At 41.9% G+C, this 72,089-nt stretch overlaps 1 long non-coding RNA gene across 1 annotated transcript; it reads right to left on the bottom strand.

The window, feature by feature from the left end:
• Nucleotides 1-44,219: 44,219 nt before the first annotated feature.
• LOC107968510 (uncharacterized) lies at nucleotides 44,220-50,332 on the bottom strand. The gene is made up of 3 exons (XR_001709691.3): nucleotides 49,892-50,332; nucleotides 44,528-44,646; nucleotides 44,220-44,443 (listed from the first exon to the last, which is right to left on the bottom strand). It is a non-coding gene; the product is annotated as an uncharacterized LOC107968510 (long non-coding RNA).
• Nucleotides 50,333-72,089: the final 21,757 nt, after the last annotated feature.

The following is a 72,089-nucleotide window of genomic DNA, read 5'->3' as shown; positions in this document are numbered from 1 at the left end:
AGTCTACAAGCTGGTTGCTTCCTATCTTTGTGTTGCAATGGGGATTTCTTAAGGAAGTTCTCAGCTAGACTGGTGTGAACACAATGAAAGGAGAAGAGTAAGAACTGGGCAATTTATATGCAAGAGGTTTTATTTTCCATGGTGTCTGAACAAAGTTAACTCCTTCATACATCCTACAACTCAGAGCTGAACTGAGATATTCAGCCCAAAACCTTGACTTTTACAGGCGGTCAGCAATTAGAGGTAAACAATTTGGTATATGTATTCAATATTAAAGGGCTACAAAAGTCATAAGCTTTTTGAGGACAGGGAATATTTTTCTTTTTTTTCTTTCTTTCTTTTTTTTTTATTTTTTTTGAGCCAGGGTCTCGCTCTGTCACCCAAGCTGGAGTGCAGTGGTGCAATCTCAGTTCACTGCAACCTCGACCTCCAGGCTCAAGCGATCCTCCCACATCAGCCTCTCAAGTAGCTGGGACTACAGGCATGTACCACCACACCCAGCTAATTTTTGTATCTTTTTTGTAGAGACTGAGTTTCACCATGTTACCCCAGCCAAGCTGGTCTCTAACTCCTGGACTCAAGGGATTCACCCGCCTTGGCCTCCCAGAGTGCTGGGATTACAGGCATAAGCCACTGCACCCAGTCGGGAATATTTCTTATATGTGTGTATTTTTTTTCTTCCAGCACTTTAAATAAGTCCTAACATATAAGTTTTTAATAAGTGTTGCTGAATTAACATGAATAAATAAATATGTGGATATATATGGTCTGATATAGAATCATTTCCTTAACCAGAGCTGCCAATATGCAGCATGAGTGGGCACACATAAACTATTAAAAAGCGAGCTAAGAGATGGAGGATAAATAAGAAAACAAAGATTAAGAGAACTCCATCCTCAAACTATTGAAAATGACCCTCTGGGTTACCACTGATATTCCTATGCATTGAATCACCCTCTGATCACTGGTTTAAAAAGAAATAATTTCCCTAGGCATCACACCTCGTCCTGGTGAAAAACTTAAGTACTACCTATTGCAAGGGTTATAGAGCAAAAGAATGAAAAAGATTTTCAGAAGACAGGTACTTCAGTATGACAACCTGCACTTGTATTTTACCTTTTCCTTTTTCAAAGTGTGTTCACTGTACCATTTCCCAACAATCCTCAACACAAGCTGATGAAGTGGATAAGATTTTTATCTACATTGAAATACACAAACCAGCCGGGCATGGTGGATCATGCCTGTAATCCTAACACTTTGGGATGCTGAGGCAGGCAGATCACTTGAAGTCAGGAGTTCAAGACCAGCCTGGCTAACATGGTGAAACCCTGTCTCTACTAAAAATACAAAAATTAGCCAGGCATGGTGGCATGCACCTGTAATCCCAGCTACTCGGGAGGCTGAGGCACAAGAATCGCCTGAACCCAGGAGGTGGAGGTTGCAGTGAGCCAAGATCACTCCAGTCTGGGTGACAGAGTGAGACCTGTGAAAGAAAGAAAAGAAAAAAGAAGGAAGGAAGGGAGGGAGGGAGGGAGGGGGGAGGGAGGGAAGGAGGGAGGGAAAAAGGAAGGGAGGGAGGGAGGGGAGGGGAGGGGAGGGAGGGAGGAAGGGGAGGGGAGGGGAAGGGTGAAGTGACTCATCCACAGTTACACATCATTATGAATAGAAAGAACCAGAACAAGATGGGCCTTGTGTCACCACAGTGAAGACTCTGAACTCCTGTCAGTCATCCTGTGTGACTTTTCCTCTACCCCTAAAGGTTCAGGTGAGTTGCCCACAGTGGGCACAGCTGATCTGACAGCTCTTAGCTGGGGCTGATGCTGAGACTCTGGCTGAGAAATGTTACTTTCAAGCAGACTGAACAGAAAGTGCTATTTCTGAATTGCTATCTTAGGGAGGGGATGTCAAATGAAATGTAATTTCCGAGGTTCTGGGTTTTGTTTTGTTTTTGTCAACTCAGGCAGGAGAGATGTTCTGTACCACGGAAGGAGCAGGGAAGGAGGAAGGGAGGCTGGCAGCATGAGAATAGACCATTCCAATTAAATTCTACAAAGTGAGAACTGTGCAGAGCTGCCAGAGGTGAGTAAACTTTCTTGAAAAGAGATGCAAATTGGAAAATTTAGAGAGAAACAACAATAGATGTTGGTGTAGGGACTCTACTCAACCCATGTGGTTTGTTCACACTGACCACATGTAGGAATGCTGGCCACTCAAATAAACTTTGGACCCTAGATTCCCCTTTACTTGAACTTCATGGAAAAGGTGACATGAATAGAGGAGGGAAGACCTAACGTATATTACCAACTGATCAGCAGAGACAAACGTCACAGCCATCTCAACTGTCAAAGGGTTTATTAACAGATTTGGGAAAATAAAGAGAAGCACATATGAAACAGAACAATTCAAGCCAATGAGTAAGCAAGTGCTTTGGGCTATAGACAGGACCAAAGTTCTCGATATACTGTAAAGGGAGGGGTGACGCTGGGATCTTCACCTAGATCATGTCACATAGTCATGTGTCCTGAGAGAAGAGTGGAATTTTCACAGAGGAGAAGTTGTTAATGGCTGCACTAATTTCCCAGGAATCATGACAAACTGGTTTATTTTTCCCCAAACAGATTTTTCAATTAGTAAAAACTAAATAATACAGCTCCCCCAAAATGGACAAATGACATGAACATTTTTTTATAAATTATCCAGTGATTGAAAATAATATCAGCAACTTAAGTACAAATTAACAATAAGAAAATGGCAGGGGCTGGGCACAGTGGCTCACGCCTGTAATACCAGCACACTGAGAGGTCAAGGAAACAGGATCGCTTGAGCCCAGTTCAAGACTGGGCAACACAGTGAAACCCTGTCTCCACAAAAAAATACAAAAATTAGTCAGGCATGGTTGCATGTGCCTGTGGTCCCAGCTATTAGAGAGACCGAGATGGGAGGATTGCTTGAGCCCAGGAGTTTGAGGCTGCAGTAAGGTGAGATCACCTCACTGCAGCTGCAGTGAGCCAAGATCATACCACTGCATTCTAGCCTGGGTGACAGAGTAAGACACTGTCTCAAAAAAATAAAATAAAAAGGCAGGGCTGACATTTCTCCTTTCATAGTACAAGCTCTTCATCAGCTTCAATAGGAGGTAAGCAGAAGGATGACTTTTTCAGATATGACAGGGTATCAACAAAGTTTTGAAATTATTGAAAATGAAATAATATTTGAGATATAAATTTATATCTATTATTAACAATGAACCATGTCCTTAAGTGAATACTTTTCCTTGAGACCTGAGCTAGTAAAAATACTAAGACATCACAATTAGCATATTTTAAAAGACTGTTTATTTTATTTCTTATCTCACCTTTTACAATTCCTTTTAGCTGGGCACCATGGCTCAAGCCTATATAATCCCAGCACTTTGAGAGGCTGAGGCAGGAGGATTGCCTGAGGCCAGGAGTTCAAGACAGGCCTGGGCAACATAGCAAGACTCCATCTCTCAAAAAATAAAGATAAAAAATAAATTAGCCAGGTGTGGTGGTACATGCCTGTAGTCCCAGCTACTCTGGAGGCTGAAGCAGGAGGATTGCTTGAGCCCAGGAGTTTGAGGCTGCAGTGAGCTATGATCACACCACTGCATTCCAGCCTGGGCAACAGAGGGACTCTTTCTCTAAAAAAAAAAAATAAAAAAATAAAAAAATGAATAAACAAAAGTTAGTAATAAAAAAATAAAATTTATCTCATTTCTACATGGTGTTTTAAAGCAGTTGTAGGTATATATTTTAGAAAATGAATAAACACATATACTAGGAGATGTGCTGAAAAATGCTCCTCTGACAGAGGTAAGGAATCAGAAAAGCAGAGATCATTGGTTTCATAGTGAAGCAGCAGAAATTCAGAAGGCAATCAGTCAGTTGAAGTCGGTGCTAGAGTTTCATAGAATTTGGATTTGAGGTGCATAGAGATGGTGAGTCCAAGTGAAAGAAAAAGTGTCAACAAAGGCATGAAGAAAAGAACGTTAGAGACAGATATGACTACTCTGGGGCTGGCACTGGGAGGAATAAAGGTGTAATAGTTCACTTTGGGACATACTTGCCTCCTAAAAACCGGAAGTCTCCTAGGCTTTCATCATCTCCTGGTCTCACCCTCAATTTTGTCTGTCCCTAGCCTCAGCTATCGCCTCTGAGATGAGCCCCACAGACATATCTTTATATCAAGGCTGTCTTTTCCAGGTGCCAGCTGGATAGCTCCTCACATCTCCCTGACTCCTCACATTCCACAAGTTCAAAACATTTCATCAGCCTGAACCACCCCTTCACCAGTCTCCATCCTCTGACATCCTCTCCCTTTGCATTACAGCCATGTAAAGGGATCTGTTGGAAAAGTGTCTGTTTATTGTCCCTAAAGCTACTTTTTGTATATTTTTCATGAGGTAAAGCTATTATTATTTAACAAATATTTATTGAATATCTACCATGTGCCGGGCACTGATAAAGATATCCTGACTACATCAGTGGGGAAAACACACAATGATCCCTGATAAAGAAAAAGAAGAACATCTAAGTTTAAAATAATAAATCTACAGGTAAAATGAAATGCCAAGTCCACCAATTACCTGATCTACAAGAAGGATTTATGTGAGACACTTGGCAACAACATCTGTTATTTTACAGGAGTAATATCCTGATGTTTGGAGTCAAACAGGTCTGGGTTCAAATCCCAGCTCAGTCACTAAGTTTAGCCTCTTAGGCAAGTTACCTGCAGCCTGCTTCCTCATCTACAAAATAGGCCTAAAAATACAAAATTGGGGTGTTGTAGGTTTGTATGAAATAATACATGTAAGTACTTTACACATAGTTGGTGCTCAACGTTAGTTTTTCTTTAATAAATATGCTCATGTTGGTTTCACTGAGAAATGGTGTGTGTGTGTGTGTGTGTGTGTGTGAGAGACATACAAATAAATCAAGTTGAAGAGATAACATGGCACGGGGGAGTTGAAGGACGAGGTCCTACCCAACCACTGCTGCCTCCTCTATGGAAGCTTCTCAACTTCCCGGTCAGAATTCACTTTTCCTGGGCCCAGGAATTATTTCTAGATCACAGTGATTTTTACTGCGGTGATGTCTATATCTTCATTGCTACAATTCTTGAAGGCAGTGTCTTACATTTCATGTCCCCTTCAGCACCCAATACTGTACCAACCACAAATATTAGCCTTGTGGAATTCAGGTAGCTAATCATGTCCTAGCAAGACATTTTATAAAACTAGATGAAAGAATAATGGCATAGGTCATGTATTAGTCGCCTTGGGCCTCCATTACAAAATGCCACAGACCAGGTGGCTTAAACAACAGAACTTTATTTTTTCTCATTTCTGGAGGCTGGGAAGCCCAAAACCAAGGTGCTGTCAGAGTTGGTTTCTAGTGAGGGCTGTCTCCCTGGCTTGCAGATGGCCCGCTTCTTGCTGTATCCTCCCATGACCTTTCCTCCATGGGAACAGCAGAGAGGGAAGGCTCTCTGGTGTCTCATCCATTTCTTATAAGGATCCCAGTCCTATCGGAGTAGGGCCCCATTCTTATGAAATCATTTAACCCTAATTACTTTTTCTTTTTTTTTAGATGGAGTTTTGCTCTTGTTGCCCAGGCTGGAGTGCAATGGCGTGATCTTGACTCACTGCAACCTCTGCTTCCTGGGTTCAAGCAATTCTCCTGCCTCAGGCTCCTGAGTAGCTGGGATTACAGGCATGCGTCACGTCTGGCTAATTTTTGTATTTTTAGTAGAGACGGGGTTTTACCATGTTGACCAGTCCGGTCTCGAACTCCTGAACTCAGGTGATCCATCCACCTCAGCCTCCCAAAGTGCTGGGATTACAGACGTGAGCCACCGTGCCTGGCCAACCTTAATTACGTCTTTAAAAGGCCCTATCTTCTAATACGGCAGCATTGGGAGTTAGGGCTTCAACATATGATTTGGGGAGAGACAATTCAGTCCATAACAGGTCCTTACCTTTATTTTCATCTGCAAAAAGAAATGTTAATTAAAGGGAGAGAGAGATTTGTTGTCCCTGATCTCGTAAAACTCAAATCTATCTTCATCTATCAAGACTTGAAGACAAGGTTAGAAATGAAGAAAGAGGCAGGAAATAATGAGGAGCCCCCTCATGCAAATTGTTTCATTAGGGAAGAAAAACTAGTAATCAGGGAATTAGGAGTCTAGAGCTTAATGCCAACAAGTCCATTTACTTACTATGCACTAATCTCAGGCAATGCATCTAGCCTGTCTTCATTTTCTATTCTATAAAATGAGGTTAAGATTTCCCGCTACAAAAAAGATTCTGTGATTCAAAAATAAGGTAATATTTTCCATCTTAAATAATATGCTTTCCCCTTATTAATGTTTTCACACTCACTGTCTTTGAAAACATACTTAATCTTGGTTATTTTTACATTGTTTAATGCTTGATGTGAATTCACACCCTAAACACAATCCCTTCGTGTTTACTTTCTCTTCTTTACAATGCCCAGTATTTGAGCATAAATTGTTACTCTTGTCCCTGACCAGTTGAGAAGGTGCATCTCTGATTTCTTGCCAGAGTGAGAAATAAAATATTGTAGTGTACTGCTCCCCAATGTCTTTCTCCTGTTTGAACCTCATCTACCTGAAATTTTATCTTTCTGGACCTTCCCTTCACCAGAAAATTACAATTCCTAGGCAGCATTTCCTGAACAAAACAGATGTGGACTGCATTCTTCAGTGAAGCTCAATGTGGCACTCCATTCTGGTCCCTGGATATAAATTAAGTTAACTTCACAACAGCCAACAAAGTAAAAAAGGTGGGGATATAGTCAGTATCCTGTTCACCAAGTTTTCCATCTCTCTGCCTGCCTTTTGGGCACATTGCAGGATTGCACATCCTGGTCACTCTAGGATTGGATGTGGCCATGAGACTAGTTGTAGCCAATGAGGAGAAGTGACTGGTATCACCTCTGGGTCTAGTATTGAATTGTAGGACCATCTGAGGGCACTCTTCTCCTCTGCCCTTGGCGATCAACAAAGATCAGCTAGTGACTGCTCTGATAGATTGGGTCATGGAGTGAGGACAAAGAGCAGAGAGTCTCCCCATCTCCCCAGGTCCCTCTTTCTCCAGCACAGGGTGGACATATACCTTGAGAGAAAAATAAACTTTTTTGAAGGTAAAATTACAAACATTTGGAGGTTGTTTGTAACTGAGGCAAAACTTAGTCTATCCAACTGATGAAGATGACTACTATGGGCTCTAACCCTTTCCTACATTCTTATAATCTGAAAGATACAGCCCCTCCACCTTGGACAGCACAGCCCCACACACGTGGGTGTTCAAGTGCACACAACTAAATCTTTCAAGAGAAAATAGACTCTCAAGTTCAGTTAAAATACAAATATTCTCAGAACTCAGTTATCCAAATCCAAATTTGAAGTGTTCCATCATTTGAGATTCTGTAATTTGAAGGCCTTGTACTAGACCTGTGCTGTCCAACATGGTAGCCACCAGTCACCTGTGCTATGAAGTACTTGAAATGTAGCTAGTACAACCGAGGAACCAAATGTTTAATTCTACCTAATTTTAATTAGTTTAAGGTTAAAGTTAATGTAAAAGATTTTATTAATAATTCTTGATTACATGTTGAAATGGTAATATTTTGGCTATATTGAGCTAAATGAAATATATTCATAAAATTAATTGTACCTGTTTCTTCTTACTCCTTTTAATGTGGCTACTAGAAAATGTAAACTTGCATATCCATGCCTGCCATTCTATTAATATTTCTAAATTTTAATTTTTTAATTTTTAAATTTTTTTTGAGATGGAGTTTTGCTCTTGTTGCCCAGGCTGGAGTGCAATGGCATAATCTCAGCTCACTGCAACCTCCACCTCTCGGGTTCAAGCGATTCTCCTGCCTCAGCCTCCTGAGTAGCTGGGACTACATGCATGTGCCACCATACCCGGCTAATTTTTGTATTTTTACTAGAGACAGGGCTTCACCATGTTGGCCAGGCTGGTCTTGAACTCCTGACCTTAGGTGATCCACCCGCTTCAGCCTCTCAAAGTGCTGAGATTACAGGCGTGAGCCACCACACCTGGCCTTAATATTTCTATTGAATGATACCGGTCTAGAACCTAGTCCTCAGGGTTGTAAATCTTCATTCAAGTCCTGCTTTTCTATTTTCCAGTCCTATGTAAAACTATGTTGTCAACTCCCTTTAGTTTCTAGAGGAGTGAGTTTTCTCTTTTTTCTTTTTTTCTTCTGGAGATGGAGTCTCACTCTATCACCCAGGCTGGAGTGCAGTGGCGTGATCTCAGCTCATTGCAACCTCCACCTCCCGGGTTCAAGTGATTCTCCTGCCTCAGCCTCTCAAGTAGCTGGGATTACAGGCGCACACTGCCATACCCAGCTAATTTTTGTATTTTTAATAGAGACAGGCTTTCACCATGTTGGCCAGGCTGGTCTTGAACTCCTGACCTCAAGTTATCCACCTGCCTCGGCCTCCCAAAGTGCTGGGATTACAGGTGTGAACCACTGCGCCCAGGCTGAGTTTTCCCTTTCTAGCCCTAGAAATCCCTAATTCATTAAAGGTTGAAAGAAGTGTTTCCCCTGTTTCCCTAAGTCCTGACGAGCTCTCCCCTAGGGAATCCTACTGTGCCACTGTTCTCTCTGAAGCCAGCTTTCTCGGTCCTGCTGACAGGCCTTCTCCAACTTCCTTCTTGAATTGTTGTATCCTAGTTTCTTGCTTCCCTGTGTCTCTGTCTTTTTAAACCACCAAAGTGTCCTGGTTGGACATCATTTGCATTTACATGCTGACCCATTACTCTGAGACATCTCCATTATGTTTTCATTTAACAAGGAAATTACTAAAGATCTCTGTATTTATTGTAGGGGCCATAAGAAGGATGATGCATTGGGAAGAGTGCCTATCAGCTCACCACTGGGTTTTAGGAAAAGGATGCACTTGGCTTAATCTATTGCTTTTCTTGGGTGATCTCTGGGAAGATGTTTCTCCTGGCCACAGTCTCCCCTGTTAGAATGGCTGGTCGTAAAATATTTCTACCGGACAATCATGGGATTCAGTGGCATAGCCGTAGGGTCTGTTCATTGATTTCCCCTGGAGCTCTTCACAATCAGAGTTTAAAAGATCTTCGATGATTCAAAGCCTGAACACTAGAAGAAGGTCTCAGGATCTTCCAGGCCCGGGGAGGAGCTAGCGTGATGAAGGCCTAGACTCCTTTCATTACCCTTCTTTGCATCAGATATTTATCTGGCCTTTGGTGCTGCCCCTCTGAATGTTAAGTAGCTGACCCAGTGTCATATTCTTAAAAGGCAAGTAAAACATCCCCCAACCGTGGCCTAGAGCCTACCAAAGGCCACTGATGGTACAGCAAGATATTTTCAAATCCTGCAAAGATCAAACAATTCTTCTACGGTTGCTCCGACAGCCGCAGAAAAACTACCCCCCACCTCCCCAAGCTAACTTCCTGACCCCAAAACCCAGAGTCTAATCACTGAGCCAATAGCTTTAAGTTTGGGGTTTTGACAGCTACGGAAAGCCAGGCTGCAGAAAGGTGGCTTCCAGACAAGGGCAGAGGAGGCTGCACGAGAGGTTCTGCAGGCTTACTTACTTTTAATCTGCTAGGTTCTTCTAATCTGCTTGCTGCTGCTTTGCATATATTTATGGTTTGAGTGCCTTCTCATTCCAACTCTTGAAGTGAATTAGTCCCAGGGATTGAAGTCAGGGAGGCTTCTCTTGCATGAACTAATCAGCAGGGCAGGACCTGAGTGTACCTTGCATGGTCTCTTTCCCAAACTGGGGGCTTCCAGAATAGAGGCTGACACAGATCAGGCTCTGAATCTGGATACAGATTCAAACCCAAATAGATAGCACCAAGCTTCAAGCCAAATACAATTGTGAATATAATAAATAAATGAAAGTAATGGATGAATATTTTTATGTTGATAGGTATCACCAAGCTTATGCTCTCAGCTCAATGGCCTGGCCACACACTGCCTAAACCTCTGGGCTTGGAGACCAGAGCTGTCCCAGAATGCAGTGAGCGTGTATGTTCTACACCGCTGGCCTCGACCATTGCATATAAACACAGGTTTCACTCAAGCTGTTCTGCAAAGGTATATAGGAATGCAGGTTATTTACCAGTGAAAGAGTGTTTTAAGTGTGTTTAGAGGTGTAGACTGTGGTGGTTTTGCATATGTGAGGTAACCAATCATAGGATATGATTTTAAGGTCCAGAGCATGCTAGGGTTCTACCCACACTACCTCCCATTCATGAAATCGCTGATGCCTGAAATGCCCTGTGACCTTTACAATCATTTGGCTTAAGGGTAAGAATATTTCTAGAAGGAACAGTTCATTAAAGCTTATTAATTACCTCTAGTATAGATGATCCTATAGTATCAAACTCCTTCTGACAACTGTTTTGGAGGAAGAAAGAACAAAGGTTTAAGGTGCCTGAGGAGATATTTTAGAAAGAGAAATGGGTACAGTGAGTTCCCCTCACTTTTCTGCATCAGACCAGCTCTGGGTGAAGATGGGAATTGGAGAGGCAGGAAGAGAGGGGCACAAGGGAATTGGGCAGTATGGATGACCTCGAGTTCCACCTTCTCTTTCCTGCCCAGTTGCCCTTCACTTCAGCCTGCATGTTGCTGGAGCGTAGATGCCAGACTGGGTTTGGTTATCTTTGTCACCTGGAGGGGAAGGGGGTGTGGTTTTATTTTAACTCAGCTTCCTTTGCTGCTTGGGTGTTGCTCTCACAAGTGTTAACTTGCCCTGTTTGTTGAAACTGAGTAGTTGCTCCCTAAGCCCTTGCATTTCAGCAGAAAGAAGAAAAAAGCATCTCTTTGAAGGGAAGGTGGGTGAAAAAGAAAGCCACATTAAAAAGCCAGCCAGTGTTAAATTTGGGCTTGCTCCTATTTGTAAGAGGTTTAAAAATACCCTGGGCCCTTTTCTGCTTTTGCACGCTTATTTAGCAGTTTGCCCCCATTTCCAAGCAGCCCCTTGTAAAGGCGCTTCCTCTGCTCGTACACCAGCTGAGAGCTTTTGTACCTGTTCTCTGAAAGATTCAGTGGCTCTAGAAACTCCTGTTAGAAGCTTGAAGACTCTGGCCCCAGCTAGGGAAGAAGATCTGACTTCAAACATGAGAAACACTAATGAAGAGTTCTTCATCCTGCTCCACCCACCCCGGCACACGCCCCAATCAAACAAACCTAAACCCACACTTCAGGGGTGTGTCCCCGCCACCCCCAGCTACTTATTCAAAGATAAGTTGACTTAATTGTTGTTGTGAGAGAATGGTGAAGTGTGCTTATTCCATGTGGAGTGGGGGTTTAAAACAGTTGAGCAAGTCAGGGAGCCATGGAGCTCTTCCTAGGAAATAAAATCCTTTGCGTGTCCTATAGGAATGAGTTTTAAAATCTGGTGCTCAAAATGGAACAACAAATGGGAGCAGACACCAGTAAAGAATGGGTTAAATATAATATGATGTAACCATAAATAGATAACTGAACAGTTGCAAAAAAAAGAATGAGGAAGCTTTTTGGGCACTGACATGGAACAATTACCAAGAGATATTAAGTCACACAAAAGCGAGGTATGGCCCAATGTGGATAGCCTGCTGCTGCTGTATAAAATATCTCCCCTATACACACAGATTATCTAAAATCCACAAGACAGGATAAATTTTACACTGTCTCCCAGTGCCCTAGAATGTTTGAGCCCCAGGTCTCCTCAAGTGTAACCTTCCCAATATTGGCCTTATTGACTTTCTTCCTCTTCCTTTCCTCATTCTCCTATCAGATTAGTTGCCTTTGGGAGGGAAACTTCATGCCTGGGGAACCAGGTCAGAAAGACATTTCATGGCCTATCTTTTTGTACTCTTTGCATTTTAAAATGTAAATGTGTTGCCTATTTAGAAAATAATAATATGGTTTAAATTAGGTGGTCAAAAGCTTAATGGAGTAGCAAGCCTAATTCTGGGGGTGCAAATCTCCCACCTGCCAATGGCAAATCTGGTTAATCCAGCCAGCAACCATCCCCTAGGCAGCCTAACAGCCTAGTGGCAGCAGGTCCAACCTGCAGATTATCTTCAGAGGAATGTGGCAGCCTGTGAAGCACTCTCCTTTCTGAACCTGCACCTTTCAAATAGACGCCAGGATCATGCCAGGCTGGGTCAATTTCACCAGGCTGTCAACATCCCATAGCACAAATCTTAACATATAAATGAATTGGACTTCACAGGTTCTCAGCTGAGAAACTTTCTGGGAAAGGATTTTGGTCAGAAAGTTCATGAGCTTCTGGGTAATTCAAAATAAAACAAAATATACTATTGATTTTTCCAACTGTAAATTTAAGACTTGTTCAATGCAGATAACTTAAAGAAAAAAAAATACACAAGGGCCAAGAATTCTCCTCACTAAACATGTTATTGGGGTCATCGCTTCATGGCAATGTATAGAGGTTGATATGGTTTGGCTGTGTCACCACCAAAATCTCATCTGGAATTGAAACTTCCATAATTTCCCCATGTCGTGGGAGGTGATTGAATTACGGGGACGGGTGTTTCCCATGCTATTCTCTTGATAGCGAATGAGTCTCACAAGATCTGATGGTTTTAAAAAGGGGAGTTTCCCTGAACAAGCTCTCTTCTCTTGTCTGCTGCCATGTGAGATGTGCCTTTCACCTTCCACCATGATTGTGAGGCTTCCCCAGCCATGTGGAACTGTAAGTCCATTATATACCTCTTTTATAAATTGCCCAGTCTCAAATCTGTCTTTATCAGCAGCATGAAAGCAGACTAATACAGAGGTCGTCTTCTTGTTGTTTATAGCTGCATAGTATTCCACTGAGTGGACCTTCCATTGCCTTATTCAACCAATTTCCAAGCTTTTGCTATTATAAACAATGCTGCAATGTATAGTCACATATAGAAGTATTTGTGTAGTTTTACAACATATTTTTGGATAGATTCCTAGAAGTTGGATTACTGGATCAAAGGGAAAATGCATATGTAATTTTACTAGATATATCAAATTCCCATTCATGAGGCCTATACCATTTTACATTCCCACTAGCAATGTATGGAAGCATCTATTTCACCACAGCCTCACCAACAAAATATGTTGTCAATCTTTTAGATTTTTGTCAGTCTGACAGGAGAGAATATTGTATCTCAATGAAGTTTGAAAGTGTATTCACTGAAAGTATGGTTGAGAGTCTTTTCATATATGCAGGAGCCATTTTCCTTTCTTTTTCTGTGAACTCTCTGCTCATATTTCCAACCCATTTTTCATAGATGTGTTGGCTTTTTTCTTCTATATTTTTTGAAGCTCTTTACATATTATGGTTATTAACTCTTTGTGCTATAAGTTGCAAATGTTTCTTCCCAGTTTCTATAGCCTTTCAAAATACATATATTGTTAACCTCAGATGAAGAAACTAAAGGATAAAAGATTTAAGGATGCTTCCCAAGGCCATGAAATAAAAGCTACACACATTTCATTGATAACAAATTGTAGGTGCACAGTAGTTAATGACAAGAGGTCCCTCTGCAGACTCCGTCTGGATAGCAGTACATTTAGACTCAGAGCTCCAGAGTCCAGATCTACTGGATAATCTCAGGAATGTCATCTCTATGTGTGAGGCCGCTATTTCCATTTCTCTGAAAAACCAAGCAGAGCACCCTGTTTCCATTTTTATGGAGCTCATTTGTTCAATACCTTCATTCGTTCTGGAAACCCTCCATGTATATAGTGGAAGTCAGGCAAGGTCTCTCTGAGCAGGTGATATTTGAACTAAGACCTAAGACAAGCCGGCCATTGTGAAGATCTATGGAAGAGATTTCTGAGCAAGGCAAATACCAAGAGCTGAGTCCCTCAGAGAGAAAAGACATAAAATGTTCCAGAGAGAAACAACTGGAATACAAGGTGGAGCCCCATGAATAATGGGGCACGTGATGGTAGATTACGTTGACAGCAGAGGCTAGATTACACAGACTGTTCTAGGTTGCGTTACATGTTTTGGTTTTAACTATCTTTTTCCTCTGGCTGAGTCCAATTGTTTGCTTATTTATTTTTCCCATGAGTTAATTATTTTTACTCTGTCTTCAGCTTCTACTACAGGAAAACTAGCTCTCACTCCCACCGTGTACTCCTATTAAAATTTGGAGAAAGCACTGTTCTTGTTCTCCTGGGACCTGGCAGCTCTTCTTCCTGGAGAAGAAAAGCAGATAACATACACAAGCACTTCATTTAGCACAGTTACACAAGAGGCAATTCATTCTCTATACAGAAAGGAAATACGTGTTCAAACAGGCCGACACACGCAACCTGGGCTTTGCCCAACACAGACCAGTGATCATCCCTTGTACATTTGCAAGTTGCCTCTTACGCAAAGTTCATCCAGGTACTTTACAAGTTCCTTGTCGGGAGGAACTTTATTTATGTTTTGCACCCTTCATAAATTCTTAGGACATTGTTACATACTCAATAAACATTAGTGGCTGCTTACTTACTAAGTAGGTTTGCTTGGAGTTTAGCTATTAAGAAGCCCTATTTCAGCTGTCATGCCCATTGCAGGCAGTAGCAACAATTACAGAAGCCAAGGAAACTATTCAAAATAAATATTTCCTATGCTTTAGCACCGATTATCCCTCCTCCTTGCAACCCCCCACTGCTGATAACAAATGAGTCTTTCCCCATCTCAGGAAAACCTGTGGAACCTGGAGAGGGCAGTGAAGAGCTAAATGAGTAATTCTGAAAGAAATTACACAACCTACCTGGAGTATAAGAGATCTACCACAGGATTCTAAATGCTGACTCTTTTTTGTTGGATGCTTGTTTAATTTGAGATATTAAATATTCTGCTTGAGAAATGTGTTTTGTAATCACTTTTTATCTTTGGCTATAAATGATATTCCTCTTGTTCTTGATAATGATATCTAATTTAGTAATTTAATTTTCATTCCACCAGACAGGCGTTCCCACACACAATTGAAGTATGCATTTAAAAAGAAACCTAAGACCGAGCAGGTTGGCTCATACCTGTAATTCCAGAACTTTGGGAGGCCAAAGCAAGAGGATCACTTAAAGCCCGGATTTCCAGACCAGCCTGGGAAACATAGTGAGACCCCCGTCTCTACAAAAATATTTTAAAATTACCTAGGCATAACAGTGGTGCACACCTGTAGTCCTAGCTACTCAGGAGGCTGAGGTGGGAGGATCACTTGAGCCTGGGAGTTAGTGATTACAGTGAGCTATGATTAATCAGTGCCACTGCACTCCAGCCTGGGGAACAGAGCAAGATCCTGTCTCTAAAGAGAAAAAGAAAAAGAAACATAATATACATGCCTTCCTTGGATCCAATTAATATTTACTGAGTGCTCCCTAGATGTCTGACACTTTCACAAACACTATTTTGTTTAATATTCTCCTAGACTAGTTTAGTTTTTTCAGCAAACATTTATTAAGCACCTATAGGTGCCAGCATCATACCAGATGCTGGGGATACGTATCAGTCAGGATGGACTTGCTAATGTTGTGGTAACAGACAGCCCCACATCATAGTGACTTAAAACCAAGAAGGATTATTTCACACTCACACTGAACATGCAGCATGGGTTGGCTGGCAATCTGTTCTTCATCTCCATCATGCCCACTCAGAGCCCTGGGTTGACAGAGCACTCACTGCTCTACATTGCTGGTCAGCCAAGGAAATAGCCAAGGGGGTGGGAAGGTCTCCGTCTGACAATTAGCTTCTCCGGCCCAGGGTTGGCACAAATCACACTCATACAGAACCAGCCAGATGGCCTCAGGGGGTCAGGAGGTACAATCCTACCACATGCCCAGAAGCAGAGTTCAAAATAGTCTGCAACCAGCATCAAGGACTTAAAGGATGGAAAGTTTAAATGACGTGGTTCTTGCCTTTGGTGGAGCAATCAGTCCAGTTGGGGAGACAGACACATAATTTGAAATTTTCACATCCTGTGTGCTCAGTGCCAACAGAAGTCTGCAAAGAGGTATGGGAGCAGAGAGGGAAAGTGGTGAATCCAGATTGGACGTATGGAGGGTAGCAAAGGCCTTGAAAGCCCGAAAAAATGATATTCACAGAGTCAGATGTAGACTCTGCTCATTCAGCTCTGTTCAGAGCAGACAGAATCCCAGCAAATGGAATTTGAGACCTTCAATCATATTGCCAAGGCCAATCCCATTATGAGATAACTGCCTCAGGGGTTATCAGAGCCTGATGCTATTGAACATGCTATTGTTTAAACAATTCTTCTTAGGCTAATTCTGGTGCTCTCTAAGCAAACATCTCCATAGGGATCCTCTTCCAATGTAATGTGAGTCTGCGAATGTACCCATCACTGAGGAATATTTAGGTCCAAAAAAAGTTTTATTTCTCACTTAACTGATGTGCTGACAAATCAAAATTTTGAGCCTGAAAGATTCAGGTCCTTTGTGGAATCACCAAGACAATGTCATGCTGTGAAACCTTATAAGAAAAAAAACAGTTACAGGCTCCTTCCCTGGTCAATAGATATGCTCTCTGTATTGCACAGTGGACATGAGACCTAATTCATCTATGAATTTATTTTTTGTTCAATTTTTGAAATATGAGATATTTCAAATACACAAAAGGACCAAAATTCTATAACAACATTCCATACACCAACCACCAGATTTGACCTTTTGTTGTTGTTGTTTTGTAGAGACAGGGTTTTGCTATGTGGCCCAGGCTGGTCTCAAACTCCTGGACTCAAGCAATCCTCCCATCTCGGCTTCCCAAAGTGCTGGGATTACAGTCATGAGCCACCATGCCTGGCCCAGATTTGACCTTTCATATTTTGAAATATTTTATTTTTTAGAAATAATTCAATGTCTAGTTAGTGTCCTTCTCCAACCCTTTCCCTCCTCTCTCTCCCCAGAGTTATGTCATTTCATACATATTTTTGTGTTTTTATAACATACAACTTATACTTTTATCACGAATAAACTACTGTGTTTTTAAACATTTGACATAAACGTAATACATGCTCCTTTTGTAACTGGCTTTTTTCTTCTCAACATCAGCTTTTTCAAGATGTATTCGCATAATTACATGAAAATACAGGTCATGCATTTTAAATTGCTATAATACAGCATCTCTCAATCCTGACTACACATTAGAATTGCTTGGGGAACTTTAGAAAAAATCTGATTCCTGAGATCTACCCCAGGCCAATTCAATCCATGTGATCAATTTTGGTAACTGTTACATTTACCCTTAAAATGAATATATATTTCCTAATTCATGTGTACAGAATTTTATAAATATCCATCATACCTACCATGTTAATCATATTAGTCAAAATTCCTATGCCCTTACCTGTTTTTTTGTCTTCTTAATTTATCAATTTCTAACTAATGTATACAATACGATTTCCTATTGTGGTTGTTGATTTGTCGATTTCTCCTTGAAGTTCTTCAGTTTGGGGTTTACATATTTTGAGACCATGTTGCTAGATACTTGCTCACTCAGGATTTTAATTTAAAGTTTTAATTGTAAAAGTTATTCCTATTTATTGCTATAAAATAATCATTTTCATGCATAATGTTTTCATTTTACAGTCTATTTTATTTGATATTTGTGTGAGTCCCTAGCTTTCCTTGTGTTAGTATTTTCATAGTATCTCTTTTACCACTATTTTATTTTCAACTTTTTGTGATATTATACTTTTGTATTTTGAAACCATCATATCAAGGTTTTAAAGTCAGTTTTTTTTCTTTTCTTTTCTTTTTTTTTTTTTTGACAGAGTCTGACTCTGTTGCCCAGGCTGGAGTACAGTGGTGCAATCTTGGATCTCAGTTCACTGCAACCTCCGCCTCCCAGGTTCAAGCATTTCTTGTGCCTCAGCTTCATGAGTAGCTGGGATTACAGACATGCACCACCACTCCCAGCTAATTTTTGTATTTTTAGTAGAGACGAGGTTTCACCATGTTGGCCAGGCTGGTCTCAAACTCCTGACCTCAGGTGATCTGCCCACCTCCCAAAGTGCTGGGATTACAGGTGTGAGCCGCCCCACCCAGCCTAAAGTCAGTTTTTCTTAAAAGAATCTGAGTCTCTGTATCTGAACTGGTGAATTTAGGCCATTTACATTTATAATGATTAGTGATATATTTATTTGGACCTATTTCTGTAATTCTGTTTTGGGCTTTCTATTTACTCTTTCTTTTTCTTTTTTTCCCTTAAACTGTTGGATTTATCATATTTTCTATTTCCTCTTTTGCCTTGTTCTGGTTTTAAAGCAATATTTTCTATTTCTATTTTTTGAGATTACCCTTAACATTCTTATATATGATTAATCAACAGAAATCTTAATTTAACCAATATTTCTAACTTCTTATAAATAATAGACTATTAAAACATTTTAAATTCAGTAAACTCCTATTCTACATGTAATAGTTTTCTTCTATTTTTAATTCCACCTTGAAATTACATCCCCAAAACTCATTATTTTGTTGATCCTATTATTGTTTTCATTTGTATCACTGCTTATCAATTTATTACTATTTCATATCATTTATTATACATTTTGGATTCCTGTACCATGCAGGCAAATAAATGTGGATATTAAGTCCATGTAAAGTATAGGTCGGTGGTTTCATTTTCTCAGGTCAGACTTTTTTTTCATCAAGAACCATATGGAAACACAGAGGTTTCCTTTTTGTATCTTTGGCCTTTTTTTTTTTTGCCGGGGTGGGTTGGGGGGGTTTTTTGTTTGCTTGTTTTTTCACCCTATCATTGAGGGTACAGCCTCAGCCTCTCAAATGTCTTGGCTTTTGCAGAAACCTCAGATTTATTCCCTATATCATGCAAGTTCTAGCTCCCTATTTAACATATTGTCATCCTTAAAGCTAAGCCCCAGGTTGCAGGAACCCATAATCTTCACTCCAAAGGCAGCCACGTGTCAGATCACAAGTTTACTAATCTGGTTTTCAACTCCATCTTCTTTTCTGGGATCTAGGGATTTCCTTTTTTCTGGCAAGCTTAGCAAATATTTCAAAAAAATTTTTACACACCTTATTTGGCTTCTCTCACAATTTGTAGTGGGAGAGTTTCAGGTTATCTTAGTCTACCCTTTTGCCAGAACTAAAGATATTCTATGTATTTGGGGTACATGCGCATATGCACAATAGCTTGTGTTATGCATATGCAAAACATGCACATAAACTAACAACGCCCGCAATTCCATAAGGTCAAATTTCTATAAGAAATTTCTTATTATATAATAACAAAATCACTCATAGTTGTTTCTCCTTCTCTGATTGATCCCTGACTAATACAAAAATTGGTACTAAGAGTGGTTTTGTTGTTTGCTTCTAAAAGTGCTTGAAAATGTGTAGAAAACAAAAAAAACAGCTCAGGACTAAATTCCCAGCTCAAGATCTACATAAGGGGCCTCAAATATATGACTACCCTAAAAGAAACCTTTGTCTCCTTCTGCCTTAGGGCTAAGATTTTCAAAAGCCACACCCAAAGTCTAGAACAGCAGGTGGCTGACTTACAATGCAAATTGACTTCCCTTCCTCATAGAGTCTCCTATGTTAAAGTTAGGATATTAACTGGTAAAGAGGCTGAGTGTAGTGGTTCACACCTATAATTTAGCACTTCAGGAGGCTGAAGCAGGAGAATTGCTTGAGGCCAGAAGTTCCAGAAGAGCCCAGACAACATAGCAAGACCGCATCTCTACAAAAAAAGTTTAAAAAATTATTCAGATGTAGTGATGCATGCCTGTAGTCCCAGTTGCTCAGGAGGCTGACGTGGGATGATTGTTTGAGCCCAGGAGTTTGAGGCTGCAGTGAGCTATTTTACCACTGCACTCCAGCCTGGATAACACACTGAGACATTATCTCTAAAAGTATTTTTTAGGCAGGGCGCAGTGGCTCACGCCTGTAATCCCAGCACTTTGGGAGGCCCAGGCGGGTGGATCACAAGGTCAGGAGATCGAGACCATCCTGGCTAACATGGTGAAACCCTGTCTCTACTAAAAATATAAAAAAAATAGCCGGGCGTGGTGGCAGGCACCTGTAGTCACAGCTATTCGGGAGGCTGAGACAGGAGAATGGCATGAACCCGGGAGGTGGAGCTTGCAGTGAGCTGAGATCGCGCCACTGCAACCCAGCCTGGGTGACAGAGCAAGACTCCGTCTCAAAAAAAAAAAAACAACAAAAATAACCAATACTTTTTAATTGATAGAGAATGCAACCCTGAGTATTGGGATGTGAATATATAGGTAAATCCTAATGAAGCTGGTCAATTCAAACCCCTTAACTCTCTTAAGTCTCCTTTGCCAATAGAGGCAGCCCTTCTTCCCCTAAGGAGATTAGTCTCCTCTTATCTGAAGAGCCTATCATTACCTCTCCTGAGATATTTTGCCTTGCTGGAACTCCTGAGATATTTTGCCTTGCTTGATCTTCCTCCAGCCCTAATCCCACCACCATTCACTGCTCCTTTACTAGACCTAAATCTCAGTGGGTTTCTGTGTGAAGAAGACTCATGTGGTCAAGATACAAAGTGTGACTTAAGAGGAGGTACAATAAACAACAAATGAACTGAATTATTTTACCAGTTTTCAACAACAGAAATCTAAGTAACAACCAATTCCCAACCTTGAGCCAGTTCACAGACCCAGAACCCCTTGAATAAAGAAGAGACTGAGTCCCCTTGAGTAAGGACCATGCTACCCAGACAAAAAATACAGATACTAAATCTTCCTCTTAGCTCTCCCCAAAGGGACTTATGGCCTTTATCCAGGAAATTGTGCATTGGAGAAGGAAAAATGATCAGGCTTTTCAGTGAACACTGGACATCCACTAATTACTGTAGATCTAAAGCACCACTGTGATCCATCAATCAGCAGGATTTTATGGAAGTCAAGCAATGAATGGGATTTTGGCTCAAGTCTGTCTCACAGTAGTCCTGGTGGGTACCTTACCACTGACAAAAGCATCACTGTATGCCATTGAGGTTTTGTGGCTGTTTGTTATGCAATATTATTGTGACAGCTGATAATTGATATAATTAAGAATATTTAGGTGAGGCTAACAACTGTTAGAATGGCTATCACCAAAAAGACAAAAGTTAATTTGCAAGGATGTGGAGTAAAGAGAAACCTCACAAACTGTTGATAGGAATGTAAATTAACACTACTATTATGGAAAACAGTATAAAGGTTTCTCAAAAAATTAAAAATAGAACTACCATATGATCCAGCCAGCAATCCCACTACTCGGTTTATATCCCAAGGAAATAAAATCAGCGTGTCAAAGAGATATCCTCACTCCCATGCTTGTTGCAGCATTATGCCCAAGAGCCAAGATATGGAATCAACCTAGGTGTCCATCAGTGGATGAACAGATGTTTTGAATGTGGTATAAGCTTGTCTAACCTGTGGCCCATGGGCTGCATGCAGCCAAGGATGGTTTTGAATGCAGCCCAGCACAAATTCGTAAACTTTCTTAAAACATTATGATTTTTTTTTTGCAATTTGTGTTTTAGCTCATGAGCTATTGTTAGTGTTAGTGTATTTTATGTGTGGCCCAAGACAATTCTTACTCTTCCAATGTGGCTCGTGGAAGCCAAAAGATTGAATACCCTTGTAGTATATATACACACAATGGAATACTATTCAGTCATAAAGGAGAAGGAAATCCTATCATTTGCAACAACACGATGAAACTGGAAGACATTATGTCAAGTGAAATAAGTCAGGTACAGAAAGATAAATACTGCATGATCTTACTCACATGTGAAATCTAAAAAAGTTGATCTCATAGAAGTAGAGAGTAGAACGGTGGTTACAAGAGACTGAGGTGATTGGGGTGGGTTGGGGAGATTGTTGGTCAAAGGCTGTGAAATTTCAGTTAGGAAGAAAAAGTTTATGAAATCTATTACACAACATGGTAACTATAGTAAATAATACATTGTCTTCTTGAAAAACTCTAAGAGAGTGGATATAAAGTGTTCTTACCACAAAAATTATAACTACATGAGGTAATGCTAATATTAATTAGCTAGATTTAGTCCTTCCACAATGTATATATACTTCATAATAATATGTTGTACACAATAAATACTAAGGATTTTGTCTATCATTAAAAAAAATTAAGACTATTTAGAGGCAGTTAAATTTAAAGGATGTGATTTTTAGGTGTGACATGTGGTATTTATTAGCCTTATTTACAGACTAGGAGATTAAGGAGATAAGGGAAAAACAATTTATGTGTTCAAGGTCTCAAAGGATGATACTAGACTGTGTCCAGTTGTTATTCTCTGGGTAATAATCTACAAAAGTAAGATGTAACTACATTGCAGATAGGTTATCATGCCCTGTTTAACTAGAAGACATTTACAAAGTAGGTGGTATGATATTAAAAATTATGTTCTTTCTTTGCATTTTTCTATAGACTACCATTTAACCATAATATTAATAGTTGCCTATCTCTAGCTCTAGTTCTCTGTTTAGTATCTTACAGAATGTGTTATATCTGTAATACTACTAATTCGCTTTATATCAAAGCATGCCCAAAACTGTGAGCCACCCTTTCCTTTAAGGCAAATTAGTGGGGTCCAAGCTCAGTTCTGTGTACAGAACAGGCCACAGTAGGGAAATTTCTATAGCACAGAAGCACAAGAAAATCTCCTTGTCCTAACTGGACTCCCTCACTGAGCTTCCTATGTACCTACTTTCTACCATTAGTCACCCCTTGGGTTCTATTGTTAAAAGGAAAAAATATTTCTTGAGAAGGGTGCCATAAAATACAGAAGATTTTCTCCTACGGCTGGAGGCTGGGGGGAAGGGAAAGTATGTGGAGAAGAAAGGTCAGACCCAGTGAGGCCAATCGAAGATAAGCTAAGGCAATGGTCAACCCTTTGGCTGGAGTCGGGGAGACCCATGGGGACCTTCTCAAGACGGATCATGGAGGTTAGCAGTAGGCTTGTCTGCTTCTTCATTTGAAGGGGGCAGATGACTTCTTTCTAGGAGTCAGAGTGGGATATGATCAATGCCAAGAAGTGAAGCAGAACAAAAGTGGTAAAATGGTAAAGATCATTCATCAATTAGGTGTTAGAAGACGGGTGCTGGTCTCCAACTTGGCCACAGACGAGTTGCCTCACTTTGGGCAGGCACTTCACCTCTCTGGCCTCACTCCTCACCCTCCAAATGAGAGTCCACCAGAGGATCTTTCCTGATTTCACATCCGGTAAAATGTGCCCTGGCAATTTTTGTATTAGTACCAATTTTTGTATTAGGCCCCTGGACCTAAACAAGAAATGCAACAGAAACAAATACTTCTAAATCCCAAGTCTCAATGTCTAACTGTGATTTCTGAGTAGAAATGCTGTGTTTGCCGCTGAGAGTGACCACATCCAACAGTAATAGACCCCGGTTCCTTACCATGAGGCTAATGTGCACATGGCTTGGTGTGGTCTGAGCCATCCCCGGCACCTGCAGCCCTTGTTGACTTAACGGCACTGTTTCCAAAGAAGATTACTGTAAAGCCATCTTTGCTGTGATGTTCAAGGTAACAGGTGGTTGTGGTTTCTGCATGGGTCTCTATGCTCAACATCTTGCTTACTCCAACTTCTGTTCAAGTCAACCAGTCTCCTGGATGGAGCAGGCCTGAATCGTGCCACCAGTTGTAAGGCCCATCACTACACACTACACTACAAATATTGTTCCTAATCTCTTCAGGATCAGGCTTCAGAGTTTATTCACCAAAGAGGCCCACAGCTAAGCCACACTCCTCTAACTTGGAGGAAACAGCTGTTATAACTGTACTTTCTAGCTGCTTTCCAGTTTTCAAAAGTCTTTGTAAATTCTTTGCAAATGCTGATTAATTCTCTCAACAGACCAGTAGGGAAATTTCTATAGGAAAAGTTTTTCCGTGTGACAAACCTGAGACACTGAGCCTATGAATTACCCTTTACTACATTACAGCTTGGCCTGAGCCTAGATCACAAGACACAAAAATGGTATAATATTCTCTCCCGTGGCTCTAAGTCTCTTACATCTGAAAATCCCTGATGCATTTGCAAATCTCCCAGACTCCATCTTTACAGCCAAGAATGTATCTCTGTAATTCTGTCTGACAGATATGGACTAGCCAGTCTCATTCAATGAACATTGCATATCAACAAGTATTTATTAGGCTTCATTTAGCGTACTTCTGCTTGCCAGAAACACACACATCTTTGTACCAATATGCAGGAATGATCATCACAATCAGTCTATAGCATCTCACACTCTTAGGCAATAACATAAGACTCCTCCCAGCTAATATGTTAATGTGTAGAAAATACCAGATGGATCCCAATTTTTCTAGCCAAACTTATGACTTCAGAGTGAGGAGGAAAGTCTCTCAAACCTGTCCTGCTTGGAATACTCATCTTAATTCAGATCAAGTGGTAGAAACTGATTAGGTTTCTCATGAAGCCTTTGGCCCTGCTCTGACCAAATTTCCCATGGGCAACCTATAAACTATGTCTGAGAGTTCCTGTAACAAAGAAACCCACAGCTAACCCATACTCCCCTAACTTTGGAAGAGTTGGCCTGAGTGAGGTCAAGGAGAGGAAGGGAAATTATCTACGTGTATGCAAAGGGAGTGTTCTCTTGAAAGCAAGATGGACCCTTGAACATTCACTTTCAGTTCAGATGTGCCCTGGCAGGCATTTGGGCATTGGCTTTGCCCAACATCCTGTGAAATAACTTGTACTTCTTTCATTGATCCAGAAAGAGTAAATAATGGGGTCTGCCTGAAAATTTAATCAGGCTAGGCTTCCTGGCTTCATGAAGGTGTCAGTCTACAGTGGGAAACTTTCTCTCCCCATACATTCCTTTAGTAAAAAGGACAAGTTGTTTCAGGAGACAGTCTCAACATTAAATCGATTCTCCTCTTTCATTGTTACTGCCCATGCCCTAATTCAAGCCCGTATCACACATCTCATATGGACTCTTGCAAAGTTCCTAGAAGCCTAGACTTCTGCCTCTAGGCTTGCTCTCTTTAGTCCATTCTCAACAATGCCATGACAGTGTTCTCAAAATGAATTGTATGTGCTTCCTGCAGAAAAAAAAAAAAAAAATCCAAACTACGTAGTTTGGTACTCAAGGCCCTTCAAAATGGAGTCTCAACTTGTATTTCCAATCTCATTGACCACATCTTTATGTGTCCTTTTCTCCTGACATATCTGAAGGGATAGCATCAATTTCTTATTGCCATATTAATTCTGTGTAACCAACACCCTGAACCCAATGGCTTGAAACAATAATTTATTCTCAGGCTCCTAGTCTACAGTTTGGCTGGAGTGGCTCTGTTAATGTGTTCCTTATGGGACCCAGGTTGAAGGGGGATCAGCTACTATCAGCTACCATCAAAAAGGTGAGCAGAAGTATGTGATACATCTCAAGGCCTAAATAGCTAGTAAGAGACATATGGTCATTTTTTCCCATGTTCCATAGGCCAAAGCAAGTTACATGGCCAAGCTCAACATGGTGGGGAAAGGATATATATGGTACATCTAGTGGGAGAAACTGCAATATCATATAGCAAAGGGCATTAATGCAGAGAAAGATAAAGAATGGGAGACAAATATCTATTGCTAAATAATAAATTATCCTTAAAAGAGCAAATATTTGTCATCTCACAGATTCTATGGGTCAAGAATCCAAGAGGAGCTTAGCAGGTGGTTCAGGATCTCTCAAGAAGTTGCAGCAAGCTCTCAGGCAGAGCTGCAGTCATCTGAGGCTAAAGGATGTGCTTTCCAGCTCACTCCCACAGTTGCTGGCGGACTCACTTCTCCACGTGGGCCTTTCCAAAGCCTGCCTGAGTGTCCTCACAAGTTGGCCGCCAGCTTCCCCCAGACTGAGTGATCCAAGACAGAGAAAGAGAGCCCAAGACAGAAGCCATAGAATTTTATAACTTCTTTGGGAAATGCCACACCATTACATCTTCTGTATTCTATTAGTCACACAGACCAACCCTGGTCCACTGTGGGAGGGGGCTGTACAAGGGCCCGAAAACCAGGAGGCAGGGGTCATTGGAGCCATCTTGAAGACTGGGATCACAGCTCCCATTTTAATATAATTTAGTTATCCTCATAAACTGCTGAAACGTTTCCACACTTCTGTATTATTGGGTCTAAACCACTTTAATCAATACAGGTAACAGTAATTGTACAAAATCCTTTGTTAAGTCAGGTTAATTTTTATACCAAAAATAGTAGCCATAAATGTTAACATCAATAGTTTTTCACCTTTTGGCTTTTTTGCATACCTGTCATCCTGTCTATAAGTTTTCTTCACACCAGCACATACCCATTACCACTTATTCCCTATCCCCTAAACAACCAGGTGAATTCTCAAATATCACCTTCTCTAGTAAGTCTTTCCTGGCTACTGCACACACGTGAGGTTATCCTCCTACATGTGCTCGAAGCATTCGGTACATACCTCAATTAAAAGTCTTTAACAAATTCTCCATGACACCGCAGAGTATCTGTTTCCTTCTTCATCTTTTTAATTACACTATGAGATTTCCAGGGGCCAATATTTGGTAATAGTGACTCATTGAACATCTGAAAAAAAGGCAAGAGGGATTAAAGGAGAAATGGAGAGAACACAAGGTCAAATCCTGATAGGTTTTTAATATTGTTTCCCTACCACCTGATGGTTAAGCTCCTCCTACCTGCCACGCAGGTGTTGATGCTTCTATAGTCATCATCTTAGTTAATCCTCACAATAACCTGGTAAATGAAAATTATTTGGTGAGGAGTCAGTTTTCAAGCTCAGAAAATTAAGTTTCCCAGCACACGGTAAAACCAGAATTTCATCCTTGACTCTTGTATTCCAAAGCCATGATTTTCACAGCACCCCATACAGCCTCTGTGGGGAAGAGCCCCGCGGTTTCCACTCTACGGAGCAGTGCATCCCCTGCTTAGTAGAACTGATTCTCCCATTTAGGATCTTGCTATGTCAGTCCATGGAAATGGTTCGGTAGGGCATTCCTTGACTGATTGCTCTTTTTGTGCCCTGTTCAGGGCTCCAGAACCTGCACCTGGAAAAGCCTTGGAGCACTCTCTCTCATCTAAGAGGGTAAGCTGTATCTGGAGGGGTACAGAAATTACAGAGGAGCTTGAAGAAACCCACAGCCCTGCAGGCAAGCATAGCCCAGCAGCAAAGTCCAGCTCCCCACGTACTCTGACACAAAGATGAAAAGGGGCTGCTGTAGGCATCTCACTCCAGATGTCCATCACTGGAGCCAGGCAGAGAGTCCTGTGGGGTTTGACATTTAAAGGTCACAACTCCCAGGGAAGTTGTGAGGATGAAATGAATGGTCTACATCAAAGCATTCAGAGTTCTTTGAAAGAAAACTGCTGTATAAATTCATAGCATATTTTTGAAAATCATTATTTTTTTAATTTCTTTTTTTTTCCAACCAGTTAACTTGGGTATGCATATATACATACACACACTCACACAGAAACACACAAGTCAGGCACGGTGGCTCACATCTGCAATCCCAGCTACCTGGGTGGCTGACACAGGAAGATGTCTTGAGCCCAAGAGTTTAAGACTGCAGTGAGCCATGATTGTGCCACCCGAGTCCAGTCTGGGCAAGAGAGAGAGAGACCCCCATCTCTTAAAAATAAACAAATAACAAAAACACACAAAATAGATATATTGATTTTAGATAAATTAAAACTTGAATCATGTTACAGATACGGGGGAGGCGAGTATTATAGTCTTGTCTTTTTTTCCTCCCTTTTTATTGGCCTCCCCCTTCCTACCCCCATCTACCCTCACAGCACTAAAAACCTATTAGGTATCCTTGTATGTCTTTTTCTCCCAGCTCACATGCATACTTATAGTATCCTAAGGGTAAGTCATTGCTTATTTAACAATAGAAATCATATTATACAAGCATTTCAGCATTCTGCATTTCTTTTTCAACAATATCTCATAGAAATTTCCCCAAGTCAAATGGGATATCTAAGTTATTATTTTTAAAGTTGTACAATATGTTATGATATGGATGGGCCCATATTTTTTTATCCATCCCTGTCTTGATAGACACTTACTTGTCTCCAGATTTCTTTAATGTTATAAACAAAGCATCAATAAGATTTATAGAGATAGAGCTCCACATTTTGGAGTTTTGTTTCCGAGGCCCCAGGAAAGGGATTGCTGCCTCAGATGGAATATGTATTTTGGTTTTCAGGAAGTTTTTTCAGTCTGATGGAACTAAAGTGATAGCTCATTGTTATTTTGGAATGTGCATTTCCCTGACTACTAGTGAGAGTAAGCACTTCTTCATGTATTTGTTAGCATTTTGATTTCTCCTCTAGTGAATTTCTTTTCCTTTTCCATATCATTTTCCTTATTTTTGTTGAATCATTTGTCTTTTTCCTTACTACTTTATGAGCGCTCTTCAAATATTATAGACTAAAATCTTGGTCTTCTACATTGGAGCCATATTTTTCCATATTTATCATTAGTTTCTTGATATTATTTATGGTCTCCTCTGACATCATTGTTATTTTTGTATATATATATATATGCACATATTTATATATATTTTTATAGTCTCTGGTTTTCTGTCTTAGCTAAGAAAATGTCCTCTCCTCCTAAATTATTCATGAAGTTTTGTAGATTTGATTGTGTTGTTGTATTGTTTTGCATTTATGCCTTTAATCCATCTGAAATATATTTTGTTTTTGAACATGATGTAAGACAAATTCTAATTTTATCTTTATCCACATGAAGAAAAAATTATGCCAACACCATTTCTATAAAAATCCCTTATTTTCTCATTAGATCACCTTTGTAATATATTAAATCCTCACGTAAGTTGACATTGTTTTCTACTTCCTTTATTCGATTGTGCTGGTCTATTTCTCCATTCCTATGACAACGTCATCTTTATATGATTAGAAGTTGTTTTGCTATCTGCTAAAGCAAATCCAACTCCCTCTTTCTTTTTAGTCACACTTTCCTAGCTACTTTTGGACACTTGTCCTTCTATATGATATTTAAGATTTTTTTTCCAATTTCAAAGAGAAAAAGCTATTGAGATTCTCTAAAATTTAATTTTCACATTAGTTTTAGAAAAAAATACAATTCTAAGCCTCCATTTTCAAGAACAAATTATGTCTTTAATAAATTTTTTATAATTGTCATTGCTACTCGGAATGGAATATTTTCTCTGTGTTCATTTTAGGTGCTTATGGTAATATAGGACAAGCTAATGAATTTCTATATATTTATATTATAAATAGCCATGAAAAAGTCTTTTATTTATTCTAGTATTTTTTACTAGATACTGCTTTTCTAAGTATACAGTTGCAGATCCAGCAAAGGGGATTATTTTATCTCTTCTATTCCAAAGTTTACACAAATTGTTCTTTATAAAAAACATTACATTAACCAGAATCTCTAAGCAAATATTAAGAAAGAATATTCACGACAGTCAATCTCATCTAGATTTTAACTGGAATGGTTTTAGTAAGGTTGTATAATTTTGGAAAATAATTTTATCACTGCCAAGGACCTCATTTCCCAAATACTCTTCACTTGGTGAGAGCAGTGCAGGGATTTCTCAGGTAGCAGCATGTCTAGGAAGAAAAGGTGATGAGAGGGAGGAGTGAGATATCAGGAATTGTGGAGGACAGGGTGCAGGGTGAGATACCAGGAGTGGTGGAGGACAGGGTGCTTCCGGGAGCACCCCACCATGAGAGCAGAGGCCAGGTTACATGAAGGCATCTGTGTGCCAGTAGGAAACTCTACCTGCCAGCAAGTCAACAGGTCCTCCCTTCCCCCATCTACAGAATCACTTACTTCCAATTGTCCTCTTCAGTTCATCATGAACCCAGCTTCTAATTCCTTCTCATTCCACATCCCTGGGCATGGAAATCCCAGCCCCAGCCCAGCTCTCCTCAGCCTCTCCCTTCCATCATCCTGAGGACTCCTGAATCCCACTTCTTCTTCTAAGTGAGACCCACCTGAGCATGTGTTTCACTATTTTTACATGTCTCACTATTTACTACTAACCGAAGACAAATTCCTGGCCAGACAAGGTGGCTCACACCTGTAATCCCAGCACTTTGGGAGGCTGAGATGGGCAGATCACTGGAGCTCAGGTGTTCAAGACCAGCCTGGGCAACATGGAGAAACCCTGTTCATTTTAGGTGCTTATGGTATTATAGGACAAGCTAATGAATTTGTATATATTTATCTTATAAATAGCCATGAACAAAGTCTTTTAAAAAAATACAAAAAATTAGCTGGGCTCAGTGGCATGCCTGTGGTCCCAGCTACTCAGGAGGCTGAGGTGGGAGGATCACTTGAACCCAAGGCTGCAGTGAGCCTAGGTCATGCCACTGCACTCCAGCCTGGGTGACAGAGTAAGACCCTGTCTCAAAAAAAAAAAAAAAAAACAACCTGGCAACTCAGACACTGCATAGGAGAACCATTTACTTTTGCTGTGAAGAGCTATCCTGTGCATTGTAGGATGTTTAGCAGCATCCCTGGCGTCTACGCACTAGACGCCAACAGCACCTCCCTTTCCAGTTGTGAGAACCGAGAATGTCTACAAACATTGTCAAATGTCCCCTGGTGATGATGAGTTGAGCTGGGGATGGGCGGTTGTGGGTGGAAAGGAAGCAAAATCACCCTATAGGGAGCCACTGCCCCAGTCTGTATACCCTGAAGCATGATACCTAGAGTTGCCTATGTATCAAACAGCTCTTTTGCAAATCATTGCCTGTAGATTGAAGCATCTGCCCTTGTCACTTTCAATTTGGAACCTATTTGAAAATACTGCCTCTTTCCTCTCTTCAAAGAGATCTTAATACATATGGCTTGCTTCGCTTGACTGGCAGTCACCCAAGCCTCTTGTTGAAGGATGATGGCTCAGAGATCCTGAAAGTTAATTTCGTGTGTGCCACATCAGGGTCAGTTCACACCAATGTTACCTATTTTAAGTTGCAAGAGTGGGATCATTTTTATTTAGCTTGCTGGTATATCACAGCATGAAGCTACATGTACTTTGGTTCCTATTGATGATGGAGATAAAATATGTGCAGCTTTCAGAATTGCAATTTTCAAAAGGAAATTAGCTTGCCCCTGAGCAGCCTGACACTGCAGTTTGGCTGATGACATCCTAGTAAACAACCTACAAACAAACTCTTGACTTTAGAAATAAGTAGGAGCTATTTATAGGCAAGCAATAATTTTCAAGTGGGTAAGTCAAGGGGAAAAATAAGGTGAGAAAAGTCAGCAAGGAAACTCCCATTTCACTCAATACCTTGAAGTGAGGAACTGTAGGGCCATTCACCAAAATGGAAAGTTTGCGTCACTATTACTAATGGAGGAATGATGTCTTGGTGAATTTTTAACTTGTTGAAAATGCCAACCCATATTATATGAAACAGTCACAATTTAAAACATAAAACATGAAGGCATATCCTCAAGACTAAGGAAACAAAGGGATTTCAACCAGGATCTTGGAAGTAACAATCAGATAACAGGTATCCTAACAGCTGAGATGCTGCTAAAAGGCCATCTGCTGAGAATGTGAGGTTTCCCATTCTGAGACTTTTTGAGAGAGGAGTCCATGTGCATGTGAGTGTAAAGCCCCCTCTGCATTTTGAAAGGATGTCATGTCCCTGCTGTTGTGTTCTTACAAAGGAAAATCCAAAAACTTTGAATTGTCCTTGGAGGAAGGGCAAGCCAGGATAGGACACGGGCTGCAAGCAGCTCTGATGACAAGGAGGCGACATCCTAACAGGGGCAAGCAACCAGGTGGGCTCTGCAAAGGCAAAGATGGGATCTTGAGAAAGTTGCACTGTTGGCCCTTGGCCAGGGACACAGTCTCCTTCCCAATCAGCTTTTCGGGGCTGCATCTTAGGGCTTCTGAGATTCAGGGCTTTTGTGGCTCATAAATTCACTGGAACTTAAGACAAAGCTCAAGGCAAAGAGCAACAGCTGGTTGATGGGAAAGTGTGACTCTTGGTTCCCAGAGACAGGGATAAACCTTACTCTCTTTTAAGATGGTAATGATCTCAGCATCTAAGACCTACATGAGAGAGATATAGATACTGTTCATCGTGATCAGGGACCAGCAAACCTTTTCTGAAAAAGATCCAGGTAGTAAATATATTAGGCCTTGCAGGCCATGTGGGCTCTTCACAACTATTCAATTCTGCCAGTGGAGCACCAAGCAGCCCTCGACAATACGTAAAAGAATGGACATGACTATTTCCCAAAAAAACTTTATTTACAAAAATTGACAGTGGGCCAGATTTGGCCCATAGGCCATGGTCTGCCAACTACTGATCTTGATGAGTGACATCAAGCACAGCTATATTTCCCCACCTAAATAGGTCAGTCATTCCAACCTGTCTGGCCCTTGCCCTCGTCTTCTCTCTTAGTGCTTCTTCATAACCTCAGTCTTTCCCTGCTCCAACAAATATTTCCATTGCTGAAAATATTACCCTCTTAAAATATATCATTAACCCATCACTTCCCATCTTAAAAATCCTTAATAGTTCCCCAGTGCTTAGAGTAAAATGATCAAAATCTCTCAATATAGCATTCAAATCCCTCCCCAATCCACTAGGCCTTCCCCATGCACATCCCGAGCTCCCACCATGGTGGCAAAGACACCTCTCCCCAGATATGCCAGGCAATTAGCCGCCTCCAAACTTTGTCTAGACACGTCCTCTACCTTGTGATACCATTCCCACAGTCCCTACCTGTCAGTCATTCTCATTCTTACACTGTCACTTCTAATTCACTTTCACTTGAAGCCTTTCCTTTCTGTCTATGATAAATGATTTGCTCCCTTCAATGAGCTCCCATAGAATTGAATTTATCCCTTAACACAGTATGCCTTAAGTTCCATTTGCTGCCTGAGTCATCACATGCCTCCTTGCCATTCCTTGTTTTTATATGCCACAGTACGTTCGATTCAATCATTTGATCATTCATCCATTAACAGATACGTTTTGCACACCCATTGTATGTTTTGCAGTCTCAGGCTAGTGGGGAGAGACAGCTATGCAAAAATAAATAAACAATTTGCTATATTAGAGCATTTCAGATAGAGATAAATGCCAATTAAGGAAAACAACACAAGGTAATTTGTTAGGAAGAGTGAGAGGGTGGTTAGGGGCAAAGCTATTTTTCCCAGGGGAAAGAGGGAAGGCCTCTCTGAGGAGATACTGTCGGACTGATACCAACTATTGATGCTAAATTGAATATTGAATTGTGAGATGCAAACACTTATGCAAAGCTCTGCACAGAGAAAACACTTTTAAGTGGCCCTTGAATTCATAATAAAAATATTCCATAATTTAATACATTATAATACAGTTGTTAAAAAGGAACGAAGTAGGTATAGCCATACAGGCACATATGAAAAGATATCTAAGATATACTGTTAAGTGGAAATAAAAGCAATTTGCAAAAGTATGTAATATATATTTTCATTTTTGAAATTAAAAATATTCATATGTAGACGCATGTTCATCTATGCCCAAGAAAGTCCTGGAAGGATACACAAGTGAAAGTTAAGAATGGTAGTTTCTGGGGGTGATAATGAGAGATTTTGATACTTTTGCTTTCCATTTTACACCTTTCTGTACAGTTTGAAATTTTTGCAAGAAGCAATTTTTACAATATTTTTGGCAAAAAAAAGATTTTTGCCAAAAAATCAATTTATCATAAAAAATTTCCCTTCACAAAGGCTTCTTCTGTGTTTTTCAGTCTGTAACTTATGAGTACATTTTCCCTGACATACAAAGAGAAAATTCTTCTCCATTGTCCTTACCATTATCGAAACTTATGTGCCACCGTATCTCTATCCCTTCAATACCCTTAACACACACACACATACCCAGAGCTGCTATGCACCCTCACAATTCAGAGGGCGTTGTTTTCCATATTCCAGTGCCCCAAGGCATTCACTGAAACTCTGCTCTAAACAGCCTGGGGTTGCCAGATAAAATACAGGACCAACAGCTAAGTTTGTTTCCAATTAACAGTGAATAATTTTTTAATGTGTTATTTTCTCAAATATTGCATACTAAAAAAAAAATACTCAAAATTTACTCTTTGTTCACCTGAAACTCAAATGTAACTGAATGTCCTGTATTTTTATTTGCCAAATCTAGCAACCCTAAAGCAGCCACACGTGCTGAATGAAAGACACTAAAATCTTAAATGAAGGACATTACCTCTTCTCCATGAATCTACCAAGTTAGAGGAATAATGGTGCATTTTTCCAAACCCTGACTCTGCCAACATAGTTAAACATGGTCCCATGGCTCTCCTTTCACTGTCTTCTCAAAGACATATTTACGTATGTTAGGGCTTAATTGTATGTTTTAATATACCTTCTCTTGTCCTTCCAGGAGCCTTGTCAACATCCACGCTGCTTAGATAGAACGTCCAGCAGAGAGAGACAGACAATGCCTTATCTTCACATGCCCAGAGCTAGAACTCAGCATATCTTTTAGGCAGTGGTGCTGAGCCCTGACGCACACTAGACTCACCCGAGAAACTTTTCGAATGTACCCACCCCTAGTCTCCACCCCAGATAAATTAATCCAGAATCTTCAGCAGTGGGAGCCAGGTGCTCTGCAGTTCCCCAGGTGATCCTACGGTACAGCCAGCATTGTGAACAATTACTTTAACACCTAGGCCATCTGTACTCCACCCTCAGGCTTCAGTCCCATAAAACGGTGCGCTTCAGACTTTATGTGCACACAGATAAGCTTGGGATGCTGTCAAAATGCAGATTCTGATTCCACAAATCTGGGGCGGGGCTTGAGATTCTGCATTGATAACAAGCTCCCAGGTGATGCTGATGCTGCTGACCCTTGAGACACACTTAGAGTAACAAGACCACTAAAAAAAGAACTAAACCAAAGTCATTGCCGCTTTTTACTTTACAATTCATATAATAGGGAAAATAAATATTATAATGAGATTGATAATAAAAACTTTCTTTGGATCCACAGTCGTCCTAAGACTAGCACCATATGTGCACTCCAGTTTCAAGTGGCAACTTCTCTGGATTCATTTCCTACCCGTAGGAAGCTAAACAGAAAATAACATTAGTTCGAGTTTCAGCAGACGGATCATTTTCAGACGGGAATACTCAGAAACTTTAGGCTAAACCCCCTGCCCAAGGGTCATAAAACCCCTACAGACATGCCAGGCTTGGCTGAGGAATAACTTCTCACAACTATTTTCAGATTGGAGCAACAACATTTTAGTGGAACGGCTGGGGATGTGCTGCCTAAGGACGGGGAGGTGGGTTACATGGCCTCAGAATGGCCCTGCAGCCCTATGGAGCCATAACTCAGCACGGCTCCCATAACAGCCTGGGCCAATTCTCCAAGCAAAATTTCCATATGTAATGGATGAGAGTTCCTGAGGTTCTAGTTTGAGCCTCTCCTCTCCCACTGACCAGCTCTGTGACCTTTAGGACACATTATGCCGCTTAAGCCTTAGATCCCTCAGGTCCTCTGCAAAATGGGAACACCAGTGGATGTTTAGATGAGATTATATGTAAAGTATTTAGTTAGCACAGTGCCTGGCACATCAGCAGCACTGAATCTTAGCTATTATTATAGGTCCTCCTACGTCTTTAAGTGAGATGAAAATACTAGCCTTGGTGTCACTCACAGAGAGGAGCTGAGCAGCTACATTCAATACAGCACTGAGATCAAAAGTTCTGCTTCCCTCTGGGCTGCCTTTTCGTTTACCCTGTGTGAAGGACAGCAATTGGTGCCCAGAGAGAAATACAATAATAATCACACTGTATCTGCACACATGAAGAAAATAGATCAGGCTTGAAGGGAAAGTGCAGCAGATTTTCTCCCACTTCACGGGAAGGGAAGTTTGTCTTGTGACCAGAGCTACTTCCTTTTGAGGCCAGGGAAGAAAGAACTAAGGCCAGATTGAGTTACTCTGTGTACCCTCTATAGGAGTAAAGGCTTAGTGTGGTGCTATTAGTGAGGTCTGCAAATGGCAGGGGAGAGGAGCTAGTGAAGAAAAAGTGCCATAGGTTTTTAATATGGATGAGAAGCTGCCTGCTTTCTCCTAAGCAAATGAGGAGGGAGAAAAGTAAGGAACTCAAAACTATTTGCAGGTGGTCTCTGGGATAAAGGGATACACAGTGGAGGTGATATTATCCTCAGCTACATTTCAGTACAAAACCTACCAGTATTAAGTCCTGCTGCTGGGAGACCATCTCTGACTTGTTTCAGCAAAGAGACAATAAAAATGTAAAAATAGCAGATAACCCTTGAAATTCCAGTGTCAGCCCCAAAGAACAGCTTCCAAAGATGAAGAGTGGGTGGACTTCCAGAGACACAGATTTAGATTTCTAACTTTAGCCTGAACTTTCTGAAGCTTCTCAGCGGTACCAGGAAAAAGATTTGGTGTGAAGGAGGCTAAGAATAGCAGCTCAAATCAGACTGTGGAATTAGATGAGTTTCAATCAGCCATGTGTCCCCCCCCAGTGTCTTTCCCTCCTCCCCAGCCTCGCTGGGACAGGGACACCCATAGAGCTGGAGAGTTGGAGCTGTAAGAGAACAATGACAACAAAAGCTGACATTTCCTTAATGATTAGGACTTGCAGGCTGTATGCTAAGCACTCAATAGTTGGGTTCGTTTAATATTTCCAATATTAGGAGTAACTCCATTTTACAAATGGAAATATTTATACTTAGAAATATCAAGAAACAAATCCAAGGTCAACCAGCTGGTTAAGTGGTGGAGCTGGAAAAAGAGCAATAGGTGCTGGGAAATAGAAAAATGGAAAGAAGTAGAAGACTAAGCACCTTGATAGGAAGAGGAGAGCTTCAAGCATTGAAAGGGCTAAATGTGGCACTACTCAAAATAGGAAAGACTTGGAACCAACCCAAATGTCCAGCAATGATAGACTGGATTAAGAAAATGTGGCACATATACACCATGGAATACTATGCAGTCATAAAAAATGATGAGTTCATGTCCTTTGTAGGGACATGGATGAAGCTGGAAACCATCATTCTCAGCAAACTATCGCAAGGACAAAAAACCAAACACCGCATGTTCTCACTCATAGGTGGGAATTGAACAATGAGAACACATGGACACAGGAAGGGGAACATCACACACCGGGGCCTGTTATGGGGTGGGGGGAGGGGGGAGGGATAGCATTAGGAGATATACCTAATGTAAATGACGAGTTAATGGGTGCAGCACACCAACATGGCACATGTATACATATGTAACAAACCTGCACATTGTGCACATGTACCCTAGAACTTAAAGCATAATAATAAAATATATATATGTATATATACACACACACAAAAAAGAAAGGGCTAAATAATGGGTGGCATGGGCTGCTTTCCACCTCTATTGGAAACGAATAGAGATTTCTTAGACTACAGCAAGAGAAAAGGAATTTGGTTAGAGAGCGAAGAAAAAAGAAAAAACTTCTGGATTGCAACACTACGTGACATAACATTCATTGTTAAGAGACAATGATTAACCTGCTGAGTTAATTTTAAAAAAGGGGTGGGGGAAGGTGGTTTTGTGCTTCTCCAAGTGTTTCACAGAACACTAGTTCCTTAAGATATTAATAGGAATAATCAAATATACTCAGGAAATATTGTGCTAAATAGAGTTAAACAGGTTTCTTTAGTGAAGGAGCTCTAAGAGCTTTATGAGCTCAGTATGTTGTGAAACTCTAGTGGCGGAATAGAGTAGGTGGCGTTTCCCAAACTTATCTGACCAGAACCCTTTTTCAAACTAGTCTTTCCTCAAATATACGTGGGGAAGGCCTGGGGTTTTCTGAGATGATTTAAGTATGGAACTTTCTGGAAGCTAGGGACTGGCCTTGCTACTCAAAGTGAGTCCGTGCACTTCATTATCATTGTAAGCATCACTTAGGGGCTTGTAAGAAAGCTTAGGCGCTTTCTTACAAGTATCTGGCACCTTGGTGCTCCTCCGTGGGGCTTCTCTACAAGGAGAGCTTGGACTTCCTCGAAGCATAGCATTCTCAGAGTACTGGACTTCTTCCATGGCAGCTGGCTGCCAGGATGGAGAAAACAGATGCTGCCAGATTCTCAACCCCACCCCAGACCTACAGAATCAGATTCTGCTTCCTAACAGTATGCCCTGATGGTTTATTATATGCAGATTAAAGCTTGAGAAGCTCAAAATTTCTTCAAGCCTCAGGATATGGTTACACACAATTCTACAGCAGCCATATCTCTAACATTAGCTATCTGCTATATAACAAACGGCCCGAAAATTTACTGTCTTGAAACACTAATGACTTATTTTTCACAATTTTGTAGGTTGACTTGGCTTAGTTGGTGGGTTCTTCTGCCTTCACTAGGCTGAATTCATGGGCTGGACTGCCAAGGTTTCACTCTTGTATCTGGCGCCTTGGTGCTCCTCCATGGGGCTTCTCTACAAGGAGAGCTTGGACTTCCTCAAAACAGCATTCTCAGAGAACTGGACTTCTTCCATGGCAGCTGGCTGCCAAAGATGGAGAAAACAGATGCTGCCGATTCTATTAAGGCCTGGCTTGAAAGTCCTAGAACAGCACTTCTGCTGCATTCTACTTATTAGTCAAAACAAACCACAAGGCCAATTAGATTTGAGGAGAGGAAAAATGGTTTCCACCTCTCGATAGGTGAAGTACCATGCATATGCAAGGCAAGGAATTGGTAATGGCCGTCTTTGGAGACTATCTACCATACTCTCTACCCCCTCTTGAGTGATATTAGATGTGTGCATGATCCCTTCTTAAACTCTAAGTACTTGAAAAATGCTTTAATATGTGTCCCAGACTGGCTCCTCCTCCAAGGTAAACAGGAACTTCAACCCACTTTACAAAGGAAAGGTATGTCCCATTTATGGAATGCCAGTGCCAGGGGTGTGGGGAGAGGTGTCAGTTCTCGTTATTCATCAACACCAACTAAAATCATTTATTCTAAACCTACTATGTGCCAGGAACTTGGTTCTGCATATATAGCATTGTATAGTATAATGTACAATTCTAAGAGTACTTTCTCAATGATTTCCTACCCTTCTAATGGTAGGAAACAAACACTAAACTAGTAAATCATTAAGTAAACAGAATAATTTTGGAAAGCAATAAGGCTATGAAGAAAATAAAATAGTGTGATGTGATTGTGAGTGACTTTCTAAGTTGATTTAAATTAAGAGGTCAAGGAATACCCCGTGGAGGGATTGTCATTAACTGAGACTTGAAGGATGAGGAGGCAGCTGCTTGAAAAGCTGAGATCACAGTGGCAAAGAGTGCAAGTGCAAAGGCCCTGAGGCAGGGATGGGCTCTACATGCCTAAGGGGCAGAAAGAAAGTCACTGGACCTGGTGCACAGGTCTCAAGGGGCAGGGAGCCTGAGATGGGGCAGGAGGAGTGGGTGGTGGGGTCAGGCGTTCACAGGGCTCTGTAGGTGAGAGCGAGAGTATCTCATTACTTTCTGACTGCCATGGGAAACCACTGGACAGTTTAACGCAGGATGTGACACAGCTTGATTTGCACTTTTACAAAAAGACTCTGGCTGCGTGAGAAATAGATTACAGAGAGAGGGCTGGGCACGGTGGCTCACGCCTGTAATCCCAGCACTTTGGGAGGCCAAGGCAGGCAGATCACTTGAGGTCAGGAGTTCCAGACCAGCCTGGCCAGCATGGCGAAACACCATATCTACTAAAAAATACAAAAATTAGCTGGGTGTGGTGGCGAGCACCTGTAATCCCAGCTACTCCGGAAGCTGAGGCTTGAAAATTGCTTCAATCTGGGAGGTGGAGGTTGCAGTGAGCTCAGATCACGCCACTGCGCTCCAGCCTGGGTGACAGAGCGACACTCTGTCTTAAAAAAAAAAAAAAAATTATGTAGAGAGAAGAGCAGAAGCAGAGAGACCAGTTAGGAGGCAAATGCAACATTCCAGGCAGGAGGAAATAGCAGCTTGCTCTAAGGTGGGGCTCTGGGTGCGGACGAGCCAGGTGGAGTATCCCTGTCCTCGCCAACCTCCTACCATCAGGGAAATGCAGTCAGACGTCATCCCAGACCCTGTGGTTCCACGTGAAGAAATACATGTCTTGATTAGGACTTCACAGGGTAGAACATTGCTCCAAGTCTCTTATCTTTTTTTAATTTTATTGGGTTTAGATGATGAGGATTAGAATAAAATTTTCCTACATATCCTTTTGTATCTGGAAATATGTGACCATGAGACACTTTATTTCCTTCCTTAGTCTTCCAGGGTCCTGACCCAAAATCCAGATTGGTCTGAATTAGGTCTGGTCTGCATCTGCTGCGGCAGAAGGTGAGTATAATACCACGGTGAACCCCGGCAGCAGTTTACGGTGCAGCTAGTTAATATTCACTGACTACCTTTGTTCATGTTTCAAATATTTTGGCAAGGCCATCCATCACCTCTCGCCTTCAGAGATTAAGCAGAAAGAAGCTGCTCTATGATTTTTTTCTTCCCACTTGAACCCAGAATGTCCACAGATGCTATAGCTGGTGGCCACCTCAATCCCACAGGTACTCTTTAGTTGGGACAGCATGAAGTGACAAAGTTTGTATTTCTTATTTCCATGATATTAGCATCTTTTTAAATCCTTTACATGTTGCTGCTTCTGATTTTGCAAGCCATGGGCATGATGTATAACATGTTCAATTTTCTGAGATCATTTCAATTTTTACATTCAATGTATCATTCTAATTGTTATACATTGATGGTTCATTCAATGTATAACAAAACAAATTTCATGTTTTATACTTCTCTAGTTTCATGTAAGCTCCAAAATCAGGGGAAAAAAGCTACGTATCAAACCCTATCTCTAAATTTTGTTCAGAAACAGAATCACTATAAATAATCTCTGCCTCTGAGAAAGTTTCAATAGGTATAACTTTGTACATCATTGACTCCTTCAAAATAAAATATTTATCCACTATGTGCCAGGCCTGTGCCAAAAAACTCAGAATCTAATGCAGTTTTGAGCATGATGCTTTAATCAATTAAGAACATAACAAATGACCTTTGTTCATTATAAGCGAATTTCGTTCTACTCTGTTGGGTAGGAGTGTACCAGATGGATCAGGTAAACAATGTGACAGGGAGAGAAGCCAGGAGAACAGAAGGCTCTAGCAACACATATCTCATTTCTGCCTTTATTTATTTCCCCAAAACCTTTCTTAAAGTCTGCAGCTAACAGAACAGGCAGTTTTGGAACCTCGGCCCCAATGCCTATTTGTTCACGGGTTGGTAAGAGAAAAGGGACTTAGTTTCCCTAGGGGCTCATCAATAAAGAAAAAGAATGGCTTTCTCCTCCTTATTCCTCTGGGAGCTTGGAATAACAGTCATGTTCTGTCTACTAGTTCCAGAAGCTGTTACTTGTGAAGTAAGACAATAGGGTTGATAGTAAGCTGGGTTGATATGGTAAGGAGGGGGAGAGAGAGAAAGAGTGGGGAGGAGGGAGCGAAGTAAGAGGGGGGAGGAGAGAAAAAGTGGTTTAATAAAGAAAACAAGAGCAGTGATAAGAGACTGTTAGAAGGCAATGATGAAGTCAGAATCACAGAATCCTGAATGAGAAGTGCAAACTTACTTTTCCAATAATAGTAGGCTGGGCATGGTGGCTCATGCCTGTAGTCCCAGCACTTTGGGGGGCTGAGGAGGGAGTATCTCTTGAGGCAATGCATTCAAGACCAGCTTGGGCAACATAGTGAGACCCTGTCTCTACAAACAATTTTTTTTTTAAATTAGCTGAGCATTGTGGCATGCACCTGTAGTCCCAGCTACTGGGGGATAGGGGTGGTGGGGAAGGGCTGAGGTGGGAGGATCACTTGAGCCTGGTGAGTTGTGATTGTGCTACTGCACTCCAGCCTGGGTGACAGAGACCTTGTCTCAAAAAAAAGAAAACAAACTGAAGTGACTGAAGCAGAGCAGCAGGGGTGAGACCGGGGGACCTGGCTCTTCTAATTCTCAGAGCCTTTTTTCCCACATTAACTTCATTTGAGGATTTTGAGAAACTCCAGTTATGTCCAACTCCTACATAGCACCTTGCACTGTGTAAATGTTGAATGGCACTCACCCAGGTAGTGGCGATGACAGCAATCATATCGGTATTAGCACAAAGCTTTCCTCAGGTCTCTGAGTAGCTTTCAATAAGGAAAAGTCAGTGACAAGGGCAACAGCCAGGGTATAGAGCCTTGCTGAGATCTGTGGTTTATTTTTAGTTTGGAACTCCTCTCAGTCTCAGTTCTTTCTCCACGGGGTTTTCTCCTTTAAAGCTGTTGTGTGGGATGCAGGTGGCTGTGGGGAGGAGAGAGAGACTTCTAAAAACAAAGGAAAGAATGGTTTTCAACCACTCAGGATAATGGCATGGGCACAAACCTAACCAGTGGCAGCTCGTTGATCCGGAGCTAGAGGGGGTGCAAGAGAAGGAAAGAGCAGAGAGAAAATAAAGCAACCCCTTATAGAACTGCCCAAAAGAGGAAAGCCTCTGGAAAATGACTGGCACAGGGCATTTTATAAGATTTTAAAGAATAAATAAATAACTCTGCTTCCTGCTCTCTCTCTCATGAGACAGTTCTGGACACAGAAGAGTGGCTTCAACATGCAAAAGGAGAAGATGCAAAAAGAAGAAAGTGGAAAACAATACGTCAATTCCCCTCATGCCTATATGTCCAGTTTAAAGGAGATCTATTTGAGCATTCTGTTTGTTGAATGACTTATCGGGGAGGAAGGCTATTTCCATAGGATAAGAGGTCCCTCATCTCTCCCCCTCAATCCATCCTTTTCTTAAAAGCCAGGTTAACCTTCATAATGTTTCTGGGTAACTTATATTTGTTTCCAAAACTGCCCATGGTTCCCAATGCATACAGTTTTGTCAAGCCCAGTGTCACAGGCTGATACTCAGGCCCCATCTAGTATACATGCCAGCTTTGTCTCACACCATTCCCCTTTAGACACCGTCTGCTCTCCACCCTCTGCCTGAACCGTTTCCTATTTCCCAAACACATTCCATGCTTCTCCAGTTCTGTAACTTGCTCCTGCTGCCTGGAATAACAGCAGTAGGAAGAGTCTGGACACTTTGCTTTCAATCCTACCTTTATTAATTTATTAGCTGTGTGACCTATAGCAATTTTTTGAACCATTGAGTCCCATTCCCTCATCTTTAAAATTAGGGATTATAACATCTGCCTCACAGAATCATAGAGATCAAATTAGATAACACTGTAAAAGCAGCAAACATAATAGGTGCCCAATAAACGTTGGTCCCTTCTCTTTATTATCCTTCTATACTGAGTACAAATATTACCTCCTTCTTGCTGTAGACAAAAGAGCCACTCTCTCCACTGTACTGAGCAAACAGTTATGGGAGAATATGCATGGCACAGTGAGGGAGGTACCAGGTCAACCAAGTCCATCTTGGAAGCAAATGGGCTGGCAGATGACATGGTCATATGTCCTCCGACACAGAGACTTGCAGTTGTAGAGCTAGAAATCCTTATAGATTATATAACCAGGTCTCCTGTCTTATAGATCAGGAAATGGAGGCCTAGTGAGAAATCAAGACTGGACTCCTCCATTTTGCTCTTTCCTTTTTACCATGCCTTGAATAAAGGCCAAAATTCGCTGAGCCATCCAGAGGTCCAGGAATGCCCTGTGATAAGACTGGAACTGAACTGCGAGCCAAAGAGCTTCTGCAGAAGTGTCCAGTCCATTGCCTTTTTTCCATACAGGGATGCACATTTTACCCACTCAGCACTTATTGGGCTTCTACTAAGGGTTGGTCCACACCTATAAGGAAGATATTCAAATGTCTGAGACAGCCATCATCCTGCCCTTAAGACTGACAGCCAAGCTAGAAAGGTGTCGTGTGTTGAAATAATAGCCATGCAGTATGGGAACCATGTGCACACCCCCATAGGAGCACTAAAAGATGGGGTGGTGCTCCCTGGGAGAACAGAAAAATCATCACAAAGAAGGAGAAGGATGACTTGGAACTTGAAGAATAAGCAGCTTGCTGTGTAGACAGATGTTGGGACGGGCATTCTCACTTGATAATTTATTTTCATTCTTCATACAAACAATGACAAGAGCACGTGCTGGAGGTGAGGCTGCACACCTGTGTCTGCTGGCAACTTCTTTCTCATCACAATGGAAGATTCAGCTCCAGAAAAGGCAGCCAAGGACTGTCTCAGGCTGTGCCAGGGATATTTATGAGCCAATTGCCAGCTACTCATTATCTTCCCTACTTTATTTGCTTTCCATCAGTTACTTCTAAGGGTTCCCACATCACCTCCTTTATTGCTGGGATTAAGGTGAGCCTAGATAGGAGAAATCAGAAGCTCAGATATAGACAATTCAACCCAGAAAAAAAAAAAGACAAAAGCAAGTAGGAAAGCTCTTACGTTAGAAATAAGTGGGTAACCTCTCAAAAGGTGTTTTTGCACAATGGGTCAGTTGGGGCTTCCAGAAAGTAGATGCCAAGATGGAGTTGGAAGTGCAAGAGATTTATTGGAGGCAAGACCTGTGAAAGATAAAGAGAAACAAAAACAAAAAGGGGAGTGAATAGAGAAGGCCTTCAGTTTACAATAGAGGTTTGACTCCTGTGAAAAGAAAGGGGAAAGAAAGAGGAATAAGTAGAAAGTTCAGCAGCAAAGATTGCCCAGAGAGGAGAAATGACTGGCCTTTTACCGTGCTGAGCTCAGTCATTGGCTAGGGCAACCTGGGCAGGTCATGGCTTTGGTCCCTCAGGAATGGGCCACTGACAGCACACCTCACAGCTGGTTCTCTCTCTCTCTTTTGTTTTTTTTTTTTTCGAGACGATGTTTCGCTCTTGTTGCCCAGGCTGGAGTGCAATGGTGTGATCTTGTCTCACTGCAATCTCCACCTCCCAGGTTCAAGCGTTCTCCTGCTTCAGCCCCCCTAGTAGCTGGTATTACAGGCATGTGCCACCATGCCTGGCTAATTTTGTATTTTTAGTAGAGACGGGGTTTCTCCATGTTGATCAGGCTGGTCTTGAACTCCCGACCTCAGGTGATCTGCCCACCTCGGCCTCCCAAAGTGCTGGGATTACAGGCATGAGCCACCGACAGCAGGTTCTCTCTTAAAGGGAGACGAGCAGCACCTCCCCATGGCTGCTGAACACTTGTGTCATCCCACAGCAAAATAATTTAGAGGGGAATTTACTGTGCTAATAGATAGCAGAAACTTGTTGTAGGTATGCGGGGTATAAACATGGATCTTAAGATAACAGATTAAGCCGGGTGCAGTGGCTCACACCTGTAATCCCAGCACTTTGGGAGGCTGAGGTGGGCAGATCACCTGAGGTCAGGAGTTCGAGACCAGCCTGACCAACATGGAGAAACCCCGTCTCTACTAAAAATACAAAATTAGCCAGGCGTGGTGGCACATACCTGTAATCCCAGCTACTCAGGAGGCTGAGGCAAAAGAATCGCTTGAACCCGGGAGTTGGAGGTTGCAGTGAGCCAAGATCGCGCCACTGCACTCCGGCCTGGGCAACAAGAGTGATACTCCATCTCAAATAATAATAATAATAATAATAATAATAGATTAATTATAGACTTTAATTGCTAGTTAATTAATGGTATACCTGGCAGGAAAAATTCTATCACTGGCCCTTATGACTGGTCTGGGCTGAAGGTGTGTCTTCTAGCCTTGAGCTCTTAGCTCTCTATGAACCAAAACTCCCCACCCTCTAAGCGAGCGACTGATCACTAAATGAAAAGAATTGTAAGTCAAAGTTCTTAGCTAGATATAGAGAGAGAATGGGGTAAGGGAGAAAGAATAATCCATTAGACCTTCAACACTGTGAGTATAGGATTCCACTGGTCTTTTCCCCCTGTGAATCACTAGCTGTTCTCAGTATCTGGCACATGGAAGCCCTCAATAAATATAAGATAAATGAATCAGATACACAGATGAATGTCACCCACCCTCTCCAAATAAAACATTTCTCTCTAGCACTTATCCTTCCCTGTGTTTAGCTTCTCAGACATACTAATTTTGATTTTGTTTCCTATATTCTTTTTACACATCATGCTGTATCCACTGGGGTTCATTGTGGTAAAGAACAGAATCTTTTCTTTTCTTTCTTTCTTTTTTTTCTTTTTAAGACAGGGTCTCACTCTGTTGCCCAGGCTGGAATGCAGTGGTAGGATCTCGGCTCACTGCAACCTCCACCTCTTGGATTCAAACGATTCTCCTGCCTCAGCTTCCCAAGGAGCTGGGATCACAGGCGGGCTCCACCACGCCCAGCTAATTTTTGTATTTTTAGTAGAGATGGGGTTTCACCATGTTGGCCAGGCTGGTCTTGAACTCCTGGCCTCAAGTGATCCACCTGCCTCAGCCTCCCAAAGTGACGAGATTACAGGCGTGAGCCACCACGCCCGGCCAAACAGAATCTTTTCTAACTAGGTAGTTAGTGATATTTTCAGGATATTAAATGGTTTACAAAATCACTTGGAAAGAAATAAACCCTAGGCTGAGTTGTTGGGAAAGACTCCCGAAGCACAGTGCAGAACTGGGCCACCAAGAGAGCTGTTGCCTCCTCTGCAACCAGAAAGTGACCTCCTCTAGAACCACAGTGCTGCTGCAGCAATAGGAGGCTGCCAAGATAAGGAATCCCCTACGGCTGCCAGCTCTGGATCTCACCAAACCTGCAATGACATAAATGAATGCCCCTACTCTGCCCCTCACCACCCATGAAAGTAATGAATAGATGCTGGAAGCTTTGGTAGTGCTGCTGCAGAAAAGCCAAATCGCCACCACATGCCTGTTGGCTGCAGGAGCATGGCCCCCATCACATTTCTGTCTTCTCAATCTCATGTGAGTATTCCTCATTGATCAAACCCGAATCACCTGAGAAAGCCTACCTGCCAGGGAGTTTACTAGCCTCTGTGGAATAGAAGAAAGCACTGTCAAGGGAGGGCAGAGTGAACTGAATGAGCTATTCCAACAGATTCCCCCTTGGGAGGAAACTTTGGAGAAGGTCTTATCTGCTTATATCCTGTCAATTGAAAATTAAGTATCTTCAGTCCAATCCTAAGGTCGGGTTGTACCCTCACTTGTGAAGAGATTTAAAACAATGTTTGTGAGTTTTCTATGGAGATTAACAAACAAAACAAACAAACAAACAAAACGGGAGTCATTGGTTTTTAGTTGTCTTCCACAAGAGGACAGTATTCTAGCTTGCTGAATACCTCTTTCCATGCCATGGTGTCACTGATGCCATTCTATAGGCATAACTTATGTGAGGTCAAATAGTTAACAACCCTTGAATAGTTCATAGCAACCAAACCACAACTCCTAGGTTTGACTTTTGGTGCTCTTGTGACTTCTGTGTCTCCATGGGAATCATCATAACATGGTTCACATTAGTCAGTAAGAGATACTGACTGAGCATTCACTGCATGCCAAGCACCGCTTGCACATGTAATAGGCATGCTGAATACGTACAATTGTGACTTACTCAGACCTGTCTCTGTCTCCCGTTGTCCCTAGATAGTTTATCAGCGGGTAACCTTCCCTGCCCCTGGAGAAAAGCCCTGGCAGCTTTAGGTGCTTTTCTGCTCACTCCTGGGTAGTAGAAGAGCACTGGAGTCACTTGAAGCCACAGGACATTTGAGCTTCAGGCACAATAATTTCCAGTCCCATGTAATAATCAAGAGGCTGAACTTGACTTAGCTATGAATTCTCTCTCCTCAGGCCAGCTTCAGGCTGGAAGCCCATAGAGGGGAAGGACCCTTGGCACTTGGGCTCTCCTTGCCCCCATCACAGTCTTCCGGACTCCTTCACTGCCAGATCTAAAGGAGAAGCAGAGTGGGGGGAGGTCAGTGGGCAGGACAGCACATAACTGACTGAATGGCTTTGTGCTCTCTGGGCCTGGCACATGGTTAACACCGTTGTCCCTGGGAAGGGGAACTCTTTTCTCTCATGAAACACTTTTTTTCCCAATTTTTTTATTGCATTAAGAAACACATAGTCCGGTTGCAGTGGCTCACGCCTGTAATCCCAGCACTTTGGGAGGCCGAGGCAGGCGAGTCATGAGGTCAGGAGATCGAGACCATCCTGGCTAACACAGTGAAACCCCGTCTCTACTAAAAACACAAAAAAATTAGCCGGGCATGGTGGCGGACACCTGTAGTCCCAGCTACTCGGAAGGCTGAGGCAGGAGAATGGTGTGGACCTGGGAGGCGGAGTTTGTGGTGAGCCGAGATCGCACAACTGCACTCCAGCCTAGGTGACAGAGCGAGAAAACAAATGCTCACACAGCTAATTTTCTTGCCTTCATTTCTAATAAAATCCGTCTCGATTCGTCTCAAAATAAATAAATTAATTAATTAAATAAAATAAACACATAACACAAAATTTACCATCTTAACCACTGTTTAGTGTAAGGTTCACTGGTATGACATGCATTTATAATGTTGCACAATTATCACTGCCATCCATCTCCTGAAGCCTCTTCATCTTGTAAAACAGAAACTCTATACCCATTAAACGTAACTCTCTATTTCCCCCTCCTCCAGCTCCTGGCAATCACCATTCCACTGTCTCTGTGATTTGACTGATGTCCTGGAACACTTTTGTGGCTCTTCATGAGTCATCTGGTAGACCCATCTGTCCTGCAGCACCTGTTGGCCTGGTGAACATATCGCTATTTTTGGTGGCTTCTTGCAACTCTTTCCTCATCGCTGGGTATTGGGCATGTATCTCTGGCCCTTTTCTATGGAGTTTCTCCCCTCCTCCCTCTCCTCTCAAGACGGGACCTGTCCTATTGGATGGGATGCAAGATGGCTCCACCTCATCTCTTGTGAGGGGCCTTCACCCAGTCCACAGGAAATGGGGAAACACTTGTGGCATCCTTGCCCTGCAAAGTCCTTGATCTGGCTGAGGGGACTGAGAGACATGAAAGAGGTCCTCGAAGCTGTTTCTTCTGTAAATCTGCAGAGGGTGTGGAGGTGGTGGGATCTGTCTCACACTCCTTTCAGTAGCTGATAACTGTCATATTGGTGCCTCAGTCAAAACAGGAGCAGGAATGGCTCCATTGTGGCATCCTGCCGCACAGGCCCTCTAACATTCCTTCCCAGGGATTTGCACTGGCCCTCCCTTCATGCAGTAGGTTCCTCAGCTGTAGAAATTGTGCTCATGTTCTTCTCTCCCATCACTAACCAGCCCCTTCACACCTTCAAGATCCAAGCTCACCTCCCACTCCTTTGGTGAAGTTTGAAGTCTTTTTGAGTCTTCTTCAGAGCTCCCTAAGACATTTACCTACATTTTTTACTACATTTTGTGGTGGTGTTTTTTCCCAACTCTTTGCCTTACCTAGTAGCCTAAAAACTCTGCAAGGACAGGGCCCATGTCTTAGTCAAGTTATACCTCTAGTTTAGCACTACACTCAGTCCATAGAAGGCAATCCATTTGTTCATCCAGCACATGTTTTTTGAGTGACTACTATTTGACAGGCACTGTAGACACCTCAGTGAACAAAACACACAAAGCCTTCACTTTCTCAGCACTGGAAGGGACAAATGCATTTAAGGCACTTCACGGATTCCCCTGACAGAAGTCCTTGTCTATGCTAAGTCCTACGCAGGTACAGCCCATTGAAGAGGTGAGTAAGATTCTCAACTACTTAACGTGGAGGCTATGGGACACACTGCTTCGTTTCGTAGTATCCATCACACTTCTAAACAGTTGCCACTGACACTTCTGGAGAAGTCCAACCTGTTCCATGCACATAGACTCACCCATTCAATGACACGATTTATTCCAAAGAAGGCCTGGTAGACGTCTTGAAAGTCTAATATCGGGAGCTCTGTCATGCTTCTTGAGAAAGGTGATGCTTCTCAGAAGGGCGTATCCTTCCCCATGAGTCACCTGAGTACATATCCAGCCCAGGGCTCCCAGCAGCGACACCAGATCTCCGCATGCAGAGAGGGAGAAAAAAAATGCTCACACAGCTAATTTTCTTGCCTTCATTGCTAATAAAAGTTTCTAGGTTATGAGACTACTGTTTTGTTGCACTTCTTTGTGAAGGGAGGCAAGGACAATAAAAATAAGGCAAATCATACCTGAACATTGGAGGTGGAAAATATCTGTGTCTGAATCTGTCAGTGCTAACAAATATATGCATCAAACTCATTGATAACAACAGTCTCTTCATAGAGCATGACCCAGATGTACACTTATAAGGCCTAGAAAAGAAAAAAGAACATTTCCCCTATACTTTACTCCACTAAGCAAGAAATTCTCAAGATGGAACTTCCACTAAGGCAAGATGACTCTAGAAGCTCTGTGCTTAGATAGTTGTGAAGGGCAGTGGGCATAAGAAGCTTCAGTGATAGTTGTTAACAGTGTAGGTTCCTAGACCCTAAACATTTTGATTCAGGGATCAGTCAGAGCCCAAAACATCATAGGATTTGCTTTAGCTTTTAGTATATTTGCTATGGAATTTACTCTCTAGAGAGTCAATTTGTCAAATACTTGTGCTTGATCTCAGATTAAGCAGGGTAGGGCAGACCTTCCATGGGAAAAGTTGATGGGCCATTTTCAGACTTTGGGTTGACACAGAGAAGAGCATGTCCCAGGGAAGCAAAACTATGGGAGGCTGGACCTGAAGGAGAGGATGTCTCAGAAAAATTAGCTCTGCATCAGATCAGCACATAGGCTGCCGGTTCCTGGGAGGAAGGGAGGCAGCAGTCCTGTGCTCAAAACGGAGTTACATAGCAAAGACACAGAGCACATTTTTCTCTTAAAATCTTTCTAGTTTCTCAGAAGTCTTCCTGAGCTAAGACTCCTCTGCCCACGGTAAGCCCTTCTTATAAAAGAGAGTGTCAGTACCACAAAACCAAGTTGTGAAACAGCTGAGCTGCCAGTTTCCTGGAGGCCATCACTGAACCCAAGGCTGGGCTCAATCTGAACTGAACTGGCTTTTCCAGGTATCTTGACTCAACCAGCCCATCCAAAACTTCCCTACAAAAAAGGAGATATCACTTTAGCAAACACCATTGGTTTGTCCTCTCCTCTCATTTGGAGTTGGTGTTGTTTTATGGCACTGACAATGGAAACTAGGAGTATAAATGAGACATTCTCAGAGCTAAGTAGAGTCTATTTAGTTTTACGACCAGGGGCCAGGAGGCATGCTACTCCGCCCACCTCCCAAGAGACTGCTGCAAAAATAGGCCAGCATGATGCTGAATCTGCAAATGTAAATGCAAATTTCAGTATGACGCTCTGCCCTAGTGGTTCTCCCTTTTGGACCTGCTGCTTCTCTTTCATAGGTTTCATGTTTCATCCCCACCCCTACCTTCTAACAGATGCTATGTAGAGTTCAAATTCCCTGTGTTTACTCTGTTCTTCATCTGAGATGCTCCCCCACTTTCGTCAATCTATCGCGTATCTTCAAGATCTAGTTCTGGTTTTCAACCTTCCATCAAGGCGTGCTTGACAACTCTGAACTTCAGAAAGCCTAACTGCGTAATTGTAATCTATAGTGGTGGTTCCAAAATTCGACTACAAAACAAAACTCTGCAAAGACCTTTTAAAGTATTTAACCATTACCCTCCTCAGATTGTCCAAGTTAGAAATTTGGGTGATAAGGACCAGGAAATCTGTCTTCTGTTTTGTTGTTGTTTTTAAATGTTTTCCTAGGCCCTCATTTAAGAATCACTGGCCTAGAAAGAGGTTGTACTTGATATATACTATCATTATTGTTTTTTAATTGTTTCAAGTTTGCTACTTCTGTTTTTTCTACCAACCCACTGCCTCCCCACTCCTACACACACACACACACACACACACATACACACACAGCTACACATGTACACACTGACAAACATACCCACAGCATAGTGCAGGACTGAGTACATGGTGAAAACAAAACAAATTATTGATTCTAGATTACCATACCTGAGGATGAAAGAAGGAAACAAAATGGTGGGAGTACGAATTATTTATATCTTCCTTTTGTTGTGACTGTATGAAGAACAAATCTTGCACATGACTCAAACCAACCTCTCAAGAGCTCGTCTTAAAGGGTAGAGCTGGTTTTCACTGCACTGGACGCCAGCCTGCGCATGCCCTTCAAGACTCCCTCAAGGGAAGGGAGGGTGAGGATAAAGACACAGACAATGGGCTCTTGGGAAAGGGAACTAAGTAAAGCCAGGCCTTAGGAGAACTGAAAAGCCATCAGAAATATTAATAACAATGATAATAGCTATTATTTTGTGAAGATTTACTATGTGCCAGGCACTATGCTAAGCAATTCACTGGCAGAGATACCCTTTTTAAAGATTCCTCCTTCGAAGATGAAGAAATTGAGTCCCAGAGAAGTTAGGTCATTTGTCCAAGTTCACAAATGACAGAGTCCAGAGTCTAATCCAGGCCTATCAGACCCCAGAGTTGGAGTGTTTAACTATTTTTTCCATTTCTTAAGAAACGGAAACCGATCCAAAATGGCTGCCTCACCCCTAGAGCTTTTATACAGGCTCTTATCTCTATGACTCTAGTTTAAATTCTTGAGAAAATCTGACTAGCTAATGAATTAACTGGATTTGAGTCGAGCGTTCATCCATGATCCAATCAGCCATAGCTAGAAGGATCACTCTAGAGCTCTGATTGGTATAGGCAAATTGCCTGATATAGCCATCATACCAGGGCATTGCTTACTATCCCTGAAACCAGAACACTGGAGTAGGCGATGTAAAGTTGTTACCTCCCTCACATGTAGAATCAGGCTAATAATGGTACACCCCCACAGTGCTATTTTGAGATTTAAAGGAGTCAATCTATATGAAGTGCATAGAACAGTGTGTAGCTCTCAGGAATTGCTATGAATGGCATTATTATTCAAGTTATATTACCACCACTTTTGCTTTCATTTTCCAGTATGCTATGTTCTTGACTCCCAACTTAGTTTGATTGCCTTGACCCACACCTTTCAAAAGCATGTACACGAAGAACTGCCAAACTTAAACCTCTCTGCAAACACATCTTTTCCAGTGTAGCTTTGATAACACCCTGAGACAAGCAGAGGTGAATGTCTCCCAGTCTGAAAATTTCCAGGGCTATTCTACAGTGACCCAAACCAAGGCTAGCTTTTATCTTTGGGAAAGCAATTACAAAAATCAAGTCTTAAAGGAAGAAAGTCGATTTCGCAGAAGTGATAGGCAGAAATGCCCTCCAGCAAACTCTGTCCCTGAAGTCACATGTGTTACTCGACTCATTTATTTAACAAGGAAACGATTCATTAATGACTATGAATAACAGGTAAAAAGGACTATCATACTGAGCGTGTCCAAACAACCAAAGCGAGTGATGCGTTGACATTACATTCCTAAGTAATGCCAGGACAAGAAATATGGGGAATTTAGATATTACGAGAAGGTAGTTATGAATCTCAGCACAGTTCTCCTCGAATCAACTTAAGAAATGCTTTATTACAAAATAGGCATTCAAACTTTTGTTGATTTGATAGAGTCAATAAAGTACAAAGAGAGACATCTCTGCCATGAAGCATTATCCAAACAAGAAAGGTAAGGAATTTCTCACCCTCAGTTATGCTGTATGTTATCATAACAACCACTAACTTACATCTGTGTTATTTCACATTTCTCATTTGATATTCCCAACTATTCCCCTGCAAGCAAAGTAAGACCATGATTATCCAATTTTACAGATGATAAACTTGAGGCTCAGCACCTTCTACTACTTGTCACTGCTAGTAAAAAGAAAGTACAACTAGAACCCAGGTCTTCTGACCCGTGTGTCCTTCCCCTGCCCCATGATGCCTCTGTGTGAGGTGTTTCTGGTATAAACTGTGGGAAGAAGCTTCCAAATAGCAAGATCAACTGGTTGAGAAATCATCCGTGTTTTTTAAAGTGTGTCCCTTAAATCACTATTGTGTCATGATAATCCAAGAAAAAGCTTGGGACCCACTGCTCACCATGCAGCCCATCTTGATTTACAATGCACATTAGTTTATTAAAGGCTCTGAGTAATCGTATCATAAAGAAACCCAAATAACTTATATTAGCTCTGTATTCCTCAAACTTATATGAGCATAAAACTCTGTATGCATTATTTATTAATATTACACAGAGGCATATTCTTTGGAAAACATTTGAGACTGTGTTAAAAAGAATTATTCGGTGACATGAGTAAATTAGCTAAAGAATTATGCCTCACTCTACCTTGCCTAATTCCCAGTTTCTTAAACCCAAACTAATTTCTAAAAGCAATACTAATTCTAAGTATAATTTCTGGACATCCAGTTAGCTATTAGAAAGCATATAAGGAGAGATGAAACTTTAAAGAACTGAAGCAGGTTTTAGAAGAGCAGATTAATATAGAAATAGAGTTTCTACCTCTACCCTCCCCATGGCCTACAGAAACTCCAGGTGGCCTTCATACTTCATTCTTTCTCTCCACCTACATAGCTTTTCGTTTATCTAGGGTTATGTCAGTGGCATGAGGAGTAAGATATTTTTTTTTTCTGTTCCTCATCTGTAGCTTTCCCCACTAAGAGAACTTTCTCTAATCTTCAGGGATAAATCTTTGGCTTTCTGGAGATCAACATCTGATATAGAAAGTGGAGGCTGGGCGCGGTGGCTCATGCCTGTAATCCCAGAACTTTGGGAGGTGGAGGCGGGTGGGTCACGAGGTCAGGAGTTCAAGACCAGCCTGGCCAATACGGTGAAACCCCGTCTCTACTAAAAATACAAAAATTATCTGGGCGTGGTGGCACGGCGTGGCGCACCTGTAGTCCCAGCTGCTCCAGAGGCTGAGGCAGGAGAATCACTTGAACCCGGGAGGTGGAGGTGGCAGTGAACCAAGATCATGCCACTGCACTCCAGCCTGGGTGACAGAGCAAGACTCCATCTCAAAAAAAAAAAAAAAAAAAGTGGAAAATTGGTCACCCTGTGGTTGCCAGGAACAATGACTGGCAGCATTAAAAGAGAAGGGAAAGGAACGCATGTGCCTTAGAAAAACCTTTATCAAGGATTAATTAACCAACCAAATGAAATCCACAGCACAAACAGAGTGAGTGAGCCCTTTCTTCATCAAACTACTTTTTTACACCTTCTTATCAGTGGCTGTGGCTCCACAGCTAACTACCTCCCCAGTTTATGTTCCTTTCCCTGAAAGAATTTGACTTTTGACTCTCTTTGACTGCACACGTTTACATCCATATTAAATTCATCGGACCAAACTGCCAATTTATTGCACATGTATCCGATCATGCAGTTCAGGACACGCTATCCCAAAATATGGCACCTTGGCAATCAAGGAAGCCGCAGAAGCAGGAAGGCCACTCTCACTTTCTGCCTCCCTTCTCCCCTGAAGCCGGCCATAAAATCTAGCTGATGCTCCCTGAAGTAGGTCATAAGATTCTCATTCCAGAGGGGTCCTCCCTATACCTGGGGAAAAGGAGTGGAAGACACAGAGACTCCAAGAAGTATCAGAACAAACAGGCCTGCTGAGTTTCCCCCAGTTCGTTACCATTAGGTCACATCCCCTCTGTCTGATCACACCTCTACATGACTGTCTACTCTTCGTCAAAACTAAGCATAAAAATACGCAGCTCTCCCTGTTTCTTTGAGTCTTTATTTCTGAAGATTCCTGTGTCACATATTAAATAAATGTGCATGCTCTTCTATCATTAATCTGTCTTTTGTTACAGGAGTCTCAACCATGAATCTTGTGATGGGTGAAGAAAATATATTACTTTTTCTCCCCGACACTCACTTGGGGAAACACACGTGCTTCCTTGCTACACGTGATTCCAAAGGGCTTAGGCTTCCCAGAGACTTTTCTTCTCCTCAGGTTCTCCTCTCTCAGGTTTCTTCTTTACCATCAGAGAATTTTTCCAGGAAACAATCCTGAAGGTTAAGACAATGTGACCTAGAGGGCATAGGTGAGCCTTTCCTCTGGCCCCAAGGCTGCAGATAGCTGCTTCCTTAGTGGCCCAGCCTTCTCTCAAGAACAGGGAACACATTTATTCCAGGAGGGTTTCTCCAGAGCAGAGGTGAGTTAACGCCTTCCAGAGGGTCAGCTGGGCCATTCCACTGTTCCCACCTTCCCTGCCCTCATTGTCTCCATCAGTTATTTTCCTGGGAGACAGTGCACTCTGCAGTTCCTCCCAGGGAAAACAGCAGTCTGAGGACTGGGGTCCCGGAGCACAGACCACCTGCTCCATTGTTTTAGTCAGGACAATACGGCTAACGCTGAGCACTGTTGAGTCACCTCTTGGGAATTCAGCATTCAGTCATCTCTTTTCTCTCTTGCTCTGAGAAAGAGCAAAATTAACTTTCTAGATGTTACCAAGTAAAGGATTCTTCCTTGAGGTTTTTAACAACCCAAGGCAGAAAAAAGCACCCTACTCAGATGATTCCCCCCTTAGCTGCTTGTAATGTTCTTTGTACCATTTTTTTTATCACTCTACTTAGGTTAAAGATGGTACTTTTCGCAAAGGTTAATAATAAAACTTCTGAATAATAAATATTGCAATTTAACAAACAAAAACAAACATGTAAAACGTACAGAAGTTTTAAAATGTTTTAGTGTATATATAATATAAATATAATTAATGTTAATAGACATTAGTAAGTTCACATAACAATGCTATGCAATAGGTATGATTATCTCCATTTTACAGATTAGAAAACAGAGGAGGAGAAAGGTAAATTCCCTATATAGCTAATATAGTGAATAGGAGAACTGGCGCTTCTTTACTTTTTCCTGCCAGACTCTTTGTCCTTGTGTCCCCGTCACTGAGAGGTATTACCCCTCTGAAAAAGGTCCTCCCTCTTGCACGCACACAAGCACACACAACCACACAGTTAAAAAGAATTATTTGGACATTTGTTAAAATGGTAAGGAAGACTTCATTCAAGGCCATTGAATTGAGAGATATTACAATAGAGGAAACAGATCAGGCTCAACTCCAAATAAATGGACAAGTAGAGATTTATAGCCAAGGAGCAGGGGGAGGATATCAGTGGATGGAAAATTACTAAGAGGAGACAGCAAGAGCAGAGAGATTCTTGCTAACCCAACTTCACAGGATTCTTGCTGAGGGCAGGCCGAGGACTTACGCATCAAAGGCTGGGGATGAGGAATTTGATCAGCAGTCAGAGGTGATCAGATATCAAGGGTGAAGGGATTCTGGCTAAACTGACTAAGCTGTATTCTTACTAAAACTGGGTGTGGTATCAAGACAAGGCTAAAGTGTAATCCAGAAGAGGGCTGAGGATCATGAGTAAAGTTTGGCCCAGGAGGGAATCTTTGTCAACACTCACACCCACGCCCACACCCATATGCCCCCCCGACACACACACACACACACACACACGCACAAACCAGGTTGCCCTCTGGCATTCCCCATAGTGTTTTTCATTTTCTAAGAAAATGAGGACTGGGTAGAGTGGCTCAGTCCTGTAATCCCAGCACATTGGAAGGCTGAGACAGGAGAATCACTGCTTGCACCCAGAAATTCGAGACCAGCCTTTGCAATACAGCAAAAGACTCCATCTCTATCAAAAACAAACCAACAAAAATTAACTGAATGTGGTGGCATGCACCTGTAATCCCAGCTACTAAGGAGGCTGAGCTGGGAGGAATGCTTGAGCCTGGGAGTTCGAGGCTGCGGTGAGCTGTTATCAAGCCACTGTACTCCAGCCCGGGTAAGAAAGAGAGACAGAAAAGAAAGAAAAGATTGGGGCAAGTTAATAATTGGAGAGCTGGAGTTCTAAACACTGCCTCCCTTTTTATTTTTGATCTCTGGGACAAGTGAGGATAAGCGGAGGACCATTCTTTTTTTTTTTTTCTTTTTTTTTCTGGGAACTCCCTGAGAAAGTCTTGGGTGCTGGGTATAGAGAAAGAATAATTTTTTTCTTCAACTCCCATAGGTTATTAGTTGAAATGGACCCCTATAACAAGAAAAAAACAAACAGAAGTCTATTAACATATACATTTCCTATGTACATGGGAGATACCAAGGGGATGAGTAGCTCTCAAAGAGGTGGCTTTGAATTCCGGCTTATAGAGCATCTTCAACAAGGAATAGTAAATTTTTAGAGAAGTGACAAGACAGAGTAAAAGGACTTCAACTCTCTAGGGGCAGCAACTTGGGGGCAGGCAAATCAAAGGCAGTAAAGGCTAGTTAGCAAAGCACAGTCATGTAGATTCGTGGGGTACCATCTCAGAACGGTTTGTAAATCGGGCAGCCCTCAGAACCAGAAGACATTCAGAAAGTTCCACTTCACAAAGTGGGCAGGCAGCATTTACAGACAGAAGACCCAAGTAAGGTACAGAAACAGCTTGATTGGTTACATCTGCAATTGACTGACGCTCTGCTACAGTGATTGGCTGAGACTGCTTTATGTTACCGAAGTGTAAACCTAAATTAGACTTTCAGGTAGTTCCTGTACTAAATTAGGTTGCGGTTCTTTACATAGGGACTCAAAGTCCAGAGCCATCCTCAGGCCAGATTTAATTTAATTTAACAGTGGTTAACCTTTGTTCTCCCTGGTAGAGAGGGTAGGTGGGATGCTTTGGAAATCTGTGTCCTGCTTTTAGACAAATAGAGGGAGGGCAAAGAGCTTTCCTTCATCTGAGTATTTTTTAACTGTCTTCAGCTAAAACATCCTTCATCTTAGGAGGTGACCTATTCTGGTCTCCCACAAGGAGAAAGGCAAAACAGAGCAATCAATCATCTGGGGTCCCAGTTGTTGCTGCTAGGTCTCAGTGGGCCCAGCCGAGGGCAGCACTCCAGGAGAGGCAGGAGGCAGGAAAGCCAAAGCAAGCAATGCAGATTCCAGCTTCGGGCTGCCTCAGTAAAGCAAATCTGCTTCCCGCATGGGCTGTTTCAGCTTCTCATCTTTGATCGTTTCTTCATCCAGGGGAATATTTAACGCTTTTTAACTGGTTTTCAATATGTCCCTATTGTAAGAGGCCAAGTAGTGCTATGAAGTCCTTCCCGCCATGATTTCAGACAAAGCATATTTAGCAGTCCCGCAGATTTAAGCACACAGCAGGGTTAGGAAAAACTGAAAAAATGTTGAAATGAGCAAAAAGATTAATGGATGTTCTTTCAACTGAATGCTAGACATTGTCTGGAGCAGGGCTGTCTGATTCTATAGAGGTCTGTGCTTTTCTTTGCCATCGACTATTTTGCATCTCCGTAGAGATAGACATTAACTTGTAGAGAACTAAATAGGGATGATTCCCATTTGTAAAAAAGCAAATCAATTTTATCCTGTAAAGTTACCCATTGATTTCTACTTTGTGGCACAGGCTGTTTTTGCATGGAGTAGTAAATTAATTTCAGCATTCCTGATTCTCTATAGAAATGACAAGTCTTTGGATTTTCCCTTGCACTGGTTATAATATCCTACAGTCTTCTCAATCTTTTTTTTTTTTTTTTTGAGACAGTCTCACTCTGTCGCCCAGGCTGGAGTGCAGTGGCATGATCTCGACTCACTGCAAGCTCCACCTCCTGGGTTCACTCCATTCTCCTGCCTCAGCCTCCTGAAGAGCTGGGACTACAGGTGCCTGCCACCACGCCCGGCTAATTTTTTGCATTTTTAGTAGAGACAGGGTTTCACCGTGTTAGCCAGGATGGTCTCAATCTCCTGACCTCATGATCTGCCCGCCTCAGCCTCCCAAAGTGCTGGGATTAAAGGCCTGAGCCACCACGCCCAGCCTTGTCCTCTCAATCTTAATGAGTTAAGTAAAACATTTGACATGTGTGCATTCTATATTTGCATGTGTAGGGGAAAAGAAATATTTTTCCCCAACTTTTATTTCCCTCAGGTTTATGGCTGAGGGCCCCATAACAAAGACATTTGTTTAATACACGTTTATTTAATACAAGTTTTAGATGACACGAGAACCTTCAGAAATGAAGACTCAAAGAAACAAGAAAACCTGTGTATTTTTATGCTGTTTGATGAAGAGTCAACAGTCATGGGAAAGTGTAAATTGGACAAAGGGAGTGTGACCTAACGATAACAGTGTGACCATTACCTAACGGTAATGGACTGGGAGGAACATAGCCAGGCCTGTTTGGTCAGATTCTTGTCTGTGTCCCTGTGTCTTCAGAGATAAGGGTGTTCTTTTCCTCCAAGTATAAGGAGGGCCCCTCTGGAATGAGGGTCTTATGAACTGCTTCAGGGAAAAAGGTTAGAGAGTGGCCTTCCTAGGTTTTATAATGTACTTCAGGGGAGAAGGGCAAGGGGAAGGGGAAAGTGGCCTTTCTGCTTCTGCTGTCTTCTCAGATCCCAAGGGACCATATTTGGGATAGTACATCCTAAACTCCATCATATGAGAGTCATGATTTTATGTTTTTTAAAAACTTATTCTCTGACAGTAGGAATTCCACAATATGGTAACTAACATTAAAATCCTCCCTCACTCCTCTGCTCTTGAGTGTGACCCAAAAATTAGAGCAGATGCCAGACCATTCTGGCTCCCAAAAAGATGCAAGTTTGCAAGTAAATAGACAAAGTGTTTCAAAGTTCCTTGCGAGGGGACTAGGATCTCATGAACCATCTTTGGTAGAGACTCCCTGGGGCACTGAGGCTGCACATGGCCTACCTGAAAAGCTCAGCCAGCAAGGTCTGTGTACGAGCCGGGCATATCTTCACAGATGCCACATGTACGCTACACCTAAACTAGGAGAGCTTGGACAAATTCTTCCTAACGAAAGGGGTGGGGAAAACTAAAATGAAAAAAGCAAAAGAGAATTCTCACTGATATGACATAAGTTACTTGAGAATTTTGGACTCTTCAGATTGCACCTTTTCTCTGCAATATCATTAACTCACACATAACAGCATGGACCAGAACATGGCTATAATGAACAGGGGGTGGACACCGACTTTACCCGAGCATTCCATCCTATGCCTCTTCTATTACTATTTGTTTCCTTTAACCCTACTTTGTGTAAAAAAAAAAAAAGAAAAACAGGGCTGGAGGCAGTGAGTAGTGAGTGGCCCATTGTCATCCAATTGCCTGACTCCACGCCTTGCTTGCCACTACCTCTGATGCCCATCTACAGACAAAAGCGGATGAGAAATAGCACCACAAAGGCAAGTACCAGTCATCCCTTAGTATCTGCAGAGGACTGGCTCCAGGACCCCCTCTCCAACATACCTCGGATACCAAAATTCAAGGATGCTCAAGTCCCTGATATAAAATGGCATGGTATTTGCATATAACCTACATACATCCTCCAGGATACTTTAAATCATCTCTAGATTACTTATAATACTTAATATAATTTAAATGCTTAATATAATTTAAATGCAAATTATTGTTATACTGTATTGTCTAATTTGCCTTATTTTTTTTTTTTAATATTTTCCATTCCCAATTGGTTGAATCTGTGAATGTGGAACTCACAGATGTGGAGGTGTGACTATAGCCTGGTGTCATTAAATAAGAAACAGAAAGGAGACCCAAAGACCATCTGGTTTCCAAGCATGGTCCATAGACCACCTGCATCAGAATCACCTGTAGAGCTTGTTAAAAATGTGGACTCCTGTTGCCCACTTCTAAAGATTCTTAATTAGTTGGCGATTCTTATGTATTCCATAGTTTGTAAGTCATTAAATTTTAGTCCAAATATCAAAAAGAAGGGAGCATGCTGCTCATCCTCTGTGGGCCTCACTTAAAAACTAGTCAGGGTAGAGCCAGACTGGGCTCCAGATATTCCACTGTGCAGGCCCTTCCCACCATGCTCTGCTGCCTGTCAGGCACAGTTAAGGTGGAGAAATGAAACCAGCTTGATAAAAGTGTTTTGCTTTTCACCATCTGTCTCCCATTTTCAAACCATCTGTTCCTTCTCATGAATTATTTTGGCTATTAAGGCACTAGAGGGTGATGATTAAAGCTGAATTCTGGACCCAGAATACCAGGATTTAAATTCTAACTTTGTCACTTTCCAGCCTCGAAACCCTGGGTAAGTTACATATCCTTTCTGTGCCTGAGTTTTGTAGTCTATAATAATTCTGATGGGGCTTAGGATATACCACCCCAAAATATGACTGTAGGAGACCAGAATATGCCATTCCAAAATATGCCTCTTTGGCATATTGATGATTTTGAGCTGGTTATTTTGAGAAACTGAAGACAAAGAAGTAGCTCTGAAAAGTTACCATTTTGTAAGAGAAATTTACATTTATAAAGAAAATCTCCATTTGTAAGTGTGTCTCCCTCTGCTAAATCACTAAAGATTGTTAACCAGTGGATGGAGAAAGCATGGACTTAAATCTGGATAACAAACCATACCCTGTTTTAGGGTCCTTTCCCTGGACATCTTGTCTTAACCAGGCTTTCCCCCACAACAAACACACACACCCTTCTTTCATAGAATGACTGTATTTAAGCCTTAAATGCTTTCTTTGAGATCTACTCTAGAGATTTACCTATTTCTCTGGGTTTTCTCCCATGTATACATGAGGTATACATGTTCATAAACTTCTGTTTGTTTTTTTCTTGTTAATCTGTCTTTTGTTACAGGGAGTCCCAGTTAAGAAGAGTAGAGAGAAAATTATGTTTTCTTTCCTACATAGCTACTATTATTATTGTAAGAATTATACTTATTAAAGGAAGAGTGACGGTTTAACACAGCTTGTGAGAATTCAAATAATAGTGTACGTACTGGGTCTTAAACAGAGCCTGGTGTGTGATAAGTGCTCAGTAACTATCACCCTTATTATTATTGGCTTCTCTCCTATGATTTCCTTAAGATAGGAAGAGAGGGCTGGGCGTGGTGGCTCATGCCTGTAATCCCAGCACTTTGGGAGGCCGAGGTGAGTGGATCACCTGAGATCAGGAGTTAGAGACCAGCCTGGCCAACATAGTGAAACCCTGTCTCTACTAAAAATACAAAAATTAGCTAGGCATGGTGGCAGGCGCCTGTAATCCAGCTCAGAAGGCTGAGGCAGGAGAATCACTTGAACTCAGGAGGCAGAGGTTGCAGCGAGCCGAGATCATGCCATTGCACTGCAGCTTGGGCAACAAGAGAGAATATCTGTCAAAAAAAAAAAAAAGGAGAAAAGAAAAGATAGCAAGAGAGTTTAACAATTAATTGGGCAATCATGGGTATAATACTGAGGGGCAGTGGCCCCGTTATAATCTTAAGTCACTGGCCCATTACTCCCTCCCTTGGCCATTATCAGTCAAGTTCACTGCCCTTGAAGCTCTGCCCAGGTGCAGGTTTGGTGAGGACTGAGCTTGGCTGGTACAGAACTGTATGAGGCAAGTGCAAGAAAGGAAGGGAACTCAACCGTGTCTCTGTAACTATGCAGTATGTCATTCTAAAGTATTTTTCCTTTGGTTAGCTGTCAGTACAATTAAATGTGCATTTTAATACTTCTTCCCCTGATAAAAATCAGAAAGACATCTACTAAAACAGGGCATAGGCCCCTCAGGGAAGAAAAAGCTAGAACATCTTTCCTCCCATCCCCATTTTATCTTGTTCTTATATACCCCACCTCAAGCTTTCCTCCCAGACCTCCAAGTTGGTGACTTTCTTGGACTGGAACTAAATCCTGAGATCAATTCAGCACCACTTGCTGCGGCAAAGAAGAACTAGATTTCTTAAGCATTTAGTATAAATATCATCTTTTTAAAAGAGGATGACATTAAGAAGTGGTAACTACCAAACCAAAGCCTGTTATTTAAATAAAGAGCAAGTGTTACTTGTCATGAAGCTGAGTGTGTTGAAGTGTGCCCCAGAAATGAAAATCACTTTAGATAATCACTCTTCTTGCTTTTTAGAGAATTCATGAGACTCACCACGCATATCGAGTTGGAAAGTCATTAAAAGTGGCTGAAGCATGGCATTTTTCAGCGCACCTTGCAGCACAGCTATTACACTGCCCTGGGGTAACACAGCTTGGTGAGCATATGAGTTTCTGAGACGCTGCCTATTTATTAAACGAGTATTCATTCTATGATGCCCTGGGCACTAGAGGCCACAGGGGATGTATAAGAAGATTTTGCTTTGGGCAGGGCACCATGGCTGATGCCTGTAATCCTAGCACTTTGGGAGGCTGAGGAGGGAAGACTGCTTGAGCTCAGGAGTTTGAGACCAGCCTGGGCAATACAGTGAGACCCTGTCTCTACCAAAAGTTTAAAATTTAGACAGGTGTGGTGGTGTGCTCCTGTAGTCTCAGTTACTCTTGAGGCTGAGGTGGGAGCCTAGAGGTCAAGCCTGCAGTGAGCCATGATTGCACCACTGCACTCCAGCCTGGGTGACAGACAGAGACCCGAACTCAAAAAAAAAAAAAAAAAGACTCTACTTTTTCTGGCCACTTGCTATCTGTTTAACTCTTGGAGTAAATACTGTAAATCTCTTTGAGGTTCAATTTTTCATGTGGAACACAGGGAGCAAAATAATTAACTACATTGGTTAGGATGCTTTTGTGGGGACTGTAAGTTACAGAAAAAGCATGACTCAAGAGCTTTAACACAATCATGGGACATCCCATTTTACATAACAGAAAGTGCTCAAGTATGAGCACAGGTATGCCAGGTAATTGGGGCCTGCATCTGTTCTCTAGGCTCTGCCCACCTCCCTCTGTGTTGTCTTCCTTTACAGCTATGGCAATTCCAGGCAAATGTCCAAACACTGCAAGGTCCAGGGGAAGGAAGAAGGATGTCTTCCTGCATGCCTCATTTGTATCAGTGAGGAAACCTTCCCTGCTTCCCAACCAGGTACCAGACCAAGCTTCTCCTCCTACTTCATTAGCTGATACTATGTCACATGACCACCTCTGAACCAATCACTGATAAGAGGTTACATGATTGGCTTAGACTATTCAGTACTTTCCCCCGGGCTGAGGAGAGAATCACCTTCCATGTCGACCAGGGGATAGGGAAGAAGACAAATACCTAAACGAGAGCAGGACTCTGCCGACAGGGGTGGAGCAGTAGCTGGCTGGTGTGTAGGCACCCAATGCTGTCTCCTACACTGCCCACCAAACTCTTGTGATGAATAGATGAGACCATGAATGAAAATGGCCTACCACAGCGTCTGACTGTGAGGATAATAATAGCAGCTGACATTTTGGAGGATGTATAATGTGGTAGGCACTTTAGATGAGTTATCTAGTTTAATTAGTACTCTGTGGGGTAGGAACCATTATCATGCTCATCTTTTTTTTATTTTTTTTTATTTTACTTTAAGTTCTAGGGTACATGTGCACAACGTGTAGGTTTGTTACATATGTATACATATGCCATGCTGGAGTGCTGCACCCATTAACTCGTCATTTACATTAGGTATATCTCCTAATGCTATCCCTCCCCCCTCCCCCCACCCAACAACAGGCCCCGGTGTGTGATGTTCCCCTTCCTGTGTCCATGTGTTCTCATTGTTCAATTCCCACCCATGAGTGAGAACATGCAGTGTTTGGTTTTTTGTCCTTGCGATAGTTTGCTGAGAATGATGATTTCCAGCTTCATCCATGTCCCTACAAAGGACATGAACTCATCATTTTTTATAGCTGCATAGTATTCCATGGTGTATATGTGCCACATTTTCTTAATCCAGTCTATCATTGTTGGACATTTGGGTTGGTTCCAAGTCTTTGCTATTGTGAATAGTGCTGCAATAAACATACGTATGCATGTGTCTTTATAGCAGCATGAATTATAATCCTTTAGGTATATACCCAGTAATGGGATGGCTGGGTCAAATGGTATTCCTAGTTCTAGATCCCTGAGGAATCACCACACTGACTTCCACAATGGTTGAACTAGTTTCCCATCTCAGGTGCAGAGACACACATAGGCTCAAAATAAAGGGGTGGAGGAAGATCTACCAAGCAAATGGAAAACAAAAAAAGGCAGGGGTTGCAATCCTAGTCTCTGATAAAACAGATTTTAAACCAACAAAGATCAAAAGAGACAAAGAAGGCCATTACATAATGGTAAAGGGATCAATTCAGCAAGAAGAGCTAACTATCTTAAATATATATGCACCCAATACAGGAGCACCCAGACTCATAAAGCAAGTCCTTAGAGACCTACAAAGAGACTTAGACTCCCACACAATAATAATGGGAGACTTTAACACCCCACTGTCAACATTAGACAGATCAAGGAGATAGAAAGTTAACAAGGATAGCCAGGAATTGAACTCAGCTCTGCACCAAGTGGACCTAATAGACATCTACAGAACTCTCCACCCCAAATCAACAGAATATACATTCTTCTCAGCACCACACCGCACTTATTCCAAAACTGACCACATAGTTGGAAGTAAAGCTCTCCTCAGCAAATGTAAAAGAACAGAAATTATAACAAACTGTCTCTCAGACCACAGTGCAATCAAACTAGAACTCAGGATTAAGAAACTCACTCAAAACCGCTCAACTACATGGAAACTGAACAACCTGCTCCTGAATGACTACTGGGTACATAATGAAATGAAGGCAGAAATAAAGATGTTCTTTGAAACCAACGAGAACAAAGACACAACATACCAGAATCTCTGGGACATATCATGCTCATCTTATAGATGAGGACACTGAAGCACAGATGGGTTAAGCAACTTGACCAAGGCAGAGTCTACATTCAAACTCAGACCATCTGCCTTCAAAGTCTGATTCCCAGGTACTCATTCTGTCAGATTTACTACACTGATGTTAGTCAAATGCATCACCTCATCCCTTCCCTAATTTCAAGAAATGTATGGGTTTTAGGTTGGGATTAACACACAAGAAAAATGAGAACAATATGAGAGAGCAGCTAGTGACACTCTCAATGGCATCACAGAGGAGGGAAAAGATCAAAGCACTGAGCATAGGGAAAGACAACACAGGGGACATCAGGAAGGCCACGGACAGGGCCTCGGCTTGGGGCAGGTGTGAGTGTGGGGAGGCAATGAAGGGTACCCCAGACTGGTGTGGCAGCTTGTAGTTTCCAGGAATAAAAAGCTACTTTTATATGATCTGGGCAAAGGGAAACAGTTTTGGTATCCACTAGTTGGAGAAGTGACAAAGCATTGCAGAGGTCCAGCCGCATTCAGTTTTAGGAGAGAGACTGTGAAGGCTGCTTCACTCATGAAACCATGGGCTCTTGTGCTGCATTGCAGTGGACTTCATGAGTCATAAAACTTTGTGCAAGGGAAGCCCAATTCCATCAGTAAACTCTCAATGATCCTAATAGCCTTATACCTACTGCCCGTTAGTTCAATCTGTAGTGTTATGAACTCCAAAAAGAAGTTTAATCTTGGTGGACAAGGCCTAGAATCCCCCTCCCACTCCCAAATCATGTCAAAACCTCCTTCTGCAGATTTGGATTGGATGAAGTTTGGTGCTAGAGTTCGAACTCAAGGTACCAACGCACATATCCTCATTTCTCACATCTCCTTAGCTCCCTGAAGATTATATTCCCAGGCCCGCTCTATGGGTGCCCACATCTTCCAAATGACTCTGGAGATGTGGACATAAACTTCACATTCTTGTGAAAAGTGTTCTGGGTTTCCCAGTCAAAGACTTTAGAATATTGGACACTAGATGGTATTTCCTGAGGAATATGACTTGAGGAAGGAAGAGGGTTTCTCTTTACATCTTACACCATTTCCTGTAGCACCAACTTTCATGCCAAGAAAGGACCTCCAAGGACATGCTCTGGGCAGGGTTTGGGGTCATATTTTTTTCCTACATTGATGTGTCTGAATCAAACTGATGTCCCTATCCTATTTAAAGACTTGTCTGTTGACAGGTTTTGATTCTTGTTCAGCATCATTTACTTAAAGTTACTTCCCAGATTTCTTTGCTTTCTAACATTTAGGCATTAGGTACCTTTCTACGTTAATAAAACAGAACTAAGTTGGGAAAGGATATTCTTTGGAGTCAGAGATGGAGTCCAAATCACAGCATTGTCAATCACTGCTGGGTGCCTGTGGACCCAGGACTGAACTTCTGAGGCAAAGTTCTTGTGTGCAAGACAGCACAAGGCTCCCATCTTAACAGGGTTAAAAAAATAAGTATAAGAAAGGCATCTAGATCATTGTCTGGCACATAATTTATGTTTTAAGTGTTAGTTTCTCATTCGTCCACCCCCCATCCTTTTCTCTTTAGAGAAAGCAGGGAAATATTCAAAATTGTAAAAGCAAAAGAGCGTTTTGTAGTTGTCATGATGCCTGATGACGCCACTAAGTTACTGTGTGACCTGGGGTGAGTCCTTTACCTTGTCTTGTTTCCATTTTCTCATCTACAAAAAGAAGAGCTTTCATATTCTCAAAACTACCCATATATTTTAAATTACATTCTTTAATTACATAATGTCTACATTCCCCAAGTTCTGAGTCATAAAAATTCCCCAAATTCATCGCCATGTCCAGGCTCCTGGGTCATCTCCCACCACTGGGTGTGGTCCAGTTTCTTCCGTTTCAAGTTTACCCACTGGAGCCCTCCTGCTTTTGATGTGTTGTCAAATGGCTGCTATCTAAGATTAACAAGTACTTACTGACCACTTAGGAAGGGGCAGTGGCAGGGATCCAGTGATAGGGATCTCCAAAGGACCCAGTGGCCAGACCTGTCTAGACGGCCAGCAGTTCAGTAAAAGTGACTGATAGCAAACACAGGTGGAAAAGAATGTAAGGTCACCTTGCCCTGTGATTTGCAAACTATGTGCCTCTGGGACCTGGATGTCCCTTAGAGCCCCTGGCAGTAGAAAGGGAGGGAAGGCAGAAGAAAACGGGCCCAGCCCCACTCCACCAGAGTGTGTTCACCTCTGATCCATTTATTTCCTGGGTTTCTGCAGAAGTTTCTGCTAGAAGAGTCTACTGACAAAAAGGGGGAAAAAAAGTCTTGAAAGCTACCCACTTTAATCTTACCCTTTCATTTTACATATAAGGAAACTGTCCTTTACACTTCAAAAGCCTCAGAATAATTCCTGTCCTCTTTAGATCCAACAATTCCACTTTCAGGTAAGTTAGTCCTAAGAAAATAATTATGGATTTGTGAATGTTTCAAGAATGTTCATCACACAATGCTTTACAGTAGAGAAAAAAAATAATGGAAGCACCAGCAAGAAAGAGGAGTAGTTGAATAAATCTTTTTTTTTTTTTTTTTTTTTTTTTTTTTGAGATGGAGTCTCGCTCTGTCACCAGACTGGAGTGCAGTGGCACAATCTCGGTTCACTGCAACCTCTGCCTCCCGGATTTAAGCGATTCTCCTGCCTCAGCCTCCTGAGTAGCTGGGACTACAGGCACCCGCCACCTTTCCCGGCTAATTTTTTTGTATTTTTAGTAGAGACGGGGCTTCACCATGTTAGCCAGGATGGTCTCAATCTGACCTCATGATCCGCCCGCCTGAATAAATCTTACATCCCCAAACATGGAAAACTGGGAGGTCTCCTATATTACAGATGAAAAGTACTTGTATGGAAAAAATGTTCATAATGTATTGCTAAGTGGAACACAGGAACACAGACACATGCAGGTGTATTTGTTTTGCCTCTAACATCTCCATCTGTGTCATAGAACAGTCTCTAAAGGGACATCATTGTGTCCTGGCAGTCTGGCAGTCTCTAAAGGGACATCACTGTGCTGATAATGGTCTGCCATTGCCCTATGGCATCACCCATTCTTTCTCCCCTGCATGACCTCTTCACTGCCACAGCAAGACATCCATGCTACGCTACCATGTCTGGATGCCCCAGTGCTTCCATTCCTAGTACATCAGAATTCTGCTGGGTTTTTGACAAAAACAGATAACTGTGAGCCACATTTTCTCTTGATCTTAAAACAGCCATGCTCATACTCAGAGCTGCACAGTCTTTCTTAAATGGTTCCATCCATTTCTGGCCATCAACCCCTATCCAGCAGGTGTCAAGTCCAGTTTGTCACCAAGAATTGGAATAGACACCCCGGAACCTTTCATTCTGCTTTCTGCTTCCACTTTCTCTGCCTTCTGTAACAATAGAAGGTTCATTGCCTGATGCATGTGGCAAGTCAATATGCCGAGACACTAGGTCACAGCAGAGAAAGACATTTAATCTTAGGGTCACCAAACAAGGATGTTGACAAAAAGAGTCAAACTCTGTAAAATATATGAAGAGATTTATTCTGAGCCAAATATGGGTGACCAATGGCCGGTGACACAGCCCTCAGAAGATCCTGAGAACATGTGTCCAGTGTAGTCAGACTACAACTTGGCTTTATACATTTTAGGGAGACATAAGACATCAATCAATACATGTAAGATGTACGTTGGTTTGGCCCAGAAAGGCAGGACAACCAGAAGTTGGGGGGCAACTTCCAAGTCAGAGGTGGATTCAAAGATTTTCTAATTGGCATTTGGTTGAAAGAGTTAAGTTATTGTCTAAATACCTAGAATCAATAGAAGGGAATGTCCAGGTTAAGATAAGGGGTTGTGAAGACCGTGGTTCCCATTATTCAGAGGAAGCCTCCAGGTAGCAGACTGCAGAGAGAATAGATCGTCAATGTTTCTTATCAGACTTAAAGTCTGCTCTATTCATCATTCCAAAAGGGAGGAGGGTAGAATGAGACATGTCCAGCTTCCCCTTCCCATCACAGCCGGAACTGGTTTTTCAGGTTAATTTCAGAACTCCCTTGGCCGAGTGGAGGGGTCCATCCAGATGGTTGGGGGGCTTCGAATTTTATTTTTAGTTTACAAGATGAGAAGAAACCTCAAATCCATCTCCCTGAGGAATTCAGGGTTAGGGTTTTGGAGTGGGCCAAAGTGTGGAGATCATTGATTATTTGAAGAGTGCAGGGGGAAGTCATGGGACGGGAAGATGAAGAAGCTGTATTCTCACACTGATCTCCTTCCTCTGTGTGGTCTTCAAACTGGTTGCTGGAATTTGGGGGTCTGAAAAACATCTTCCTTCATATCATAGCACATACACCTGCACGCACGCACACACTTACAAACACGTAAAAACACATGCTCATAAACAGACCCACACATGAGAACACGACACCTAAATCCCAATGGTTCTTAGATTGCACTCAAAAAGTTGTGGTCCAATCAGTGACCCCAAGCCTCACAACCTTATGATATCTAGTTAAATTTCTCAAGTTTGGGCCAATTGGTATAAAGACGCCCAGTGCCAGGTATTTTTGTTTGTTTGTTTGTTTTTAAAGTCTGACTTATAGAATATCTTTAAGGATACAGAATTTTGTATTGGTATTCTTATTTCTCAACTTCACAGGACATACATTAATTGAAGATTCTTTTAGAATGCTACCCATCTACTTTGCTAAACTTATCTGTAATTAGTACCCAGCCCCAGCATTTTAAAAGTTATGTGAATCTTCAAAGGTAGTCTTCTTAGCAGGTTAACAATTTGCTCCCACAATCATATGCTTAGGCTTAATAAACCCTTTCTTCATACATATATTTAAAAAACAGAAGCTTCATCTCATACCTCTGGAATTACTAATCTCTAAAACTACTGAGTGTGGATTAGTGACATTTTACTGTGTCACTTATCTAATTGAAGAGCATAGAGCTCAGTCAAAATTAAGCAAAGATGGACCCTGATCCCTTTCCAGGCCCTACCCTTTTTGGAACTAGTTTAGGGGTGTCCTGGCTGAGGCAGCTTCAGAGAAGATGGAAGGAGAGAGGCAGTAGACCTCTGAGATCAGCCAGCCCCTCCAGAAATCTGCTATATTTATGATCAACATTCTTATGATTTTGTTTTCTTGACAAAACAAGCTATTAAATTCAGAAGATATTTGACATTTATATTCATAGTAAAAATATAAGTATATTTTCGGTTCATATTTCCAAGTCTCAGATTAAAAAACAAAGGTGAGATATCCAAGGCCAACACTGAAATTCTTAGGGATCAAGCTGGCATTTGCCTCCCTAAACCACCAGACCAGGTGCAGTACAGAACAAGGGTTGCAGTGGGGATAACTTCCAGGATATAGAAAATGTTGGTAACCTTTTTTTT

The sequence above is a fragment of the Pan troglodytes genome, chromosome 16, assembly GCF_028858775.2.
Source record: "Pan troglodytes isolate AG18354 chromosome 16, NHGRI_mPanTro3-v2.0_pri, whole genome shotgun sequence".
NCBI classification, from domain to species: domain Eukaryota; kingdom Metazoa; phylum Chordata; class Mammalia; order Primates; family Hominidae; genus Pan; species Pan troglodytes.
Note: the sequence above shows the minus strand (reverse complement) of the source record. Positions and strands in the feature narration are given on the sequence as shown.